Genomic DNA, 72,089 nt, shown 5'->3' on the forward strand with positions numbered 1-72,089 from the left:
CATAACTAACATTTTTTCCGTTTTATTTCTTATCTGATTCTGAACGATGTTTAATTTTGGAAAATTACCGGATTCTCTCCACCACATCGGTCTATGATTCACTCTTGATGCATGTCAAGATGTTTGCCTCGGTCACGTCTTACCTACATCCGCTAACACAAAATACATTACCGCTAAATTTAAACCCCCAAGCTAGCAAAATTAACAAAAAAACACTGCTGTAGACGATGAGGTTTGCAAAGCCTGTGCAATTTGATGTTGTTTTTAAAGTATTCCACAATCTTTTTGCGCACTCGTTCACAGATTGTACAACCTCCATCCATCTTTACTTTTGAGAGACTCTGCCTCTCGAAGACATCCCTTTTATAGTGAATCATGTTACAGACCTGATGTCAGTTAACTGGATTAGTTGCTAGATGTTCTTTCAGCTAAATCTTTTCAAAATCCCTGGCTTTTTCAGCCCTTTGTTGCCCCCATGCCAACTTTTTTGAGACCTGTAGCAGGCTCTTTTCAAATTTGATGCCTGCTACAGGTCTCAAAAAAAGTTGGCATGGGGGCTGGGGAGATTTACTTAAAATGAGGACCATAGCATGATTGGTTTAAAAAATAACCACTTCATTTGTATCATTCTGTACCATTCACATATCAAGATCAGCAACAAAGACTTAACTATTTGAATTGTAATGCCACTACAAGGAAATTTGTACATGTGTAAATGAACAACCTAAACAAAGAAACTAAATATATAAAAATCAGTGAAACATATTGCTGTTCCTGTCTCTTGGGTGTAACTCTCTCTGCAAAGAAAATTCATATTGTCCAACATTTGCTGAAATTTAATTCTGCTAATGTGGAAGCTAGCTAGATCCCATTTTGCTAATTTAAACGATGTAATTTATGATACTATAGTAATATCATAGTTGTACTACATTAATCTGTTTATGTCTACATTTTAGCAGTTATTAATTATGTTATGATTCTAGTGGCGTTCAAAGTTTGCATTAGACCATTATTATAATCTAGTCTCCCTTTGCTGTTATAACATGAGGTTATTTGCTAACACTTTATACCATACAGCATAGATAGTTTGGCTAGCTGATGTGGCAATTAAGTCAACAATGTGTGCTTTGATATAAACCCAAATCATGTCCCAAATCAAATGCATTCAGGTGTCAAATAAAGTGTCCATCTATTGATTTCAGGTCAGAGAATGGATATATAAAATAAAGTAAAATCAAACCATACTCATTTTATATTTTGACTTCTATGGAATGAATGTATGAATGAATGTATGAATGAATGTATGAATGAACACCCAACCAAACAAGGTACCAAATAAAGACATAAAAATGATAATAATAAACTAAAAATAAGAGCCATTTTAAACCTAATGAGCTACGTCAAATAGTCAACTAAATAGAGAGACAAACACCATTATATGCACTACATTTTCTACTTACAGAAAATTAATTTCCACTTGCTGCAATTCAGCTAATAAACTGAGCAAGCAATTGCACTCAAGGCACTTTAGTTTGTTTGTGTTCTCAGGTAGAGTTAAATCAGAGAGAGCTACAGGACATGCTGTGCAGTGCTCCCAACTAATTTCTAATATCTGTGTAACTGCTTGAGATAAGAGAATAGTACAGTGGCTCATTTGTTTGCTTTATGTATATACACGTCACTCTGCATTGTCTGGGGTTAAAGATCATTTCTTTCTTCGGGTATGTGACAACACTCAGAACAGCAGGCTATAACCTTGCGTGAATTTAAACACAAAAGAACTGGCACCCTATATTAAGTGTTTATGATGGTATCCAACAAACATTCAGTATAATGATACAAACATAAATTCCAATTTGGCCAGTTAAAGAAGCATTTCTGTAAAATGTTAACAGAAAATAGTGGTTGAAAACACAAAGTAAGTTGTATGACTAGAGTCAAGACATTTTGATTATATTTGTTCTTCAAGTTCATTTTTATTTACATATTTTACATAAATGCAATGTATGTGTCCTTAAAATCACTATAATATGGTCATGTTTCAGTAAAAAAAATATGTTTGGAAAGAATATTGTGAAGTCATTCATAATTAATAATGTGTTATTGAAAATCGTGGCTCATTTTCATTCACTTTTGGAATGAAAATGAGCCACTCTTGTGCTTCCATTGTATCTAGAGATCATGTTATTCATATCAGTTCGAGTGCGTTGTCGTTTTGCCTTCAGGTCCCGTGTTTGTAAAAATGACTGAAAACTGGTGTTACAAGTCAGTTGATTTTGTATCTGAATCGTCAAGTCGTGTCCCAGTCACTAGAAAAGCGGACGATTTATTTCCCAGAGTGCAGTGCATGTCTGTTTACTTAACAAATCGTCGGTAATGAAGTCCGTGTTCATGACGCCGATTCAAAGCGGGACTTTAATTAAACGCGTTACTAGAAATCAGACGGAGAAGACGGAGCGCGCGCGCTGAGGGCGGAGTCCCCGCCTCGTTCGGGACACGACTGCGAAAACACGTCTGAGCCGCAGCTCGAGGTAAAAGCTCGAGAACTTTACACATCGTCCGATCGAGTTGTCCTTGCTGTTTTTTTTTAAAAATAATATAAAGGGTCTAACACGGGCGATCACAAAGGAAAGTCATATAACATATGCTGGAGAACTCTGGAAGAGCGACACGGACGCAGGAATCTAAACTAGATTTGAACGCGCACGCGGAAATCTGGAATCGAGGAATCCGATACTCACGCAGCTAAAGCGTGTTTACATGCAGCTCCAAACGATTGGATTTCTCACAATTCCTTGGGAATTGCAGAGGTTCTCCCTTGAGGTTTGAAGGGTTGATTCCTCTCTGAAACGGTGAGTGTTCAACTGCATTTCTCAAAAATGATATTTAAAATAGTGAATTCCCAATATCCTACTTTTCCCATAGCGGGCTGGGAATGCTGAGGACATTCCCAGTGTGGAATTTTGTTTTTCTTGTCAGGGTTCTTTCTTAAGGAATATTTGGAAGAAAATATGGAAATGAGCAAAAACAAATTGGATAGAGAAATAAAAGTTTTCATAGATTTATTTGCAAATAGATTGTTTGTTTTTGCTGTTTTCCTTTCGCACGTATTATTATGTATTATTATGCAAATTAAATGCCATATGCCTTTGACATTAAATAAGCAGACGCCTAAAAATCAACAACCTCAAAGTATGAGTATCCACCAGTTGCACAAATTATTCATTATTTTATACACTTATAAAACTTCCCCTTTAATGATATTTAGGAAAACTGAACATACAAAGAAAAGTCTTACTGACAGAAAAGTATGGGTCTTTTTAGTTGTTGTTGGGTATATAGAACGTTAACATAACCTTCAGCAGTGTCAACACTGCATTTTAGGGTTATTGCACAATACACTGGGACATTGTTTCAGGTTACAGGCTGGCAATACAAAGTTTATCTGCTTGTTTGCAATTACATTTTATGAAGAATCAGAGCTAAGTACCTATAGATTGAGCGTATATAACATGTAAAGTGACTTCTATGGTGCAATATTGACCCAAGCACATTTAGCCTGTGGTCCAGAATCCAAATGGTACAACCAGAAAAGTGTTTCTTGGAATCTTGGAGACATGATCAGTTTTAGTTCGCCAAGTCCTCATGAATATGCTCATGCACATAAGGAGTTTGCAAATTCAAATCCCTTTATGGATTTAGACAGTCATGTGATACATGTAATACATCGATGTGTCAAGTATAACAGGTATGCAAAGATATTGAACTGAAATTTCTAAAACAATATGCGGATTAAGATGTAAAAATGCATTTAAAATTTTCATTTTGAACCCTGGTTCCTTATCAAGCCAATATAAATGCCTAATTGCTATTAAAGTTTATATAAAGTGGGATTTATTATGGGATTTATCCATAGCAGCTCTGTGCATCATGATGCAGATGTAATCATTTAATATATATTGCATTGATTTGGATTACATGCAGTACAAGTGGAGATTAATATGGTACCAAATTACATCATGAGTAGTGTAGGTACCATCACCAAGATTCAACATGACACACTGAATCATGATTAAGTTCTGAGGTTCTTATGCTGTATAGGCATTTAAATAGAAAATAATTTCTCATTAATTTGTTTTGTATATGTACTTAAAAAATATTCTTTACATTTTTTATGGATATTTATTAATGCAAGATCCATGAGGTTAAGACAGAGCTAGAGGATTTCTAATGAATGTATTTTTCTTTAGTTAAATTTAAATTTCCATGTTTGTAATATAAAACTGAATCATTTTACTTGCAGATGGTGTATTTTTGGACAGTAAATTTTCACTTGTTTCACATTCTCAGCACATCATAATCTGTCAATAATGTTATATTTCCACATGTATCCATGTACATTAGTTTTCTCACAATAAAATCTAACCTAAAATTAGCATAATGCAGTGCAGATGATTAGGTAACCGAAAATAATTTATTAGTAAGGACATAACCTATCAATGCTTTAAGTGATCTGTTGTTTTTATTTGGCGCTAACTGGAGACAATTACCCTATGACTGTGGGTGTGAAAAAACGCTGCTCCTGCAATGGGAATAGCTGTGACTGAACTGAGATGCCGTTTCTGAGAATTCACTTTCCAGTAGCAGGAGAGAACAGACTAGAGCACAAACATTTCACAAGCTCTCCTCACAGCCCAGGCAGTTTACCAAACGGAGGGCTCTATTTCATTCTGACGTGTTTACTATGTTCAGTTTCATGATCCCATTAACAGCATTACAGGTGGCTGTACAAAGTGACCACAATTTGATTTTGAGGACATTAGAGGGTTGGGGGTCAGTGCATGCATTGATTTGCATTTAACTTGCGCCTCTATGCCCCTTCATTAATCAACAGCATTATGAAATTGCCTGTTTGCTTGTCACAAAATTGGAACATAATTGGACTCAGGTCAGTGCAATCATTAATATTGACCACTGGTCTGTACTTCAACGCCATGCAATTCCCTCTGGACTGCGGCTAATTGGAACCAACTTCACCATGCATCAAGACAATGACCTGAAGCATACCCCTAAGCTCTTTATGTGCTATTTAGAGAGCAAACATTGTCTGGAGTGTTATCTATCATGGAAGGCATGTCCAGTTACTGCACCTAAAACTGGATCGCAAGGTCAGAAGGAATATCTGACTAGTTTTGCAAAAGGCATGGCAAAGTATTCCAGCTGAATGTTTTGCAAAACTAACTCTCCAGATGCCAAGGGTGTCTAAAGCTGTTATTCATGCTAGGGGGAGATTTTTCAATAAAAGCAAATTTAGCTTAGCATCTGTTAGGGGTGTAACAGTACACAAAATTCATGGTTCGGGTACCAACCTCGGTTTTTAAGTCACGGTTTGTTTCGGTTCGGTTCAATTTCGATACCGTTAGGGGAAGAAAAGCAAAACATAAAATTACTTTGTTTTTTTTGTTAACGCAGTTTATTATTTTTAACATTTGTGAACATTAACAGTTTAAATTTTTAAAACAATTTTAAGTAAAATGCCTGCTTTGGTAAATAATAGATAAAATAATATTTTATCATGTTTTAAAAAGTATTAAATATTATAAATCAAATTAATGCAAATAACTTTATTATATTGATTAAATTGGCACAAAATAAATTGATTAAATAAAATAAAATTAATAAACAAATTTCAAATAGTTTGTTACACCATACATTTGTGTATATAACATCGTGTGTGTGTGTGTGTGTGTGTGTGTGTGTGTGTGTGTGTGTGTATATATATATATATATATATATATATATATATATATATATATATATATATATATATATATATATATATATATATATATATATATATATATACTGTATTTTTCGGACTATAAGCCGCTACTTTTTTCCCACGTTTTAAACCCCGCGGCTTAAACAATGAAGCGGCTAATTTCTGAATTTATATATATATATATATATATATAAGTAGACTGTTTATCCGACTTGCTAACTTCTAAAATGCCATAATCTTGGCACTGTTACTGCCTTTATATCTATTCACTGTACATATGCTTACATATTTATATATATAGTAGACTGGTTATTTAGCTTGCTAATTCTTAAATGCCATAATCTTGTAACCTTCCACTTCTGCACATTCCTCTTCAATGCCATGGCCTTAGAACCATTCTGTACCTTTTAATGATGTCCACACATCTCTGCACTGTTATATTTATTCACTGTACATATGTTTACATATTTATCACTTTATCACTTGCTGTAAATATGCTACATGTTTATCTGCACTATTTGCACGATAGCTACATTTTGCACTTCTGGTAGATGCCAAACTGCATTTCGTTGCTGTGTACCTGTACAATGCAATGACAATAACGTTCTATCTATCTATCTATCTATCTATCTATCTATCTATCTATCTATCTATCTATCTATCTATCTATCTATCTATCTATCTATCTATCTATCTATCTATCTATCTATCTATCTATCTATCTATCTATCTATCTATCTATCTGGGTAATACAGATGTGTGTTTGTGTGTTACCTTTAATATTTAATTTTCTAATTATTCTATTATTTAACTAGGTTCCCTGGTGGTCTAGTGGTTAGGATGCGGTGCTCTCACCGATGTGGCCCGGGTTCGATCCCAGGTCAGGGAACCAACCCCAACCAATAATATTCTATTATTTAACTGTTCTGCTTATTTCAGCATATTATAACAAATGTTTTAATTCCTTCCAACCTTCATTCATTCACTCCCTCAATATGCAGAATTGTCAGCATTTTCTTTTTTTCAATCAAATTCTTGAAGATGGACATAAAATGCTAGTGCAGAATTAGAATTATGTCCAGCTTCAAGAATTTCTCTTAAAAGGAGGAAATCCTGACAATTCTGCATATCGGAAATAAGATTTGTTTTACGCATGCATGAAACGACTAAAGAATCGATAGTGCTAGCGTTATCCGCTGGCTGCTTCCTGTTTAGCAGCTAATGCTAGCCCTATGGATTCTTTAGTCGTTTCACGCATGCACAAATCTTATATCTTATTATTTATTTTCTTATTTACTGCACTAACTCTAGCTTTTTTTTTACCCCTGGTATTATTGTGTATGTTTGTGTAAGTTTAATAATAGTAAATGCATTTAGGCGAAGACTGAACAAACGTGCGGTCCGCCATTTAAGCATCTGTAGCATTTGTATCTGTACATTTTTATGAGTTTGGTGAAAGTCAGTCTTCATACTGTTAAATTACTTAGTTTGTTGCATATGAACAAAAGGATCATGAATGTGTCTCTCAAAAATTAGCAAAGTCTAGATGTGTTTTTGACATTCTGTATGTTCAAAACTATAATGTGGATTCGCATTCACAACTGAGCAGATGAGGATTGAGAATCTTCCTCAGGGCCTCAATTGTTGTAGTTCTGTAGTACTCACAAAGTTCAAATCCGAGCACTGTTTAGTCTTTGAGCAAGACCTTTTACTTTCATCTGCACTGTTTTAAATGCTAATTCTTTCAATTGTGTATAACCCACATTAGTGTCTCTAAATCAAATAGACGTGGCCTAGTTTGATCTGTCTTTTTTTTTTATTTCCCATTTTTGTGGGTTTCTGGTTTTCTGGCTAAGTTGAGTTAAAGGAAAATAAACAGTGAGAATGAGTGTGTGCACACAGGATACGATACAGTGTAGTGTTGTTTTGTCTAGGGTGTGTTCCCACCACACGCCAACATTCTCACGACAGGCTCAGGATCACCTGTGATCTGACCAGAATAGAGCAATTACTGAAGATTAATGAATGATCCTTTGCACTGCACTTTGTATCTGTTATTTGTAATAAGATCAGAAAATAAACTGTATAAATTTAGGTCAGAGAAGGAAAAAGGCAGGAAGTATAAGGATGTTGGTTGCCTCTATGCTTTGTTACTATAACAACAAGAGTACATCTACAAGCAAGTCTGAGCAAACAGATCAATGGCGATTAAGAGTTCTTTAGTTATTCCTCCTTAGAGGCTTTACATAAAACCCTACAACACCATCAGGAGGAGCTAAATATTAAACTTGCCTTTTTTAAATCTGTAATTATCCAGTGAATCTTTAAGGGAAGCCTAACTATTTTTTTTAAGTTTGAAAAATAAATTAGATTTTAAATCAACAGGGTTTTGATTTTTTTTTCCCAATTTCCTTTAAATAGTTTGCCAATATAACCTAGTTTGTTACAGATAAACACAAGAATCATGCATGTGTCTTAAAATAATAATAATTACTAGTTTTTTCAAGCCTTTCCAAACTGGCACCCTAATGCAGATTAGTGGTCAATACTAATGATAGCTCTGACCCCTATATCCAGTTATGATCCAATTTTGTAACAAGCAAACAGGCAATTTCATAATGCTATTTCCAACTTCCACACGTTATTTTCTGGATAAGAGCACATATTTTTAGCTCTAATGTTTTTAATGTCTTCCTCTTTATTCTTAATGTTCTCTGTCCGCCTCATTGTGAACTGTGTCCAACTGTCAGATAAACTTTTTTTTTTTTCCTTTTAAACAAACCCCTCCACATTTCCTAGCAACATCTGGTACAGAGTTCACGTGATTGCCCTGTCACGCAGTGTGCACCTTCCAAACGTCCTCTACTAGTACAGGAACAGGAATATACAGGCTGCTTTTTAATGGTCTACATTATTTCTAAAACAGAGCTCTTAAATCTATATGAAAATCAAATTTCAACAACCATTTTAGTACAGTATATTATCAGGACCATTCAAATTTGTGTATTTTGTCTATGAGCAAATAAAATTATATATTTGTGTGTGTGTGTAATATATATAAAATGTATGTCTGTTTTCATTAAAATAAACAAACATTTGAGTTATTAACCTTCTGTGTGTAGGTGATCGTGCCATGGGGATCCATATCTCTTTCATCTGTCTCTTTCTCGTTGTTGCTGTTTCGGCAGAAGATGTACAAGCATCCGTGCAAGGTACAGTCTTCATTTTTACTTTGCGCATGGGCAATTCCAGCATTATGGCTGTATCATTAGAAATTGCATTGACTTGCAAAGTTCATTCTTGGAAAGACTTGCTAGTGTGTGTATGGCCACACAGATCTATGTTAAAAAGTGTACCATAATTATTGATATATTAAGGTAATTACATTTTTGAGGCCTGACATTTGCATTGAAATACCCATCATAAATCTCTGAATAACAACTTAATCCTGGAAGGGTCTTTGTTTGGGATCTGGCACATTTGAGGCTACAAAGACCATTGACCAATTGCAAGATGCAGTAGGATATTTTGCCAAAAAAAAAAACCTCCACCTAATATCAGAAGAACAATCATTATTGATTATAAATTAATTGGTAACCTAATAAAGAACCCATTCTCCATATCACAGGGCCTTCTTAGAGATTTAACTTCCCCCTCTAGGCACCACTTGGTGTGTCCTATGGATTGCACTTGTAGTACTCACAGTTGTATGAATGAACTTATTTTGAGTTATAGTCAAAATAAAAATTAGATTGAATTTGCATTATGGCTTGTTTTTAATGCTCATTGTCACAAAGTAGCGTCCGAAATTTGACTTGAAATCCAATTACAAGTAGACCCCAACTTATGACGTATATAGGAACTGAAAAACCACTTGTAAGTCAAATTAAATTAAATCAAATTTGAGTCGTAAGTCCATCAGGTCGTAAGTCAAGAAGAGTGACTGCTCTGTGATGCATTCTGACGCAGACATAAAGAGGCACTGTATACACACAAACATTTTTTTAAATAGTACAAATAAAGTAAATAAAAAATGATAGATATTTTAATTATTATTATTATTATTATTTTTTTTTAACCATTGGAGGTGACCATCGTATCTCCAAAAGGTCGTAAGTTGCATGGTCGTAGGTCAGGGTCTGACTGTGTAGATATTATTTGTTCTATTGCATTGTATACAGTCTTCTGTGATACTTTTGCCAGCCAGCTTTTAGAAGTTTGCATAGTTTGTAAATATAATTTAAGGTGGATTGTTGGGTAGTTGCAGTATATTTCACCAACCACGTTTAATTTCAGAAATATAAAAGTTTTTCTTGACCTTAATGTTAAAGATGCATTAGTGAAACTTGTCAAACTCTGCACATTAATATTGGCAAGTCACTTGGCAAGAACATTCATCTCAGGAATGCATCTCACTTCAGTCTTCACATTCTTGGTATTGTGAATCAGCACTCTTGTATCTTTCTTCTTAGCTGCTGTTGTTAGATATTCTGTGGGTTGCTTGATGTTAAATGGTAATTAGACATGTATTTTTTCAATAAAAATTTACTGTTGGATTTGATTTTTTAATACCACCTATTTTGTTTGAAATGTGTAGAGATCTGTCTAAAGTTTCTACTACTAGTATTACATTAGAACCAACAGTATGGTACATTAACGAAGCAGAGAAACTGTTGAATATTCATTTCACAGTACATTCCTATAACAATGATGTTATAGACATGTTAGAAAAGTACCTTACTGGGCTTTTAATCGGAAGGTTGTGAGTTCAAATCCCAGCACTTCCTAGTTATCACTGCTGAACCTTTGGGCAAGGCTCTTAAACCTCAGTTGTACAAATGAAATAATTAGAGGTCGCTCTGACTGCCAAATGCCATACATTTAAATGTTTTATTTGTCTTACACTCCAGCAATTTCCTAACAACTACAATATGAACAGTTAAGCAATCGCGACACATTTGTGAATAACATGTATAATCACATTTAAAGTTATGGAAAGCTCACAGCTTACATGGAAAGAGACAAGTTAGTTTCTGCTCTTACCTAGCAGCTGGAGAAAGTCATTCCTTTTACTGTCTATCTTTAAGGTAAGACATGATAAAAATCAGCTTATGTTAGCAAGAAATGAAAGCCCTCTATGTATATTTGTGAGAGTAATGCAGTGATAACTAGGAAGTGTTTGGATTTGAACTCGCAACCTTCCGATTAAAAGCCCAGTGAGGTACTATTTCTAACATGTCTATCACATCACTGTTATAGGAATGTACTGTGAAATAATATTCAACAGTTTCTCTGCTTCGTCAATGTACCATACTGTTGGTTCTAATGTAATACTAGTAGTAGAAACTTTAAACAGATCTCTACACATTTCAATCAAAAGAGGTGGTATTTAAAAATCTATTTAACATCAATTTAAAAATCAGTAAAAAGATTTTACTAAAAAAAATGTCTAATTACCATTTAACATCAAGCAACCCACAGAATATCGAACAACAACAGCTAAGAAGAAAGTTACAAGAGCGCTGATTCACAATACCAAGAATACACTGTTGATTTGCATTACAAGCAGAAATGCTGTTAGAGAATATTTAGTTTTTTCAGAAAACCAACACATTCTCACTAATCAGGTTTTTGAATTCACGATTAATCAGCTCGATTGGTTAATGGTGACCAACAATATATATAAGTGGCGAAATAATATTTTAAAGCACAAAAATGTAATGTAAGCAACTACGAGCAGGTTTTGAGATCCAAGATACTGACCAAGGAAGAGAGATTTTGCTTGCATATTCGTACAGATATTACAATGTTTTATAATTAAATGTAAATCTCAAAATCAACAAGGCTTAGCTTGAGGTGGTATTATTAACATTTATTTAAATTTTAACAAAATGCAAAATGTCAAATATTCATAAGAATGATTCAAATGTTTATTTGCATTATTAAAACTTCATAATAATTTCAACGCATTTACTATGCGTCTATATACATCTTTGTGGGAATAGTATAAGGGGAAAATTAGAGTAGGGAGTAGTACACTGACGGATCAGTTACACTGCAGTATCTCTGATAGCTTCATGCTTGATCTGCCCCCTGTAGGACGAACAGAGACACTTCAGATCTGGCAGCGTGTGATAAACAGGATATTAATACTTTGGCTCCAAGCCAAATAAAGGAGCCGCTGCAGCATGCTCACTCCTATTCCAAATACGCCACACTCACAGTTTCAACAATGCACCATTCTGTCATTGATGTTGTCCTGTGTATAACTGAAGGCTTATATGGCAAAGATCTAAACACAAACCACATAACAAGGCATTCTGAAAGTGATTTAAGCAGTTGGAGTTGTATCTGTCCTCCTGAGTCATTATTTAAAATACACATTGAACTGTAATTGCTCAGTTGAGGGAGGGATTCTGGAAGCTTTGGCAGAAGCCCCATGCTGACACACCAATGGTTTTGCATGTAAAAAATGTGAGCCAATACTTCCAGGAAAAAGCGACCCGCTGGCCTCTCAGGCTGCACTACAACTGGTATTAATGTTGCATCTAGTAACTCCGGTAGTGGGAATAAGAGCCCAGGAGAGCTTCTGCTTTCTGAGAACACCATGATGGTCATGTCAACACCTCCACAAATAGACTTATAGACTACAAGTGGATACATTATACTTCAAATTCATCATTTTAAAGAGTATAAAATGTGTTTATAAGCTTTAATTATCGCATGTATCGCACTGATGCAATTACAATGGCTAAATGATCACTCTAAGCTAAATTGAATCATTTAATCTGTATTATTTCTTTCTTTAGCTAAATAAAAGTAACGGATGCACTGTGACAGGATTTATTTCAGCGTCTTCTGGTGATAAACATGGGAGTAAAAATTATGTTTAGGAAATTAATTCAGCATTATTGTCATTATGTTCATTATGCAATTATTATAATAATTTTTTTGTTGCTTATTTATTTATCTGCTGCTGTTATTTGCTGCTTTTAGATTTAGTGTTTGATCCATCACTATATTGTGAGCGAGTTGATTGTGCAACCCGATGCTCACGAGTTGATTGTGCAACCTGATGCTCGTGAGTCACGGCAGAACAGATAAAGTGCGACTGTCCCAAATTGAGCAAACAAACAATTTACACAATAGCACTTAATTAAACTATACTATTTAAAAATATGAGGATTAAACTTTTTTTTTTTTTGCTTATTGTGCTTAAGTTTCGCCTTCATCCGTGACACCAGTGTGTGTTCTTTTCATGTGCTTCTGTATTACTGTGGAACTTTCATGCCCCACAAACTCAGCTTCGAATAACTTGCAGGATACTTGCAGGTTTTAGGTCTTCTTTGTTGCATTTGATATAAAATGCTTCCATTGCCTTGGATGACTTGGGATGCACACTTTTTTCGTTCGCATTCGTTAACAACAAATTTAATTATAGATTATTAGAGATTTAATCGATTGGTTGTTGCAGCCCTATTTGAATGACTATAAAACAAGTAAAGTTGGAACCCATTTTGTTTACTATTGTTAAAACAGTACAGCACAACCTACACACTAGAATAGGCAGGCAGGCATTCAGTCAGACAGCCAAATACAGGCAATGTGACTACAATATTTGACTTAATGTATGTGGATCTTCCCCAAACCTGTTCCAGCACAACAATAAATGTCACGGATGTCCATTAATACAAAATATGGCAAAGTCAATGTGAGGAACTGTTTAGTGGCCTGCACAGAGCCTTGACCTTGACCCCATTGTACACCTTAGTTATGAATCGAAATGCTCCAAGCCTTCACACCCAACATGAACACCGACTTCACTAATGCCCTTATGCCTGAATGAACAGAAATTTCTACAACCACAATCAAAAACTCAAGTGGAATTCCTTTCCAAATGAGTAGAGTGAGTTTTTGACGTGCTTTTGGCGGTATAGTGTAGCTTACTTACATGGATAGAAGGAAACGGTTCTTATCATGTAGATACCATGAAAGGTATGACTTTCTTCCTATGCCCCAGTTGTATGTATCCTATTTGGCTTTAAAACTTTGACTTTTATCATTGAGAATATGTATATATTTTCTAAAAGCATCTTATTTGTTTACATTTTTTAAATATGTAGCAAAACAGTAATATAATATTTTCATTTTATTGTTTTAATGTGGAATAAACCCAAGCTGCTTTATTTAGATTGTAATTCTTTTTCAGCTCAGAACAAATCCCTGCCTTTTCTGATTGGCTGCTATTCCCGGGAATTCGTGACATTTCGCTGCAACTGGAATGCCGGATCTTTCTGGAACCTGACAGAGCCGGGCGACCTAAGACTGTTTTACATGCATAAGTACTGACAGTCTTGTGCTAAATTTACTTGGATTATCCATTTGCATTTCATATTTCCCTGCTCCAAACCCTAGGTTTAATACAGAAAAAATTCTAAAAATCTCTAAAATTAAACCTATTTTTTTATTGAATTGCTTTGATTAATAGGTTAACTGTACCCTGTTTGATCAGATAGGTTGTGGTTTTGCTGTTAGCTTGATTCATCCCTGTGCTTAACATGCCTTATTTCTCTCTTCTGCTCTGCAGGGAATCAAAGAATGATTGCAAATGGCAAGAGTGCCCAAGTTACAGCAGTGCAGTAGAAAATGAGTGCTACTTTGATGCCAACCATACAGCTGTCTGGTTTCAATATGCCATTCAGCTGCGGTCACGGACCAATGATGTTTATGATGAAATGTACTTTTCATTGGAAGAAATTGGTAGGTCAATTTTGTAAATGAAGATTTGCCATTTAGCCTATTTGCCTATTAGCCATTGTTATTTAGCAAAAATCTATTTCAAAGTCAAATAATTTGTACAGTATTTAAGCATAAGGTATGGGGTGAAATCACGTTTGGTGGCTTTTTTTTAATATAATACTTTTGCCACAGCAGCGCTATAAAAAAAGCTTTTGTCACCAGTATACACTATGTCCCACTTTAATTATGAATTTGTCATGCTGTAGAGGCCAGTCACAGAGACAGCTCAAATTTTCCTGATTTTCTGCTTCCAAAGCTACAACCTCCTCGTTGTCAAACAATCTTTATTTCATTTGCATTAATATACTAATGCGGAATTGGAGCAAGGTAGGCTAATTAGCTACGACTGGGAAGAGTGATGCTTACAATATACCGTAGTCCAATTGGTACAGTGTGTGAATTGCATGAACCACTAACAAAAACAAAAGCCTAAGCATACTTCATGAAGAATACAACAAACAACATGACAAGCACTAAAAGTGGAACTTATTTCTGGGTATAACTAGGGCATGGATAAATTGATTAATTTTCAAGACTAATAACAAAAAAGTTTGGTGTATTGAGTTAAGCTCAAACAAACCATTTATTAATTAAATATATAAAAAAGCAAACGTTAGTAATCATTTGAAAGCAAAAGTTCTTTCTATTCCAAACTTAAGACTTATGAAAATATGATGTAATTTTGGGTAAAGGAATGCACTTTTTAATGCGGATCTTATAGCAAATTTTCCAATGCTTTGAAGGATTTTGCAATTGAGATAGCTCTAAAAATGACAGACTACCTGATTAGAGCTCTGACTGTGGAACTAGGGAACATTTTTATAACATTTTTTATGTCAAAATAATTTCCTGAGATAGATATATACATATATATATATATATATATATATATATATATATATATATATATATATAAATAAATAAAAGTTGGGACACTGTACAAAATGTGAATAAAAAGGAATGCAATAATTTACAAATCTCATAAACCTATATTTTATTCACAATAGAATATAGATAACATATCAAATGTTGAAAGTGAGACATTTTGAAATGTCATGCCAAATATTGGCTCATTTTGGATTTCATGAGAGCTACACATTCCAAAAAAGTTGGGACAGGTAGCAATAAGAGGCCGGAAAAGTTAAACGTACATATAAGGAACAGCTGGAGGACCAATATGCAACTTATTAGGTCAATTGGCAACATGATTGGGTATAAAAAGAGCCTCTCAGTGTTTGCAGTGTCTCTCAGAAGTCAAGATGAGCAGAGGATCACCAATTCCCCCAATGCTGCAGCGAAAAATAGTGGAGCAATATCAGAAAGAAGTTTCTCAGAGAAAAATTGCAAAGAGTTTGAAGTTATCATCTACAGTGCATAATATCATCCAAAGATTCAGAGAATCTAGAACAATCTCTGTGCGTAAGGGTCAAGGCCGGAAAACCATACTGGATGCTCGTGATCTTCGGGCCCTTAGACGGCTCTGTATCACATACAGGAATGCTACTGTAATACAAATCACAACATGGGCTCAGGAATACTTCCAGAAAACATTGTTGGTGAACACAATCCACCATGCCATTCTCCGGTGCCGGCTAAAACTCTATAGGTCAAATAAGAAGCCATATCTAAACATGATCCAGAAGCGCAGGCGTTTTCTCTGGGCCAAGGCTCATTTAAAATGGACTGTGGCAAAGTGGAAAACTGTTCTGTGGTCAGACGAATCGAAATTTGAAGTTCTTTTTGGAAAACTGGGACGCTATGTCATCCAGACTAAAGAGGATAAAGGCAACCCAAGTTATTATCAGCGCTCAGTTCAGAAGCCTACATCTCTGATGGTATGGGGTTGCATAAGCGTGTGTGGCATGGGCAGCTTACACATCTGGAAAGGCACCATCAATGCTGAAAGGTATATCCAAGTTCTACAACAACATATGCTTCCATCCAGATGTCATCTCTTTCAGGGAAGACCTTGCATTTTCCAACATTAGTTGCCAGTGCCAGACCACATACTGCATCAATTACAACATCATGGGTGCGTAGAAGAAGGATCCGGGTACTGAAATGGCCAGCCTGCAGTCCAGATCTTACACCCATAGAAAGTTTATAGGAAGATGCGACAAAGAATACGAGAGTTGAGCAACTAGATTGCTAACTTTGTTTACACTCATTTATATATATATATATATATATGAGAGAGAGAGAGAGAGAGAGAGAGAGAGAGAGAGAGAGAGAGAGAGAGAGAGAGAACAAAGCCAGATACACAATACTATACTAGCAAAAAAAAAACATCCCCCATGGGAAATCTGTTTTAAAAGGCTCTTGTTTGGAAGCAGGAGTCATTCATGCATTCATGACAGTGTTCAATGCATGTAACAGCAGGTTCAATGCATGTAACAGCTTGTATTTAGCCAGTAGACTGTGCAATAGTACCTAATAGTCTTTATCACATGCAGTAGAGACCTCAGTTCAACAATGTTATAGAAGTGAAATTGGTAAAGTCTTCTTTTGTGCCTTACTTGCTGAATTGCCATATGGCAAACAACTTGAACTTAACACAACATTTTATTCAACTGGGTTTGTGACTCATCATAGCAAATGATGTCTTATGCATGTGGACTTGTGCAGCTTTGACTGAATTTCTTTTCCACTGTGTCTGGAATGTACTGTTGGAGCTTTCCAAACCAGAGTACTCTCACTCTCACTCTCACTCTCACTCTCACTCTCACTATCACTCACTCACTCTTACTTTTTTCATCTAAATGTTCTTGCCTATCCATCTGCCAGCATAAAAGCTAAAAACTGATGACAACATGCCCAAATATGACTAATAACTTACAGATGGTAGTGCAACCCTTAGCTTATAGTCTTATACAGAAAAACCTGAAAGGCCTGAATATGGCTGATGGCTAAAAGATTGAATTGTTAACTGTTCATTTTCACCTTTAAGTGAAAGTGTGATTCTAAACTCATGGTTTGTGTTGCATTTCGCATGTTCTCTTCATATACAGGAGAGTTTTCTCTCTTTTCAATAATCTAGGTTGCTTTGACTTAAATAAATTATTCCTTGGTGTTCCTAAGTCATCTATGGTATATTCCCACATTTGGTCTATTTTGTTTTTAAATAAATGTAATATCCTTTAGTCATTCTTAATGATATAGATATTCACCACATCATGAAAGTTTTTTGTTCTATTATAGCAGAGGGAAAAGCAGGACTGTGGCAGGAATCCTTAATAATATACAGTACATCAAAGAGCACCTTGCACACACCTTCACATGTTCTTTTAAACCTAAAGTAGTCTCCCAAAGAGCATTAAGGAAAGCTATATATAGTTAAAACATCCAAAGAAACTCCTCAGAAGACAGTAACCCAAGATCACTGACATACAGAGAGCAGCGATACAGCTACAATACCCTTGAACAGATTATATTTCATATTTACTTGCATTAAAAAAAACTAATTGTGATGAAATTAATGCTGAATTGTTTAGATCTAGCCTGATTTTAATCAAACACACTCTTAGATTATGGTAAAATTTTATGTTTCTAGTATTTCCAGACCCACCTAAAGTTCTAAACTGGACTTTGTTGAGTTTGGGCCCAACTGGATTGTTCTGTGACGTGATGGTTAGCTGGGACATACCCTCCTCAGCAGCAGACAGTGTGAAAATTGGATGGATGACACTTTGGCATGAGACCCAGTACAGAGAGAGGGGCTCAGATGAATGGAAATCTGTGAGTCTGAATGGCTATTATAATGAATCTATTTGACAGTATTTGTAAATATTGTAAAGTGGATAGGTAAGTATAGTTCTAGAGCAGCAAAGATTTGATATAAGTGAATGCTGAATCTTTTAAACTGCACATTTTTACTAATTAAATTTTTCCTCTTAAATCTTTTTATTTATACTTGTTTCAATAAAAAATAATCAACAAATATCTTTATTTGTATTTAAAATGGTTTGAATTACCCCAACCCTATTTATCTATAAGCATAGCTATAGTTTTCCTCCTTACGTATTGCCAGCCAAGACACTGGTCAATTTATATATAGGATATGGCTCTTTTTTTTTTTTTATAGAATGCAACCATGTTTAAGTGTGATAAACATTCCCTTTAATAAATGTTATTATATTTGTGATGTCTGTGCATTTTAAAAGAAAAGAAAAAAACTTTTGCTTTACTTGTAATTTTCCAGCTTGACAATGGCAAGGACACACAGGCGAACATCTATGGCCTTCGCAGCAACACCGAATATGAAGTCAGAGTGCGGTCCAAAATGAGGGGCTACAACTTTGGGGATTTTAGTGACTCTATCTTCATACTTGTTTCCAGCAAAGGTGCAGCCTGAAGCTCAACTAATAAATAATAACTTGCTAAGAATATAATCACCCCATGTTAAAGGCATGTATTTATTGGAATGAATAAAATATGTGCTTTTGTGTTCAGGCTCAAGAATCCCCATAAGTGCTGTGTTTATCCTCATGGGTATTGCTATTGGAATCATGCTGATCCTGATTGTGCTGTCGCGAAAACAAAAGTAAGAGACTACTTTGACACTATTAACCACAGAATGACTGTATAGCTAAACGCTTGGGGAATTTTTTTAATTGTCATTTGAAATATGTACAGATTTTAAATGGGAAAATTCCCAGCCAATTCAGTGCTTTATTGTTTCACAGGTAAGAAATAAGAAAATAATTAAATCCTCTGTTTGTTTGTATTTAAATCATATACGTTTGTTTTAGGCTTATGGTGATTCTTTTGCCACCTGTACCTGGGCCGAAAATCAAAGGAATTGATCCAGTCCTCTTACAGGTATCAAGTCTGGGATCTATTGGTATATAAACTATGGGTCAAAATGTATTAAAATCTAGATGATAGCTGATGGTTGCAATGGATTTGTACTTTAAAGTTACCATTTCCTGACATTTCCTTGCTCTTTTTGTCTTTATAGAAGGGTCAACTAACCGAGTTCACCTCGGTCCTGGGTGCTCACCCAGATTTGCGTCCAGAGCTCTACAGTAACGACCCATGGGTGGAATTCATACAGGTGGACATTGACGAACCGACTGAGATGATGGAAGGCTTGGACACACCACTCCTGTTCAGCGAATCCCGTGTATCTGACTCCCCTCCAACATCCAGCGGTTTCCTGGATGATGACTCGGGTCGGGCTAGCTGCTGTGACCCTGATCTATCTGATCACGATCACCATGATGCTCATCACCCTTCAACTTTGATACCCAATGCTAATCTGGGAGCTCAGCAATCTGTGGTTTCTCATGCTCAGGAACCTGCATGGCAGAATTCCATTTACTCACAAGTGGCTGAAGTCATGCCGTGTGGTGAGACACTGCTGTGCCCAGAGCAGAATGTGACTGATGACTGCAATATTCAAGATAAAACCTCTGAGTATAAAGAGAAAAGGCCCTGGTTGATGGTGACTCTTAATGGTTATAGTGTCAATGAGCCAAGCTCATTGATAGAAAACAACAGTACTTCACAACAGTGTCAGAACCCCATTATAAAACCACAAACATCAACTGTATCCCCTGCCTTTCCTATCCTTACAATGCCGACTCCTCCAGAATATACTATGGTGGATGGAGTGGGCTGGAAAGATAGTCTTCTTTTGAAGACAAGCAGTGCAACAGAGTCTTCTTTTGCTGCTCCAAAATCTGGACCCACTCCAGAGGGATATTGGACTCCTGACCTTCTACACAGCATTACTACCAATAAGTAATGCCAGGAAAATATCGGAGAAGGAATTTGGAGAAAGAATGGATAAGCTATGAAACTGGATGTTGTTCGCCATAACCAAACAAGACTGCGCTAAAAACTTGGAACTGGTAGACTCATTGACTGGTCCTTATGTTATATTGCTGAAACATTTTAGCTAAATGGATTTGGACAATATTAAATTTATTGGATAAAAAAGTGATCTATTTTCTGATCTGTATGAATAACACAAATTGTAGATTACTGTTGTTTACTTTACAAGCTGATGCCTGACTCTAATGCAATTCTCCCGCTAGGTTAATTCGTATACGTATGTTATAATACAACATTTCTAAGTGGATTAATGGACTTTAACATGGATAGGGAATCTGCTAATTTGTTTACATACAGTAATGATGTCTGCTATCTAACAGTATGGTTTTTAAATAGCATGCATAAGCTAATTTTTGCTGAAAGTTAAAAAGACGCTACATTTTTGCTTACTTTTTGCTAAAGGAAGTTTAGTCCTGTGACTCTAAACTTCAGTGCAAATATCGTCTTTTTTGTGTTACTTAACTCTGTGGTTTGTGTTTATTTTCTTTCAGGTTCTAATTTGCTGTTCCTAGGCACAGTAAGTGTCAATAGCTATGACACACTGTGTGGCTTGTCAAAATTTATATAATAAATGTAATATATAGAAATATATGTATGTATCCGTGGCGGGCTGTCAGTGCCAGAAAGGTTTTCTCTTCTGGCCTAAACTCTATCAGAATACTGACATAAATTTTAATATATTTTTGTCCATTAATATGTATTAAATTATTCACAATAATCTATTCTCATCATTTCATAGTCTCTTGGATAAGCTGCATCTAGAAACAGCACCGCCGAGTGACTGTATACGTTAAAGTTTTTATCCAATCAGATTTCAGATGTCACATTAAGTATTGCTTTAAATCAGCACTGTGAGAACTGTCGCCTTTTTTTTTTTTTTATTTATTTATTTTTTACAATAAACTCTATGTTGCCTGAAGCTGTTGTTTTAACCAATCAGACTGCGATTTGGCCACGCCAAGGCCCTCTCGCAGACGTCAGCATTTTCACTGATTGGATGGTCAAAGAGCGCACTAGTCAGAGCTTGTAAAACTGCACACTGTAGTAAACTGTACAAGCATGAAAATATTTGTGTGGATTTAATAGCTGTCCTTTTTTCATTTCACAAAGGCTGACATGAGAAGAAATTGATTTGGTTGCAGATATACTTTTAAGACTTTTACAAGACAGACTTTTCAAGAAAATCTGGGCATCGTGAAAAAAGGTCTGCTTTATTTGAAACCGTTGTTTTTTTTAAGATCCTTTATACTTATGTATTTTCTTTTCTTCAGAATTTACACTAAATACACAATCTGGCTTCATTTTAAATACCCAGGAAAACCGACTAACTAAGAAAAAATCCACAGAAAACCTGGGTTCATTTTATATGGTTTATGTTGATGCTTCTGCTAGAGATGTATGCAGGCAGTGCAGCTGTGACTGCAGTAAAAGAAGACTTTTTGAATTTTGTTCATTGGGTTTCTTGCTTCACTAATGGTGTTCATTCTCACTGCATCAGATACCTGTCTGTGATGCAGTGCTAAATTGTGATTTTGTATACTATTGATTGCTTCTATAGCTGTGGGATGATGATTTTGATGTATTGACAGGTGGATTGATTCAGTAAGGTTTCACCAAAAACCTAGGTCTGAACAGCATGGCCCGCCACTGAGATATGTGTATATATGTGGGTGTGTGTGTGCGTGTGTGTATGCAATTAAAGTTACCCTAACCATACATTTATACATTTGTTTTCTGATTCACTTTTTAAGGAAGGCTCCTTAGTCCTTCGGGTCGATTAAAGAGTTCGTGAATCGATTCAAAGAGTCAAAGCTTTGGATTCGATTCATCTAATGCATGAAAAGAGTCTTTTCTTTTTTTTTTTTTCCATCTGTCAGCTGTGAGAATCCTGAATTTACAAGTTACAATGAAGAAAACGGTCAACCTCGATAAACTAATTCAGGATTTCAGTCTTCTGGAACAAGTAAATCAATGACGACACAATAAAACCTCGATTTACCGCCAATAATAACTACATTTTAAGTTTCGCTGAGCTAGCTGAGTCATTAATGTTTTATTGGTTTTCCTGAAGCAGGCGTTCTGTTTGTGTTTATAAGACAATTACAGAGCTCAGGGGGAAGAACAACATTCTACAAATAAAACTGGACGAGGCCAATAGACTTCTGAAATTGTTACAGAGCAAGGAAAAACTTTTATGTGAAGGTAAGTGCTAGGTAAAGGATATTCCCCTCACCGACCACTTTATTAGCAACACCTGTGTTTGTGGCACACTGCACAATGGCTTCAGTTAATGTTCACATCTAACGTCAGACATGCTAATGGATAGGTTTGTTGAAGAATTTCAAGGAGTTTTCACCAAACAGTGAAGAGTTTATACAGACTGGTGTAGAAAATAAATAAATAAATAAGGGACATTTTTGGGCGTAGATAACTCGAATAAACACCACAACTGGGGTGAGTAGTAAAGGATTTCTGCATCCCCAAAACATGGAACCTTGAGATGGATGGTCTTGTTTCACTCAAACAGGAAACGAAGTTTATCATGGACACAGGCAAAAACATCTGTCCTTTTTTAGGGATTTATCTACTTATGATAATGTGCCTCAGGTTGTTGCTAAGATCAGACCTGACCAGTCGAGTTTGCCCTAGTAATCATGTATAGTAATTAAAATATCTACGGTTGCAATTGCACAATTTTAAGGATTTAACTGTGCTTATGATCATGTGCCTCAGGTTGTTGCTCAGATCAGACGAGTCTTCAGGTCTTGTTGAGTATGCCTTCAACAAGCCCGGTCCTGTTGTAATAAAATGTATAGTATTTAAGATTAAGCAAATTGCGCAATTTTTCTCCACAATAATTTATAACGATGAAATATGAAAATCTTTCTAATTGTACGTAAGCAGCTGGTATTCAGAGGCTGCAGTGTGAGATCATATCTCAGCAAAAACAACAACAAAAGAAGATGTAATTTACACCATTTTCTGTAATCTCCAGAGGTTGTTGTGTGTGAAATTACCAGGAGAGCAGTAGTCCATCTGGTACCAACAAACATGCCACAGTTAAAGTCAAAGAGATCACCATTCTGATGTTTGATGTGTTCATTAACCACATCTGTATGCTTCAAGCACTGCAACCCTATTGTGTTTCTTTTGTCTGTGTGTTTGATTGTATTGTGCTGCTGTCTTATTTGGCTGGTTTGAAGTCTGAGGTGTATAGGTGTTCCAATGAAAAATGATGGTGCCTGCATTATTTTGAACTCGTGAAATGAATAGGATGTGAGAAAACCATACAGAAAATTAATAAAAACAAAAACAATCATGTAAATAATACACAGAGCTGTAGCAAAATAAACCGTATATTCACTTGTTTGTACTGTTAAGTGCAAATGTTATAAATATTTATTAATCATTTTATGGCAATCTTTTTCCTTTGTAGCTGCCTCTGACATTTTCATAGCTGGCCAATTGCATGTTTATTTTCTTTTCTTCTTAATACACTTCTCATTGGGGATGCAAATTAGGTATTGACAGTGTAATATTCACCTGGTGTTAGACTTTGATACCCTCTAGTGGCAGATAATGTAACACCCATTAGTGCATATCCTGCGTATTGTAATAATTGTGATATAATTAAACCTGTGTTTGTAGAAAAAAATGGATTGTTGGGAAGTATTAAATGTCTTCAGCACAACATGGAACAACAGTGTAACCTTCGAGGTAGGATATCTGCTTTTCATTGTGAGATTCTTATAATCATATAGTGAAGGATAGATAAAAGATTGCAGAGTTGCGAATGAGGTCCCTTTTCTCTTATTATGCTGTAGGTGAAAACGAGAAGCTAAAAAATGTTATCATTGAGTTGGAGAAACAAAATGAAGGACAAGTGGAGGTAATGTGTTTAGTCTTAATATTAACTGGTAAAGAAAAAGGTGGGAAATTATTATTTTTTTAACCCAAATGCTTAAATATGAAATAAAAATGTTTCACATTTCAGGTTTTGTGTATTGACACAACATCAAATGAATAGTGGCATATTTTGATATAAAGCCATATGAAGAATAATTATGATAAATCAAATAAAAGTTATTTGTGAGTTTGCTAAATGTGTTAACTTAAACATTGTAATATTATTATTGTAATATTACATATTATTAATTTGTTTTTATTTAATTTTAATAATTTTTTTTACATTTATTTAGATTATGCTATTGTCATTTATTAGTTTAAAAATTAGTTTTTGTTAAACCCAAGGTGTACACGGGTTAAAAAAAAAAAACAATGGGGAGAAATGCATACCTTTATATTTAACAGCAACCTCTCTCATGAGAAAAATAAATAAATAATAAAGATAAAAGTGCTGAGAGGAATAGAAAGTTTTCCTCCCTGCAATAAATAAGGAAATTGAGGAACAAGAGGACAAGTCCAGTTTTTATAAACATATTTGTGATGTTTACAGGAGCAAACTGATCTTAATATGACCATTACACGTATTGTCATATGATTCAATCCCATTATTCATTTCAATAATGATTCTTAAGTAAAATTCACAGTGAAATCTGAAAACCTGCTTGATCGCACATATAGGAGAACAGAACTTGTGTACAGAGGATGCAGTGTGAGATGAGAGCTTTGCAAGAGCAACACCAGAGGGAGATGGAGGATTTTGCTGCAGATACAAAGAGGAAATGTGAGAGCAAGCATGCACTGATTACAATCATCTTCCCTATGGCTTCAGCAAAATGCACATATGTTACTTGCCATAGCAATTAGGAGTTAACGGGGAAAATCCACCACTCTGTAGATTTACTATTTGTCTATTTAAATTAATACTATTTAAATAAATTCTTTATGAAGGTATTTATCAATAAAAAAAAATGTGTTAACACATTCCTCTTAAATATCTTTTAAATGTATTCCTTTTAATTGTATTAGTTGAGGGACATTTTAAAAGAATGCCTGTATTTTCTATACTGGGTCTGTTCCACTTCTTTGTTCAAAACGTTTGACAGTAGTAGTAGCGACATGACAAATCATACCATATATTATATATAGATAAAGATGATCAGATAAAAAGGAAGAGGGGACACTTATTTTATTAGAAGACATTTAGCCACAACATAAAATATGTCCACATTAATTGCTTTTTTTAGAAAAGAAAAGTAAAATCTTGTTTTTCTTGAACTGGAGTATAAATCTAATTTATCACAGGGAGGTTACACCGAGCTTTGCACGCTTGTGCCTGTGGCAAATACAACTATGCCATTATTCAATATAACTACATTCTTGGTCATGAATTAAAAAATAAAATGTGTTTTTAATTAACCTATTCATATATTACAGAATTTAATCAGTTTAAAACAAATAAGATTTTTTTTTATCAACTTATGTTACAGCACCTGTGATTGGACATTCTCTTACCACTTTCATCTCTTTCTCTTTTTATCCTTTTTGGAAGGTATTGAGACAAAAAATGACAGTTTTCATGTTATTGCGAAACCCCAAAGCATTAACTCCTTTGGTGTAAAGGATGCTTCCATAAATGTGACCTATATTTTACTATTTCACTTCTAAAAGAGTTTTGCAAGTTTTCCCACTTAGAAATCATGGAGGGTCTGAAATTGTCATCGTAGGTGCATGTCCACTGTGAGAGACATAATCTAAAAAAATAAAATCCAGAAATCACAATATATGATTTTTTTTACTATTTATTTGTATGATACAGCTGCAAATAAGTATTTGAACACCTGAGAAAGTCAATGTTAATATTTGGTACAGTAGCCTTTGTTTGCAATTACAGAGGTCAAACGTTTCCTGTAGTTTTTCCACCAGGTTTGCACACACTGCAGGAGGGATTTTGGCCCACTCCTCCACACAGATCTTCTCTAGATCAATCAGGTTTCGGGCCTGTCTCTGAGAAAGACGGAGTTTGAGCTCCCTCCAAAGATTCTCTATTGGACACTGGCTAGGCCACGCCAGAACCTTGATATGCTTCTTACAGAGCCACTCCTTGGTTATTCTGGCTGTGTGCTTCGGGTCATTGTCATGTTGGAAGACGCAGCCTCGACCCATCTTCAATGCTCTAACTGCATGGCCCCGGTCATCCTCTCCTTAATACAGTGCAGTCGCCCTGTCCCATGTGCAGAAACACACCCCCAAAGCATGATGCTACCACCCCCATGCTTCACAGTAGGGATGGTGTTCTTGGGATGGTACTCATCATTCTTCTTCCTCCAAACACGTTTAGTGGAATTATGACCCAAAAGTTCTATTTTGGTCTCATCTGACCACATGACTTTCTCCCATGACTCCTCTGGATCATCCAAATGGTCATTTGGACAGCTCTTTGGTCTTGGCCATGTTAGTAGTTGGATTCTTACTGATTGTATGGGGTGGACAGGTGTCTTTATGCAGCTAACGACCTCAAACAGGTGCATCTAATTTAGGATAATAGATGTAGTGGAGGTGGACATTTTAAAGGCAGACTAACAGGTCTTTGAGGGTCAGAATTCTAGCTGATAGACAGGTGTTCAAATACTTATTTGCAGCTGTATCATACAAATAAATACTTTAAAAATCATATATTGTGATTTCTGTTTTTTTCTTTTTTTTTTAGATTATGTCTCTCACAGTGGACATGCACCTACAATGACAATTTCAGACCCCTCCATGATTTCTAAGTGGGAGAACTTGCAAAATAGCAGGGTGTTCAAATACTTATTTTCCTCACTGTGTATGTATGTGTATATATGTATATGTGTGTGTATATATATATATATATATATATATATATATATATATATATATATATATATATATATATATATATATATTAGTATAGTATAAGTTTAGTATTACAATGAGAGGTTTACATAAAAAACCTGTCATTTGAATATGCACTGTCAAATTTGCTGTAATTACAACCAAACAAAAATCTGCATGTCTAGACCACTAGATGTTTGACATTAATATACTTTAATTAGCATGATATTTTTAAAATTAAATAAATAAAAGCAGGTTTTCTCTTTGAACATTTTGCATGTCTGTGTAGTTGCTTTGTAGTTTGTTAAAATAAATGTAATTATATTTATTATTTTAAAATTCACTTGTTTTGTCATCAAGGTTTATATACAGTATTTGAAGGCTTAAAGGCTTAGAATGCACAGTGTGAAAGAAAAGTTTGTTTATTTATAATTAGATGGTAAATTCCTTAACTGTGTAATTGCTTGACATAATTGTTTTATTTTTTAGCCAGAATTGTACAGCTATAGTGTAGTAATGTTTGATTGATAATTGATGATGATGGATTCTGTGTTGATTTTAAAGTGGAGTCTAAGGATGCTGAAATAAAAGAGATTCTGGACAGAGAGCAGAGTGCAATAAAAGCAATGAGGCAGGAAATGAAGGACCAGGAGAAAGAAAAGCAAAGTGAAGTTATAAAGTTGCAAATGGAGGTAAATACACTAAACGCTTTGGTTTTAAATGTGCCAGAAAATACATCTTCATTCTGACCCCCTTTTAATTGTTTAGTCTTATTTTTACAAGAATAAACTTCTCTGATAATTATACAGATCTGTGCCATCTGTAGCATTTAGGCTTATTTGATTTAGTAAACCATGTATCCCAAGTGAAGCTTGACTTCTATCTACAGCAGTAGATGTAATGCTGATACCATTTCCCTAATTCGGTTTAGGGTTTAACCGTTACACGTTCACATTTCAGTGGGAAGGGAAATGGACACATTACATTCAAACTTAAAGTAACTTAATAACCCTTAGAGCCATCATTATTCCTTAGTGGTTTAAAAGTAGTGAAAATGGAGCTGAGTAACCGAATAACATATGTTATTAACGTGTTTAGTATTGACTCGTGTAAAAAGTGGATAGCTGAGGTACGTGCCCACTTGCAAATTCACCTCCCCACGTCTTAAATTCAACAGAGAGCAAAATGACAGTTGCACTCTGGCAAAATCAACTTTAGCAAAATAAATAAAGCACAAAAATGTAACAAATTACATTAACTTGTGGTTAATCCAAAATAATAATTAGAGTTCAAGTGCAATGTCTGACTTGAGTTTAAATGCGTAGATTAAATTAGAGACATTCAACATGTTGGCATTAGTTGCACCATTCCTTTCCTTAAAATCTGGTCAAATTATCTGTTTGTTATACTGTAGCATCTAGAACTCTTGAATCTGATTGTTTAGAAGGTATATTTTTAATGACCGTACTTCTGACAGTATTGCAGCCTGAGAAGAAGAAAAAAAAGGCTTTAAGGATAATAGATAATAGAATGAGTTTATTGAATGAACATCTGATAGAGAGACTAAGTATTCAAAAGCTTTCTTGCCATCACAGAAAAAACCCTATTGCCTTTTGTCTTAATCATGCCTGGAAGAATAATTAGTAAAAAGATTAAAAAGTGACTAAGAGTTCACTAAGAAAAGCAGATGTAAAATATAAATGGGGGCAAATCCTTGCAAGTTTTTAAAAACAATGAAATCCTAAAATCAGTTCTGTATTTAACTGGTAATTAGTGGAAAAACGGGGGTTTTGTTTATTTGTCCCAGTCAAGAAGCGAGTTGCAGCATTCTGTTTAAGTTGCAAGTGCAAGAGTGAAGACTGGCTAATTCCAGTATATATGGCAATGTTCAACCCCTGGATTATATAAAAGATGAAGAGATTCGTAGTTAAGAATTGTTTGCATTTATTAGCTTATAAACTGGAAGAATCTAACTCTGACAACACAACTCTGAAGAAATGAAATGTGACAAAACGTAGGTTTTAAAACTTTTCCATTTTTAACCAAATTGGAATTTTTTTAAACTAAGGACTTTTTTGTTTTTAGTGGGTTTTACATGACAAGCTGCGTTTTTTTATTCATATTTCATTCTTATATGAAGAGAGAAATGTAAAGATGCTGTTAAGTAAATACAGGTGATAAATTGTTTCACAATAACAAACATTTCCTAATTATTGGCAAATTGCTGTTGGACCCTGTTTTTAATTGTTGCCTTAAAACAACATGACATACGTTTAATTTTGTTTTTTATTCGTGTAAATGCAACCAGGCAGCCATGGTGTCCTACTGAATGCTGTAATTTTAAGCTCACTTTGCATTCTCTGCTAAAAAAGAAAACTCGTTACAGCATCGCAGAGTGTTTAATAAATATGATAACCGAAGTCAAAAGCTATGTAAATACGCAGGTGTGGAAATTTGTTATTGAGGTGACAAGTAACTTACTTAAAATTAATACTGATTTCTTTTTTGCCTGTAGTTCGGTGCTAAGCTTGCAAGGGCTCAGAGCATGTTGGTGAAGAGCCAGCTGCAGCCACAAGCATCTGGGATCATTTCTCCAAATATCTATAAAAGAGTAAGTTCTACTACCTTTTTTCATGATAGAAATATAGAGAAGTACCTAAAGTATATAATGTACACTTGGGCATTTTGTGGTTAAAGAAAATGATATAGTAGGAGTAGTATTAATAATAGTATTGCCTATGCCAGTAGGGGGCGTGGAACATGCATATATAAAAATACACAATTGATCATTTAGACACTGGAGTGTTGTCCCTCATTTTACATAGCATGCCGAATTACACTCAGTCCAAAGTCAAGTGGGCTCAACCAACCTTTAACCAAAAACATTCTTTATCCAGTAATCGATCAACTGTTGGATTGGATTTGCAGGGGCAAGTCAGAACATTTGGGTTTTGTCATGGAAAATGTTATTCTTAGCCAGTGTAATGCTTTTAAATGTATGCAATTCTGTTGATCTTCAGAAGCTGCAGTTTCTGCAGGAAGAGAAGAACAAAGAGATTGATGCTCTTCGCCATAAAGTTAAAGAGCTGGAGCAGCAGAATCTGTGCACCTTCTCCGAGCCACGCCTGAAGAGGAAGAAAATCTGATCAGCTGTTCCACCCACTGTAATGTAGCCAGTGTGGCATCAACTGTACTTCATGTTCAACACAATGTGTATTAACACAACAGACTGATATATTTTGTGTCTGTGTAAAATTGTGCATGGTTTTGCATTTAAAATAATATACATGCAATGTTCTTTTTTTTCCCATGAATTGCAGTGTATTGCAGGGCTGCTAAATATCGGAGGACATGTGTGTTTAAATAAACACATGCTCCATGCAAGTCAAAGCCTATAATCTCTTAATTAGAAATGCCTCATCATTTAATGGTTTACCCACACATCCTAGAAATCGGGATATAAACAGTACTAGGAACTAGGAATGTGTCTTCATTTACATAATCAAAGTACATCAGTCATTTATCCTTAATTCCTGTTCGTGCTCAGTTGTACAATACACCTACTCAGAGTATGCACAAATAATGAAGGGGGGTGTATATATTTTAGTTTTTATTATAAAGTCCAAAACCATCTAATAAATATGGGAATAATACCAGGTTAAACAGGAAAAAGCAGTATGTGAAATGTAGTTTACTACATACTACACACCAATCTTATCAAGCGCTCTCTACTACTCACCTCAATCAAGATGCTTTGTAGCTAACATATAATGGGATTTTATAATTACCAGTGGACAGTCTACACAGCCATGCCATTAGAATAAAGTGAATACATTTATGAGTCTATTTTTATATTCAAAATATAGTACAGATGAAATATGGCCAACAGTCCATTTCTATTTAAACTGTGCAATATTTGTTCATCATTTCAGAATACAGCTGAACTAAAGTAAGCTTTTCAATTCCTCCTTCACACATATAACATTTATTTGAGGAGTTAACTGACAGGCTAGCGACAGATTTTTTTTCTTTAATTGCCACCAGTTATATAAACATACCCAGCCTGTCAAAGGAAATTACCAGTCATTTATTTTTTTTTTGATATACATGCATAGTTTTCTCATAGTTATTGTGACAGATGAGTCCAAATTTGACATTTTCACTCGAACAGAAGAATTCTTGTAAGACAGAGAACAGACAAGAAGAAGATAGTAGACTGCCCCACACCCACAGGGTGTTGTTTTGGAGCAGGAAAGTTTAGAGACTCGGAAAAGGAATACAGAGCCACAATGCTAATATTCTATACTTGAAATGAAAAACATTACATCTGCACTTTTATATATTTGTTTGGTGAAAGTAAATCTTCATCTGATTAAACTACCTAGTTTGTTGCATATAAACAAAAGGACCAATAAAATAGGTGTTTCCAGATTTTTGAAAGACACTGAATATAAGGTCAGGTTTTTAGATATTTGGACATTGACAGATTTATTTAATTGGTCTTTAACCTTAACCTCAGTAAACAACTTTCAGAAGAACTGATATGCTGACTGCACCCCAGGCCTTCACTCAACATCAGTGCCTGACCTCAATTTTGTGGCTTAATAAGCAAATCATTACTGCCACACTCAATAGAAGTTTTCCCAGACGGTTTGGAGGTTGTTATAACAGCAAATAATGGAATTTTTATGAAGCACATGTGGGTGTGTTGGTCAAATGTTTACAAAGAATGCAATTCTATCTTATATTCATAATTTCATTTCAAATCCAGTATACTGGAGAAAACTAAAATAAATGTCTATATCTTTGTCAGTATACAAATATTTATAGAACATTCATAATTATGATGGTATGTAGACCAAACCATTTTATGCTATATTCTGTAAGTAACACCCGTCACAGCTTGCCATTATAAGAGGAAATAGCTGAAAATATCAGATTATTCTTATATTGAAACATTCATATAGTGAAACTGTTGAAATATTGAAATTTGAATCAGAGCAAATATGGACCTGTTACATGTGTGAAATTTTGGCTCATGGTCAGTTGTAATTAACTGTTTAATCAATCTTTTTTTTGGCCTGAATAAAATAGGCCAATTAGTAGTGATTAATGTGCAATACCTTTTTAAAGAACAGATATTTAACAACAATGAGCAAAACTCTATTTCGGTCGCCCGTAGCTTGTAAAACGCCTGTCAATAGGTTTTAATAAGCAGTTAATTAAACAGAAATAAAATCTCTTTCGTGAGAAATGCTACATTATAAATGTTCTCAAATTTCCCTTAACCAAAAATGATCATGCAAATATTAGTGGTGCAGAATTGAATTATCAAAACAATCCTCTAAAATAAACCTGTTTGCTAATGCACCTGTGTGACACTTTTCTCATCTCATATTATTGAATCATAATTTGTTTATTTATATTTAATCATAGCATGCTCACTGAAAGCATTATTCCATATGAGTTAGTGATGATACACATGGTTTTATTCTATTCTGTTCACATTAAAAGGTCGACTTAAAAGATTACGAAGCTACTGTAAGGATAATCTTATCGTCAAAGAGGGACAGCTCTAATCTTATTCAGCAGTTACGTAACATCCTTGCACAGAACACAAATCCGTGATCAACCTCATTAAACTGATTTAGAAGTTCCAAACTGGTATTACTGTCAAGGTGTTCATTGTTTCCCAGGATGCCAAATGCAAGATAAATCGGATATTTAAAAAGTTTCCAGTAATGGCTTAGCTTGTGATAGTCAATTTCTCACCTCACTCATTCTGGAAACTGGGGGATTAAAGAAGACCTAAATAAAGCTTGAAGGTTAAGATGCTTGTCAGGAGTGTATTGACTTCTTCATTGTGATTCAGACAGGTGAGGTGGGAGAGACTCAAGTAGCTCTGTAGCACAATTTGGATTTAAAGGATTTGGATTCAAATTTGTCTCTTTAAGACTTTGGTGTGTAGACTCTTGCAGTCTAGTTCTCCATTGGAACATCATCAGAATTGTTTTATTCTACCATATCGTCTCACATCCCAGGACGCTCATTCGAGTATATGGAAGTTCTTGCAGGAAGCAGGTGCCTTCGTCTCGTTTGAGAAGCAGAATGCAAGGGTGAGAGATATGATTAATGTCAAACATTCTATGTTAATTCAATTGTTTGTTGCTGCAGTGATATATGGTAATTATATGTATTATATTATGACAAAAGCAAAATCTATAATGGATTATATATCACAATATTTAGATTATTTAAAGGAGCACTCGTTATGACTATTTCTATTTGCACTGTGAAGAGAGTAATCATCAGAAGTGGAAATTCTTTAAATCTAATCGATGAATTTTGCTAGATGTAATGGCATGTAGTTCAATCGGAAAAGCTTGGAAATGGTTTAAGAAAATTGGTATAATAATCTTATCTTGGTTTATTGTAGTCTTTTAATAGGAAATACTGGATAAATTTGACTAAATCCAAGATGATTAGTTACAAAGAGGCAGTGGTGGATGAAGAACACAAACTATGTACTTGAGTTAAAGATGCACAAGGTAAAATATGACTCCAGTAAAAGTGCTCTGTTTAAAATGTCACTTGAGTAAAAGTTCCAAAGTATTTGCCTTCAAATGTACTTTAAGTATCCAATATTATGGATATAATGTTTCTACCATTTTTGTCAAAAGAAAATAAACAAGTTCAAAACAGAGCGTTCTACTCTGATTAGTGGCTTGCTGCGTGTTTAAACAGTTAAGTTTTTATTCTCATAAATAAAAAGGAACAACTGATTTCGCAAAACATAGTAGAGTAAAAAGTAAAATATTTGACTTTGAAATGTGATGAAGATAAAGTGAATGTCTCCCCAAATGGAAATACTTCAGTAAAGCACAGATATGCTAAAAACTGTCAGTGTTTAAAATAAAAAGCATTTAAGATACCAGTAAAACCCATGGAAAAGCATATTGCGGTGTAATTTATTACTCTAATTTTTGGGTTTTGTCATGCAAAATGTTATTCTTAGCTGGTGAAATGCTATTAAATATATGCAATTCTGTCGCTTCAATTTTGTCATTTTAGCTTTAAAGGGGAAACGACAATGCCTGCGATGCCCAATTCACATGTGCCTCTGCACAGCCTGTACAGCCTGACTGAGAGCTTGGACTATGATCCAGATAATGAGGAGGAAAAGGATTCATCCAGGCACCTCACACCTCTACAGAAGCTAACATTTGATATGTGTCATGATGAAAAAACAATCAAAGAGCTGAATGCAGGAAGAAGGGTTGGATTCTATAAAGTCTGTGTTGAGATCGGGTGTGGAAACTTCTCCAAAGTCAAACTGGCTTACCATGTCCTTACCAAGGGTAGGTAAGATATATGTTAAAACTAAAATGGCAATACTTTTTGTTTAGTTGTACTGTAGAATTTATGATTTTTTTTTTACTAAATCACTAAAAGAGAAAGGACATGCTATATTAAAGAAATTAGCAGGACTATGGGATATTTGTTTTGTAAAAGGGGTTGCTGAATTTTTTTTTTAATCTGTCACACCAGACTTTTGCTGTTTCTTGGCTAACGTCTGAAAAATAAATCTTGTGGTTTTCCTTTAAGATTTTTTAGTTTCCAATGTAATAATCGAAAATCTGATGCTAAGTGCACTAATTAGTAACAACCACAACATTGTTGCTTCTCCTGCAGACAAAGTGGCTATCAAAATCCTGGATAAGGTCCGACTGGACCTACAGACTCAGAGGATGCTATTCAGAGAGATTTCCATAATGGAGCGCTTGTATCATCCAAACATGCTTCGACTCTATGAAGTGTTGGAGACACCCTGTCGATTATACCTGGTGCTGGAATATGCCGGAGGAGGAGACTTGCATGCCAAGATCAGCTCTCAGGGAAAACTTGATGATCTTGAAAGCAAGCTTGTTTTTGCCCAGATCCTGTCTGCAGTAAAGTATATGGTCAGTTTTGTAGCATTTAGAGGAATTATGCAGACGCATTTGAATTTTACATCCAATGATTAGAGCACAACACAAACCTTACAGTCAACTAGTAGACTCAAGACATGTCTGAGTATGAGGAAAACACACTATATGGACAAAAGTTTGTGGATACCTAACCATAAATTCGTATGTACTTTTCAAACATCCCATTTTTACATTTAGTCCCCATTTGCTGTTAATACCACCACCACTGTTCTGGGAAGGTGTTTCACTAGATTTTGAAATGTGCTTATGGAGATTGTGTTCATTCAACCACAAGGACTTTAGTAAAGTTAGGTAATGTAGAGTGAGGGGGTCTGGGGTCACTGTTTCAATTCATGCCAATGCTATTCGGTAGAGCTGAAAGGGAGATAGGTCAGAGATCTATAGCAGGACTCTCAAGATCTTCCACTCCAATACATGTAAACCATCTTCATGTATCTTCATGGAGCTCCTTCTTGCACAGGGGCATTGTCATGCTGGAACAGGTTTGGGTCTCCGCATTCAAATGCGGGAAAAATCTAATGCAACTGCAACCAAAGACATCCTATACAATTGTGTGCCTCCAACTTTGTGCTTAGGGAAGAACCACATATGGCTGTAAAAGATAGGTGTCCCAGTACTTTTGTCCATATATGTAATTATGTAAAATGCACTATACACTTTGTCACACTTTGACATTATTTATCTCAGTAACACTGTTTAAACACGATGTTCATCAATTAAAACAGATTTCTGGCAAATTGAATATCAACCAAATTCATTTTCCCCATGCAAAAATTGGCAATTACCAAAGTTCCCTACAGTGCATTTTCTTACAGTTTGCACCAAACATGTCTTACCCTTCAATCACACTCTACAGTGACAGTGACTATTTTGTAAAAAATTATTTCAGTGATTGTTTCAAGTGACATTTGAATTAAGATTTTCCCCAATGTTGTGCAAACACAAAAAGTCCTGTGATCCAATCTTATGATAAGTGGACCTATACTCATTGAGCACTTTATTATGAACACTATAAAAAAATGAATAAGGCATTTCTTTGCTGCAAAGAAAAAACTATTGACATATATATCTCACTATTGACACAAGGCAGGCTGGCTCTATAGATTAATTCTGTTGGAAAAATTTAGCAAAAATAGAGGTTAATCAGAGAGTCTTTAACTGTCCAGGTTGAGCCTGTGCCCACTTCAACATCAGATTACTGTTCTGGGCTGACAAAAGTGGAACATGGTCTTCTGCTGTTCCAGCTTCAGGTTCTAATGAGTTGTGCATTCTGAGATGCTTTTCTGTTCATCAAAATTGTAAACTTTGGTTATTGGACTTACTGTAGGCTTTCTGTCCGCCAATTAATGGATTTTACCGTATCGGGATAAATTCTGTAGATTCTAACTGGCCCATCTTTCATCAACGATCATGCCACACACAGTCACCACGTTTACATTTGGTAACTTATTTGGATGTGGTTTATGTGAATATTACCCAAAGCTGCTGGCCCATAACTACAAGATTTTATGCATTGCATAACTACCACATGGCTGATTAGATAATTGAACGAATGAGGTGTACAAGGGTTCCTAATAAAGTGCTCTTTGAGTGTACAGAACATTTCTTCAATTCACCATTCGCAACTTTAGCTTTGACCAGCAATTAGTCCCCATGTGACATTTAACATGCAGAAATGGAAGAGCTTCTTACTGCAGTTTGATTTTATCCTGCCGTGTGTGGCCTCATTAAATGTGGATGGGCATTGGCTAGAAAACATAAAGCTTAAAAGGAAGAAGCAGAGTTTAGTGTTGGCTCTGGTGAAAGTATGAAGCTACTTAGCTTGATTTTCTAATAGAAAATCAAGTTTAAAGCCCAGCATGTAACAAAAAAATAATAAAATGTAAGTGATGTATACATTTAAAAAATATGAACTCTTGAAACTGACAATCGTAAAGGTTGGTATATTTTTGCAATAGGCAAATTGCAGAAACATGATCTTTTATTTGCTAGAGTGAGCCACATTTAAGGATAGAGGCATATTTTCATGTTTTTGGTGATATCTCTATATATGGTACATCATACATATTAATTAATGTATTATTACTTTATAGCATGATAACAACATCATCCATCGAGATCTTAAGGCAGAAAACATCCTTTTCACCAGCAACTTCTGTGTAAAGGTAGCTGACTTTGGCTTCAGCACAAACATCAGCAATCGCTGCCAAATGTTGGACACTTTCTGTGGATCCCCTTTATATGCAGCACCAGAGCTCTTCAAAGACGAGGCTTACATAGGGCCACCTGTAGACGTGTGGGCTATGGGGGTACTTCTTTTCTTCATGGTAACTGGCACCATGCCTTTCCGTGCTGACACTGTTCCTAAGCTGCGCCGCTGTGTATTACAAGGTGTTTATGTTCTTCCTATATGGGTGTCTGCTCCATGTCAGCGCCTGATCAGGGGCATCCTCAAAGCAGAGCCTATAGAGCGCTGTGGTCTGGATCAGATGCTGGGCTGCGAATGGCTACTCCCAGTGGAGATTCTGCGTCCCATTCATCACTTGAGCCAACTTAACCCTGTCCACTTGCTGAAGGTGCGGCAAGGATGGGCAGAGCAGAAAGAGCTGCATGCTGTTCTACAGAAACTTGGAGTCACAGAGGAGCATATTCTGAACAACCAGCACAAGAACTGTCGAAGCCCAATAACAGGTATCTATCGCATTGTACTTCATCGTGTCCAAAGGAAAAGGGGATCTGAGTGTCTGCCTTTAATCACAGGAGTAGTCAAAGACCCAAAGAGGGACAGTCTTCGTGCCTATAGGAATTTACGACACACCTCAAAGCTGTGTGTCATCTCTTAATAAACTCTGAAGTAAATGGATTTTACTTGTATTTCACAAGGTCTTTCTTGAAATGTTCTACTGTCAAAAGGCTGCCTGAAACCTGAACTGCACTTTATTGCAACTATGTTACATTTTAAAATCTTAGTTATTTTATCAAATCTGAAAAAATATATTAATCATAACTGACAAAAAAAAGGACGAAAAAAAAACTAAAATGGAGGTCTGTAAGAGGTCCAATAATTTTTGTTTATTCACAATTCACAAATCGGACACAATGCAAGATATTAACTTTTTTTATATACACTATGACCTGTTTATCATTTATCATGTTCTTCTACAAAGTCATCTCATGTCAGATTACTAATAGTTCCACGTCTTTACCATGCACAATGCACAGGCCCCACTTTCACAACAGAAACGTAATAAACATAACATAATAAATGGTACAGAACAGGTCCTTCCTTTGGTGCTGGGTTTAAACTGTGTTTTCAGCATTTTTATTTAAGAAATCCTAATAAAATTGTGTATGGATTCTGTTAGACTGTGCATTAACATGTTCTTTTTACAACATTTGTTATATAGAAAGCAGTCCATACAAACAAAATCATGTGTGTTCTTTAAGTAATCAGCTAATTTGTCCATTAGAATGTTTTGTTTAGATTTTGCCATTAGAGCTTTTCCATATTTATAGATGTTTGGTGACATTAGATACCATCGTAATATTAATGCCATTTACCTAACCATGTTAGCACTGCTTGCATGCTAAGATATATATATATATATATATATATATATATATATATATATATATATATATATATATATATATACAGTACAGACTAAAAGTTTGGACACACCTTCTCATTCAAAGAGTTTTCTTTATTTTCATGACTATGAAAATTGTAGATTCACACTGAAGGCATCAAAACTATGAATTAACACGTGGAATTATATATGGAATTATATACATAACAAAAAAGTGTGAAACAACTGAAAAATGTCATATTGTAGGTTCTTCAAAGTAGCCACCTTTTGCTTTGATTACTGCTTTGCACACTCTTGGCATACTCTTGATGAGCTTCAAGAGGTAGTCACCTGAAATGGTTTTCCAACAGTCTTGAAGGAGTTCCCCGAGAGATGCTTGGCACTTGTTGGCCCTTTTGCCTTCACTCTGCGGTCCAGCTCACCCCTAAACCATCTAGATTGGGTTCAGGTACGGTGACTGTGGAGGTCAGGTCATCTGGCGCAGCACCCCATCACTCTCCTTCTTGGTCAAATAGCCCTTGATGCCTTCAGTGTGACTCTACAATTTTCATAGTCATGAAAATAAAGAAAACTCTTTGAATGAGAAGGTGTCCAAACTTTTGGTCTGTACTGTATATATATATATATATATATATATATATATAACACTTCACTGCATTGGGACTAAACTGGTAAATAAATATTTTATAGTGTTTTGCCTGTGACAGCTAACTAGGCTTAATTTTACATGACCTTCTCTCATAACTACTACATTTTGTAATTAGTTTTAGTTAGTGAAAACACATTACTGTAGTAAACATTACTAGTAGTTCCTTACATTGCTAAAATAATAATAACTGAATAATAAGATAGAGATAAGAAGAGTTTAAGGTAGTGTATTAATTCTCAGACTAAAAAAGTGTAGGATGTTTGCACACTTTGATTGGGTGCCACAGATGGCCTACACTTCGTAACTGTATCACTACAGTTGTATATAGTAGGTTATGCAAGGACCAGAATATGTAAACAAACTGTTTATCAAGAAGTCAGTGTGTAGGATTATATATATTATATACAATTTGCATGAAATGTGTAATTAAATCTCATCTTGCAGTATCTATATCAGAGTAACTGTTAAAAACCTCAAATGTTTGGAATCTGTGAGTATGTATAGAAATTGGTATAAAAATCAAAGGCTTTAATTAGAGTAGATTTTACTCTAAGCACTCTATTAGCATACATGTCTGAAGCTTGGATATTCATTCAATATTGTGTTTAATTAGACACTGCGTTTATTCAGCATTAGCCATTTGTGTGTGTCTGGTCACAACGCCGTGTTCATTGTGACTTTCATTTGAAAAGAGGGTGCAGTCGCCTTTGCACATGCTACAGGCAGATGCAGAATTTACACAATAAGGGAGCAAACTCTGAGCCAATGCGAAAGTGAGCTCAGCATTCAACCACCCATCCTCCTCCTCCTCCTTCTCTCCCCCCTCCAACGACTGCTTTTCACCTCCCATCTGCTCGCTGTGGCAGATGGAGTTTGCGTGGCAACTCGGACATCTGCCGCCTCATACAATGACTGCCTTGTGCAGGCCCCCAGTCTGAGCCAGAGGCGTGCTGCTATTGTGTTCGAGTCATACACATGCAGATCAGCGGCCACGGGGCCAGGATAGGGTCCAGGATGTGGGCCAGGCAGCTGACAGTACTCACACCGCCCTAAAACACAGGCGTGGGCAAGTACCATAACTTATGACAATATAGGTTTTGGCACACTGAAATAATAAAGTGCAAAAATAAACACAGGCAGAAAGTATTCATTTCATCAGTTTATTCATGTTTTCTTTCATTCTTTAAAATCACATTTTACAACAACATTCGTTTTTTTTATTTATTAGATTTTTTTCTTCAATGACAATCAGTTTCTAAACTGTTTTTGCTATTATTTTATTATTATTATCATTATTATTATTATTATTTTATTTTCTCTAAAGTGAAACCTTTAGATTTCATTTCTTGTCATAAATATTTCTAAAGTTAAACCTTTAGAGAATAAGACAATTCTGGAAAGTGGAAAGAAGCACTTTGCCGACAATAAGGTACGTTATACTGTGCGGCAAATACGTTTTGAAACCAAAAAAATGTCCCTGGTGTTAAAGTCCATTTTTCTCAAAACGTCGCTACAACGCACCACCGCGTCCTCCGCGTGTCTAACGCTTAATGCGAAATTTGTGCTGCTGTGGGAACACAAACTCGCTTTCTCCTTCCTCTCCAAACCTCATCCGCACAAAGAATGAGGGCCGCTGGGTCGCTCTCGTGGCATGCCCGGCCTCGTTCACATAAAGAAGGAGGACCATCTTGGCATGGACGGGACGAGAAGCGACGGATCCGTGGGGCGAAAGGCCACTTCGGGCCTGCATACCCCGCGCTGCCTGGACTGCATCAGAGCCTCCTCAGAAGCATCCAGGGATGAGAAGATCCATCATCATCCTTTATTTAAAGAATGGATGTATTTCCATTAGGGGTTAAAAGCCTCTCGAGTGAGAAGATTCCCGTCAACAGATCAGCGAGCTGGCAGAGTGATCTCTGGAAGCCAGTCGTTGGAGCGACGGCTTTCTTCGCAGAACATGTGCAGCTTCTCCAGAGCTGGATCTTCCCACGAACCATCAGCTGGACTCTGTGGAAATAAAATGAGAAAGCATGATGAGCAACTCTGTGAAGTGGTTCAGCAGATGATATCGCGTTGTGAGCTGATGCTGCATGACATGTGTAGAACATGGAGCATGTCGTACCGTGATCAGGAGGCAGTGACAGTCCTCAGTTTCATCTTTAGCGCTGACAATCTCAGCTAGACGTTGTACGTCGTTCACTCTCACGATGCTGATGTCGTTATCGAAGCAGAAAGCTTGGATGAGAGTGAAGTGGATTTGAAGCGCGATATCGCACTCGAACTCTTCATCCATGGCCAGGACGCAGAACGACACGCTGTCAGGATCACTGCAGAAAGAAAAAAGGAAACAAGTGCATGAGTATCACGAATCACATTCAGGAATCAGTCAGCCTCAGTAAAGAAAGTTTGTGTTTGTAAAAGCTCGTGCGCAATACTTACACATTCATCACTTTCGCAGATTCGTAAACGCCGACGGTAAGACACTCGTTCGTTTTGGCAGACACCAAAATCTCCTCCAGAGCGTTACCAGTGCCCTGAACTCTTTCGATGGGCTTCTCAATGGCAACTTCCTCAAAAGTCATGATGTTGGGGTTGAGAGTCGTTTAAAAAAAGAAGGACGGTAGAGATGCAGAGATCGGGATAGTCCGAGAAAGACTGGTAGTAGTCAGAGCCTTGAGTCAGCTTTTATACGCTTGGGCTCGTGGTGCGCGTGAAAGGCGATCATTCTGATTGGACAGATCTGCATTGGTATGCTAATGCTATTGTCACATTCCGGCTCGTGGCAGATTGATGAGGATAATCCGTGGGCTTTTTTTTATTTTGTCCCGCACGGTGCTTTAAAACAAATGCGCATAAAAGGAGCATAAATCTGTTTTATATTTAGATGAAAATACAGGTTTGTGGTGTTTTGTATTAAATTGTGTTTACGACTTTTAAACCAGCACCACTTCACAATAAACTTGTATCCTAGGTTGTACATATGATAAACATTAATAAACAAAGTCATAGTTACAGTATATAAAACTGTTAATAATAACTGTTATAGATAGATAGATAGATAGATAGATAGATAGATAGATAGATAGATAGATAGATAGATAGATAGATAGATAGATAGATAGATAATTGTAAACAGGGGCATAGCAAAGTTTTTATAAGCAAAAAAACTGAAAGGGTTTTAAAGATTGAGCAAAACTATTACATCTGCTGGAGAGAGAAAAGAAAGTGTGTGTATATGCCCCCCTCCTTGCAAAAGGACAGGTGGAGTATGGCCATCTGTAGACACTGAAACGCCCTATTGTCAATTCAGAAACTTCTATTATTGGACGCCTATACACATGCAAATGAGTAACGCGTGCCATGACGCCCTGCCATGCAATCTGCCTGGCTCTGTGGCCCTGAAGTCACGTGACGCAGAAGCTTTGCAAAGGGGGATCACTTTGCAAATGCATCTGAAGAAAAAAAAAGTGCATGTAAACAACACGCACGTGTGTGATATGCAAAAGAGTTTGTGTGATTTGCGTCCCATGAGCAACTAACTCCAACTTGTAGAAGTGGTGGAGGATTTTTCCCTTTCACTTTACACTACAGTAAACACTAGTTCATTCATTAGTTAGTAATCACTAAAATTCAAAGACATTAAGCAAACAAAATAACATTGATATTATATATAGGCCAATTTCTGATAAGTAGAATCTATACTACTACATTTATAGCATAAGGGATATTGAAAAAAAAAATCTAATGCAAAACCAAAACAAAATTGCATTTCAGAATGTCGAGTTTGAGAGAACAGAAAGAGCAGATTGACGCTGACAGATTCAGACCTATTGTTACTTTGCAGAACAGGAGCAGATGGAGGGGCCTCACTAGGATACACCCACTCCAGTCACCCTTTACCCCTCACCCTGCAGCACCTAACGTTATTGTTCATCTACCGCAACAGTCATTAAAAATAAATCTTGTTTACTAAAGTTTTACAATGGATTTTCTTTCTATACTAGAAACAAAGTACAACTTTTCCAATTTCTGTGATTTTCGAGCTAATAACGTCAACAACACGATAAGAAAATCCAGAGTTTTACTGAATATTGAATCCCTTCAACACTCTGCAGTGTAGTTTATAGAGTGCACACATGCATTAACAGCTGTCGTTTCAGTATTGCGTGTTTTGGCCAGCAGTCTACTATATGTACTATAAAGGCATATATAGGCAACTAAAGTATGCCAGAAATCGGAATTAAGGTGCTCGTGCAATTTGCATACACGTGAACCGCAGAGTTGACCTCAGCAGAGGCGCGTGCAGCACGTCTGCCTCCATGTATTGTGTGCACGTCACATCTGCAGCCCGTCCGTCCGTCTCGCGCTGCTGCGCTGCGTGCGCGCTCGCGAGTGACAGGTGGTTCCTTGAACAATTACTTTTAGTACCCTCCCTACACTCTACCCCACTCTTTACACACACACACACACACACACACACACACACGGTTGTAGATTAGCCCTCATAAATCCGGCTTCTTTTTAAGAGTTGCCCTGCTTCTTATTGGTCTGAAAGCAACAGCAGGCGCGTGCTACTCTCAGACAAAAAAAAGGAATGAGCTACTTTCAAACAGAGGACACTCTGCAGATGATAGATGCAGTCTATATCCTGCTACTATTATCACCATTCCGTTTATTAATACATTCAATTATTGAAGTTTCATTCGTTACCACCACAGAAACCAATTAAACTCATATGTTAGATTAACAAGGATTTAAATAATTAAAAATGCCGCTCATTGCATAGATTTCTTCACGTAATAAAACATTTCAATGTATGTATTTATACTTTTTATTTATTCCAAGCAGTCTGTTCACTGTTTTTCTATTGCATTGAACGAGTTGAAACTTCCTCAACTCAACAATTCAATATAGGTGACCAAATCTTCTTATCTTTTTTTAATAGAAGCAACATTTACTTCAAGCAAAACACTGCAAACTGTATTCTATATGACAATTGTTATGCAAATGATCTTGTCCTTTATTCACCAAACATACCCATCCGAATCAGTGTATGTGCAGCAAACTGATTCAATACAGGCACTGTATATATTTACCAAGAGCATGATAACTGCTAATTTAAGTTTATTGATCCTTTAGTTCTACAGGACAGCAGATGTGCCATGCATCTGCCTTAGAGAGCGAGAGAAAGGGAGGGGGAGAAGGGAGGGAGGGGGAGAAGGAAGTTGGGAGGGAGCAGCCATGCCACGCGTCCAAAGTCGGACATGCAAATGAATATGCAAAACAGCCACGCGTGTCTGCTGTTATCAGCTACAAGCACATGACCCTTTATTTTAGTTTTAATCTGCACGAGTTCAAAGTCTCCATTTTTGGCATTTCAACATACAGAACGCAATTATGATCTTTACTACTATGAAAAAATACAGATAAATGATTTCGTGACACCACAAACACATTTTAGAACTTTTTAGAACTTTTTTTTTGCTACATCATGTTTTGCAGCTAATATATAATAAATATATTTATTTGCACACTTATAGCTGTGCTCTCTTTACATACATCAAATCATGAAGTAGCTAAAGAGCTCTGTTTTGTAGTTTGTACTCATGTTTATACTTTTTTATCGATGCGTAAACTTTGTAATGTGAAATAAATCTACTGAGATCTGTCCACGTCTATGCATCGTGCAGTGCACGTGCCAGAAAGTCTACAGTGAACAATAGCGTTCTATTAAAAAAAAAAAAGAAAATACAGAACCAGATTAAAAGTCAGCAGCGTGCAAAATTGACCTTTTTCCATTATCAATTCTTGGAGATGTCATGCTTGTCTATAGGCACGCGCCTCGATGCCTCTTTTCTTTATTGTCCTGCATTGGCCAATCAGATTGCAAGCGCGTGCCGGCTTCCGAGTATAAATACGAGACGCGTGCCACCGAATATCCATTCCAAACTGTGCGAGCGTGCAAGTAGGAAACATTACCCAACTCCCACCACTGCAAAAACCCTAAGTCAAGATGGTTAATGAAAACAAATCTCTGGTTGAGGCTCTGCAGTCCGCAGACGCTGATGGTCGCGTCACCGTCGGTGTCTATGAGTGCGCAAAAATAATGACTGAGTGAGTAGTCGTGATCTGCCTAACCAGATTTTAACATTGTACTGTACACGCCAAGTGACTTTATGCTCATGCACTTGTTTTCCTTTTCTTTCTGCAGTGATCCTGACAGCGTGTCGTTCTGCGTCCTGGCCATGGATGAAGAGTTCGAGTGCGATATCGCGCTTCAAATCCACTTCACTCTCATCCAAGCTTTCTGCTTCGATAACGACATCAGCATCGTGAGAGTGAACGACGTACAACGTCTAGCTGAGATTGTCAGCGCTAAAGATGAAACTGAGGACTGTCACTGCCTCCTGATCACGGTACGACATGCTCCATGTTCTACACATGTCATGCAGCATCAGCTCACAACGCGATATCATCTGCTGAACCACTTCACAGAGTTGCTCATCATGCTTTCTCATTTTATTTCCACAGAGTCCAGCTGATGGTTCGTGGGAAGATCCAGCTCTGGAGAAGCTGCACATGTTCTGCGAAGAAAGCCGTCGCTCCAACGACTGGCTTCCAGAGATCACTCTGCCAGCTCGCTGATCTGTTGACGGGAATCTTCTCACTCGAGAGGCTTTTAACCCCTAATGGAAATACATCCATTCTTTAAATAAAGGATGATGATGGATCTTCTCATCCCTGGATGCTTCTGAGGAGGCTCTGATGCAGTCCAGGCAGCGCGGGGTATGCAGGCCCGAAGTGGCCTTTCGCCCCACGGATCCGTCGCTTCTCGTCCCGTCCATGCCAAGATGGTCCTCCTTCTTTATGTGAACGAGGCCGGGCATGCCACGAGAGCGACCCAGCGGCCCTCATTCTTTGTGCGGATGAGGTTTGGAGAGGAAGGAGAAAGCGAGTTTGTGTTCCCACAGCAGCACAAATTTCGCATTAAGCGTTAGACACGCGGAGGACGCGGTGGTGCGTCGTAGCGACGTTTTGAGAAAAATGGACTTTAACACCAGGGACATTTTTTTTTGGTTTCAAAACGTATTTGCCGCACAGTATAACGTACCTTATTGTCGGCAAAGTGCTTCTTTCCACTTTCCAGAATTGTCTTATTCTCTAAAGGTTTAACTTTAGAAATAATTAATATGAGAAAAAGAAACAAAGTCTAAAGGTTTCACTTTAGAAAAACAAAACAAGAAAAAAAATTAATTAAATATTAGTAAAACGAGTTTAGAAACTGAAAACTGAAACCTTCCTGTAAAACTTTTAATTAAATGTGAAAAATAAAAAAATAAAACTTGAATTGCTTTACTCTTTGGATATTTTTTTTTACTTTTTTTCTATCATTCTGGGACTTCTGCTCAAGTGCAACTGAAAGAAAGGTGACATTAAAAAGTTTAAAATATGACATACAATTGAGCATTATTGAATATTAATATTATCAATATTAATAATCTACCTGTACCCAAACTGTTTACTTTTCCAATCACTGGACAGATAAGTGAATAATCTTTTTTATGAAGAAGTAAAGTATAATAGAAGTAAATTCTTCTATTAGCAGTGCTCAAAGAAGAGTTTATATCATCTGGCCAAAAGTAAGTGCAGAATAGATAAAGGAAGATGAAGGACAAAGAATAATTTTAAAACCTTTACAACTGAACACAGCAGTTGGATTAAGTGCTAGTACACGAGTGTTACTCACTTTAGGTAAAAAGCAATCAATAAAGCAACTAATAGTGCAATTTTAGACTGTGCTTTTAATTCACGGTTGTCACATAAGAAAAGAGCATACAAAGTTGGAACCCGAATAATTATAAGCATCTGCACATACATGCAAATGTAGAGATTCAGGGAGAGCTGCAGTGTCCGTTTTCTTTTTTCTTTTTAGAAAACCTATTTAATATAAATCTCTGTCTTTAGGGGCTCTAAAGAATTGTGTAAGAACATGTTCAGAACTAGTAAAATCACTCACTATTAACTGTTCAAACCTATCAGCATCTGGAATATACAGATGTAAAACCTAGTTCAAAAGCAGTGACTGGTTCTGTGTGCAATGCTACAGCTGCTATATAGTTTAAATCATTTTATTGGCCTTTTTGTCAGTCAAAATCTCTAAGTTTTAATGAAAAAAGTATTAAATCAAGAAGGTGGTATCTAGCTGCTGTCCTGTTCTGGACCAAACTCTGTTTTAGAAGTTTGTTATGTTTTTTCACAGACGGGTGCAATTCTTTTTGAGTTAATTTGCAGCTAAAGTATTTCAGGCAGGTCTTCACCACATCATTGTTCCATGTTACAGTACTTCATCAAGTTAACTGGACATTTGACTGAGAAAGTAGCCACATTTGCACTTCAGATGTGCATTCAGCAGTCTGTCACAATTATTTTTTCACATTAGATTAAACATGTTAGATTGTTTACCAAGTTTGTGTAGGACTTAAGTTTTTATATGAGACATAATTTTGGAGATCTGAAATCACTTACAATTTTAGTACAATGCAGGATGGTTACAAGATAATAGTGATAACATGCTTGGGCACTTATGTTTCTCTCTCTCTCTCTCTCTCTCTCTCTCTCTCTCTCTCTCTCTCTCTCTCTCTCTCTCTCCTTCTCTCTCTCTCTCTTTGATAAATAGTAAATTCCAGAATATAACTTTATTTATCTGCTGGGCTTGTTACCCTGTGTATCTCCTAACTAATCACTGAGTAAGCAAGTCAACTATATTATCAATGTAACTATTATTAACATTTCAGTTGACAGCAACAGCCATCTAATAATATTTTTTAAAATTAGATTTACTTTAGTTTTGGTAAATACCAGAAAAGTTCACTATTTCCCACACTGCATTGTGTGTTTCACTCCGCTTGTCTATGTAAAATTCCACTTCCAAGTTTAAAACAGGGTTAGCACATCATAATAACATATGACAAATGGTACTCTTTAGGAATATGAATGTTTCACTTAAAATACAAAGAATAGTTGAAGATGAATAGAAAGAAGAGACGCTATTTCAACCAGAAGCAACTTTATGGGAGTTTGCAAATCAGTTTTAACTACCTATCTAGACTAGGTGCTGTAAAGTAAATGTCTCTTCTTCAACTACGTTCAATGATATTTTACTTGTATAAAATCTTACCAATGGGCATTGTCATATAGCAGCTTTACAAAAATAAATAGATTGTAAATGCATTTTAAATGTTCCTATAATTTCTATAAGATTGCTAGTAGAGCAAAACTAAACTGAACATATTGTGTCTGGAATGTTGCTTACATAAATTAAATTCTTTCTTAAATAAATCCCATTTATAGAGCTGTCATGAAAGCAATATGCCACTGATGATTATGAGTGCGATATTGCTTAAGCATTTATTGCAAATCAATAATGCAATAACTTGCTTCAGCAGCAAATTGATAAGAATGAAAACCTTTATACCTATTTTGGTCGTGAAGTCTGGAACAGTTTTTCATTGTACATGTAAACAATCTTTACAGCTCATCTTAAAAGTACGAAGACTATAACATAAAATCCTAATGCACACATCTAATCTGTCTTCTAATCTAATAATTTATGTTCAAGATGCATCATGTAGTATTGTCAGGCTTATAGCTATAGTCACATAAGTGTAGTCATATAACTATAGTCATAATAAGTAGGTAACATATTGGTTTAGTGGGTAGTATTAACACCTCTCAGATTATGTTGTAAGATCTTGTGCCTTGGTTACTGCCTGTGTGGAGGTTTTTGCATGTTCTTTTGATCACATGACTATCACTAACCTGCTAGCATAAAGATATAGAAAGCCTATGCTAGATGTGAATGACTGTCTAAATGTTTGTGTGTATGGTGGTTTGCAATAGGACTGACAGCTCCTGAACCCAGTGTTCCAGACCAACCATAATCCTGGCTGGGATAAAATGCTTACTAATGTTATATACATAAATTTAAATGAATGATCTTTGAGCAGATTTTAATGTGCATACTTCAGAATTTGTATTTTAAATAAGACAATCATATTTTGGAAGCATGTTGAGGAAACACAATTTACAGTAAAAGACGTGCATTAATTAGCCACAACATAAATGGCTTTCTGTCGGAGATGTAAATGCGAATGTAAATGTTTAATTAAAAATTATAGAGGCAAATAAAGCAAAAGGGCAAATGAATACTCAAAAGATCCAAAGCATGCAAAAGGTCATGCAATGAAGTAACAGACTAGATGAGGCAAAGAACAAACAAGATAGCACAAGTCAAAGCTGGATAACCAAAGCTCAGTCTCACAATTGTATAAATCAGAATTGAAATGTTGCAAAGAACTAAATAAAGGCCAGGATATTTAATTCATGTAAGTGATTAAAAGTGAGCAATTATTTGCAAATGTTTTTTATTCATTTATGCGGTTGCATTAGCTGAATGCTGATTTCCTTATTCATTTAGGATAGCAGTTATCAAAACACACAGAATACACTTTAAAATGCACACTTTCATGTAACTCTGAGTACTATTTGAATTAACAGACATACAGACCAGTGGTGTAAAGTATTTGAGTAAATGTACTTCGTTACTCTAATTAAGAAATATTTTGGATACTTCCAAGTTTTACTGTGTATGAAAGACATAAACAACTTTTACTCTCTACACAATTACATACATTATAATTTTATATATATATTTTCTTTTCTCCACTATATTTAATTGGCAATGGCGGTTAGCATTTACATTTTGCACCTATGTTGAGGATGTCAATACAGTTCAACACTCCCCTACCCGTATCTGGTCCCTATGAGTGACATTTTAACACTGCTGGCCTCATTTTCAGTCAAAAAAGAGCTAAGAACAAATTCCCAAATCATTTAGAACTTTGGACACTGGACCTTTTTGAGTGTTTAAAGGCTCTGGCATGGAGAAGCTGGTGTTGGATCTATGATGATCGCAAATGTTGAGCTATTTTATGAGTTGCTCAGTAGCTCCTAGTTTTATAACCACAAATGACTGTAAAGGGCTGTAGAAAGAACATTACTCATAATCTTACCATCAAGTGCTCATGTTAGTTCTCACTCTACAGTATTCTGTATTGTTTAAAGACTATAATCACACTCTTGATATCACCCAAATGAGGATGGGTTCCCCTTTTGAGTCTGGTTCCTCCTAAGGTTTCTTCCTCATGTGATCCAAGAGAGTTTTTCCTTGCCACAGTCGCCATGGCTGCTCATCAGGGATAAATACACACCATTCACCTTAACTCTTAAAATTCTGTGTAGCTGCTTTGAGACAATGTCTGTTGTGAAAAGCGCTATAGAAATAAACTTGACTTGAGAACTAGCTTCTGTTGAATTTGAATAAAAATATTGTCTGAGATTGAGGGATGCATCAAATTACATTCAGCTCTGAATATTTGGTTTTACTTTATCTAAAATTATTTACATAAATGTATTATTTTGTTTGTCCATTGAATACTAATGGTTTTTCTACTTCTTGACATTATACTGTAATTTGTTAATTGAAGATACCTTTTTGAAAGATTTATTTTATAAATCTTTTTTGACCAACTTGACTGGACTTGACTTGACTTGACTTTTACTCAAGTCATATTGAAACCAGTGCCTTTTGTTTTGCAGTAAGGTACCTATACGTTTACTTTAATGTGATTTCATGTACTCTTTATACATCTGATACAGACATACTGCAACAATTACTAATCATGATACTTCAATATTGATCAGGTTAAAAACGGGGCCATCCGGAAGCTAAAAGAGTTGGTGAATAGAGTAATACTACTGTTAACAGTTGTGAGTGACCAGAAGTCTGGCAAAAAATTATATTGATCATATATCAGGTCATATGACAAGGCTTGAGTTTAAAGTCAAAAGAAATTAAGTTTACTGTTTTTAACAGGGTCAGAAAAAAACATGAGACTCTCTCATGATCATTATGCTTGATATCTTTATAGATAGTCTTGGAAGCCAACTGTTTACTGTTAGTAAATTATTGTATTTAAAAACACAGAAAGCAGATTCTTCTGTTGAGGTTAAGGACAGTCATGGCAAAGGTGACTGTATTGTGGGGCAAATGTGGTACAGATAAGAGTAAGTAGCTAATATGGACTGAATGCAATCAATCACATCCACACAGCTAGCCCAGTGATGTTCATAATGTTCATCAGTGACTCAAACTGGCCAATGAACAGATGTTAATAATCCAAGTATTTATTAGATTCTTAAATAGCTGACAACTTTTGGTTATTTTTTTTTATTTGGAAGTTTTATATTTGTCATGTTCTCTTTAAAGATGTTTTAAGTAGTAAATTTTCAGGAATGGATGCGGAACTAGTCCTGTATTATCCAGCGCAATTATATTACTCATTCTATAACAATGTACACAATTTTTTTTAATGCAAATGTTTATTGTCTGAAGTTTACTTTCTTAGATTTGCATTGAGTCAAAAAACTAAATATCAGTGTAAATAAAAAAATCTAAAAAGCTTTAACCAGGGTTTAAAAATGTGAGTTAAAATCAATAAAACCTTACAATACTGATAATATGAACATTAACAGATATTCAGAAAGAAAATGTGGAATTATGTGATAAAACAGGGCCAAGTGGATCTTATTTTTTAATTAATGTTTGAAATTAATTAGGCTATATTAGTTAATAAAATAAGTGATTCACTTATTTCACTTGTGTGGAATGAAAATGCTGCCTCTAATTTGCCCTTTATGACTAAATGCCTTTCTCCTCAGACTCAGATGGAAACAGCTTGTGATTGGCTGAGAAAGTGACATCTGGTGAATCCCCCATGGTCTCCAATGTCTGTTCTAATAGTAGAATAGGCAAACACAAGGAAAGAGAACTTCATGCAACATAATGTGTGTGTGTGTGTGTGTGTCTATATATATATATATATATATATATATATATATATATATATATATATATATATATATATATATATATAGTGGGTAAAATAAGTATTGAACACAGAACACATCACCAAACAATCCATGCAATCCAGATATGCAAAGATATAAAACCATAGATGTCCATGAATTATGTGTAATAAGGTAAAATGACACAGGGAGAAAGAATTGAACACAAGAAAGGGAGATGGAAAAGGCATGGAGAGCCAAGAAAAATCAGTAATCAGTAATTAGAAAGCAATCCTGCTCCTTGTTAGTGCAAAATTAATATTAGCTGGTTCAATCCCAACTGATGGCCTTAATAAAGGTGTCACATTACCAAGGTGTCACACAAGGAACTAAATTGAATTGAATTAAACTAATGGGATTGGTTACAGAAGGATTTCAAAACTTCTGAATGTTTCAGTGAACACTGTTGAGGCCATAATCCGGGAGTGGAAAGAACGATTTCACTATAAACCAACCATGACCAGGTACTCCTCGCAATATTTCTGACAGAGAAGTGAAAATAATTATCAGAAGTGTTGTCCAAGAGCTAATGACCACTTCTGGAGGGCTTCAAAAAGACCTGGAATTAGCAGGTACAATTGTTTCAAAGAAAACAATAAGTAATGCACTCAACCGTCATGGCCTGTGTGCACACACCCCACACAAGACTCCATTTCTGAAGAAAAAGCTTGTTGAAGCTCATTTAAAGTTTTGGACAAGCCTGTGAAGTACTAGGAGAATATATTCTGGTCAGATAAAAGACCAAAATTGAACTCTTTGGATGCCATAATACACACCATGATTTGAGGACAAATTACACTGCACATCACTCCATAAACGCCATACCAACAGTTTGGACAGGTTGGAGGTGGGAACAGGTTGGAGGTGGTTGGAGGTTGGAGGTGGGAACATCATGGTGTGGGGCTGTCAGCATACGGTACTGGCAAAGTTCATATAACTGAAGGAAAGATAAATGGAAAAATGTACCCAGACATTCTTGATACAAATCTGCTGCCATCTACTATTATGATGAAGAGGAAACAAGGGTGGACATTTCAACAAAACAATGACATTAGTTTCAAAGAAAGAAAATAAAGCTGCTAGAATGGCCCGGCTAAACTAAAGAACTAAAGATGAGAGTTCATAGAAGAGGCCCACAGAACCTTCAAATTTTGAAGAATGTTTGTGTGGAAAAACAGGCCAAAATCACACCTAAGCAAAGCATGCAACTAGTTTCACCATACAAGAGGCATCTTGAAGCTGGCATTACCAACAAAGGCTTTTGTATGAAGTATTAAATCAATTTCAGTAAGCGTGTTCAATACTTTTTCCCTGGAATCTGGAACAATCTGTGCATAAGGGTCAAGGCTGGGAAACCATACTGGATGCCCGTGATCTTCGGGCCCTTAGACGGCACTGCATCACATACAGGAATGCTACTGTAATGGAAATCACAACATGGGCTCAGGAATTTCCAGAAAACATTGTCGGTGAACACAATCCACAATTCGCTGTTGCTGGCTAAAACTCTATAGCTCAAAAAAGCAGCCATATGTAAACATGATCCAGAAGCGCAGGCGTTTTCTCTGGGCCAAGGCTCATTTAAAATGGACTGTGGCAAAATGGAAAACTGTTCTGTGATCAGACGAATAAAATTTTGAAGTTCTTTTTGGAAAACTGGGACGCCATGTCATCCGGACTAAAGAGGATAAGGACAACCCAAGTTGTTATCAGCGCTCAGTTCAGAAGCCTGCATCTCTGATGGTATGGGGTTGCATAAGTGTGTGTGGCATGGACAGCTTACACATCTGGAAAGGCACCATCAATGCTGAAAGGTATATCCAAGTTCTAGAACAACATATGCTCCCATGCAGACGTCGTCTCTTTCAGGGAAAACCTTGCATTTTCCAACATGACAGTGCCAGACCACATACTGCATCAATTACAACATCATGGCTGCGTAGAAGAAGGATCCGGGTACTGAAATGGCCAGCCTGCAGTCCAGATCTTACACCCATAGAAAACATTTGGCGCATCATAAAGAGGAAGATGCGACAAAGAAGACCTAAGACAGTTGAGCAACTAGAAGCCTGTATTAGACAAGAATGGGACAACATTCCTATTCCTATATATACATATAACATGTTTATAACAATCAAGCAAGACACCATTTAAACATCTCAATGTAACATTAAAAAATTAGTTCATGAAGACTATATGCTGGATGAAGCTCATAAGCAGACATAATGTTACCCACATTACCTTCAGACCCAGTACATAATTCACAATACAATAATTCAATATACTTGAAATAATTTGGTAAGGATTATTTGCAAGTTTCATAAACACGTAAACTAAGTCATATGCAGTTGCTGACAAAAGATTGAGACAGAAGCTAGCATGTAGTTGTTTAACCAGCTATTTAACTTTCTTTGAGCTATTAAATATCGAATATTATGCTTATTTTTAAGGCTTGACACTTTCTACCATATCGTAAAAATCTAAATCAAGCTCGGCAGAATGATAATACAGAACAATATTCATGGATTTCTACAGAAAATCTTGACCCATGTCTGTTGGTTCCACAGAAAACAATAAATGGCATAAATACTGAGAACATAATTGTGAATAAAAATGCTTCCACTTTGGTTTTCACATGTTGCCTGAGCTGTAGCCTGATTGGCTGGATGGCAAAGATTCATTTGAGGAGGATGCGTGCCTTATCTATGGTGCTGCATGCTTAGAAAAAATGGTTGCTCCAGGCATTTTTGTTTCTAAATCTATTCTACTGGGAAACCCCTGTGATAAAGACAAAGAACTTGTTGTAGGTTGTATATAGATTAATTCTCTTAGAAGCCACATAAATATATTTAAAATATTTTATCACATTTTTTTCACCAGCACAATATCTGACATCTTGATTAATTCATTTTACAATGTCTGAGCTCCCTGATAGATTGGCTATCATTTATGTTCTCAAAAACCTTTTGAAATGATTTCTGCTCTGAAAAAAACAACCCTCAACATAAAATTATATAATACAGTATTTCATCAATATTTCATCGACCACATATTATTTAACTCCTAAAAACAAATGCACCATGTTGTGGGACAAAGTGTACTAAGTTGTGTACAAAAAAAAAAAAGAAGCAGCAGGAGTCAGTTGACCGCAATAACATAGCCAGGCCCCCAAACCCTGAACTCCTCAGTCTACCCAGCAACTAGGCCACAAAACCTACTCCATCTGCTGCTGTGCATAATGAGCTGGAGCTTTAGGTGCATGTAAGTAGGCATTGGGGGAGGATAGGAAGAGGAAAGGGACGACCCTGTGCCTGGCACAAGCCTTCTCCTTTTATGCTACATTCCCTCAGGGGACCTGCTGCTGCTTCCCCAGTCATAATGGAGCAGTCTCTGAAAAAGACCTCCTGTCGGGCAGACTGGGTGTTCTTCTAGTAGTTTAGGGAACGAGGGAAGGAGGGTGCACACATGCTGCTGAGATGAGGCCTGCTGTCACATAGGCACTGATTGATATGAGCCTTGGGGAGGAACCTTGACTAGGATGGGGGTCTCCTTTTGCCAGTGCTTTCAGCTGTTCAAGCTGCGCTTGAAAGAGGGATTTAACTGCAATGTCACAATATTTCATTCCATATATTCCTTACCCCCGTTACTGGTCTCCTGTTTTACAAGGGTCCGTGCTACCATATGACTGTTGAGTGCCTCCTCCAGATCCCTGTTGACCCAACCAGAGTAAAACAACGAGTGAACAGGGGTGAAGATGTCCCTTGAGTCAGAGCAGATGGTGCTGAAGGGTGAAGGGTGACGAAGAGGACAGGGTCACCATTGACACGGACATTGGTATTTCATGTTTTCTCAACAGATACCTTATCAGAAACAAGTTTTGGCGCATGTTGGTGGAAAGCAAAAGTATGAGTTACATCGTTTTAACTGTGATGTAAACAAAAAAGGAATCACAGGACTGAATACTTTTTGATGTGTATGTAAACATGCATGGAGTGCTGGAGGGGGAACTTTACCACACCTATCAGTCTAAATGGAATGCAGCATATTTCTGGCAAAACATCAGCCGCAATTCATTTCCTAAAGCCAGATCCCTCTTTTGTCAACTTTTATCGATGGCGCCTGCCACCACCCCTTCATTGCTAATATGTAGAACTTTCTTAATTGGCCAGTTGCTGTCCCCTGTCCTGCCATGGCGGCCTAGCAGATTATGGTCTGTAGAGTGAGGGGCTCCAGTCTGCACGCTATGGTAATCACTCATTATGTGGGCCAGCTGTCTCTTTGTGTGTAGTCAGAGGGTCAGGCCTGCTCGTCTCTGCTCCAGTGTGGGCCTCTCCTCCTCCACATCACCTGCTCAAATATCCATCTGCAACTAGAGATCAGCCTGATAGAGCTTGGTCATAGCTGATTATTGTTTTAAACTGCCCACAAGTATAGAGTCATATGAGGGTTCAAATTGTGGTAGAAATTTAGTATTTAGGTTATAGTTGCAACCACAAAATGGTTAAAGTATCATAGTTAAAATAAAAAAATGAATGAAACAAAACATTTGTTTATTTTTGTGTTGATGAAATGGCATCACTCTAAGGCAGTTTTTTATGCAGTTTATTTTGAAAGCATTTATGGTAAGCAGCAGGTAACATGAATTAGCTTTAAAATTTCAATGAAAAATGTGTTTTAAAGGTATTTTTAATAGATTTCTTAGCTGCCTAAAGGGATTCTTCTGGAAACCTTATCACTTACAATTACAGCATTTAGCACATGCCCATATCCAGAGTGACTGATCTCATCCATACAACTTAGCAGCTATGGGGTTAAGGGCCTTGCTTAGGGGCCCAGAAGTAGCAATTTGGTGTGGCTGGGATTTGAACTATTAACCTTCAGATCCAAAGTCCAGTGCCTTAACCTCTGAGCTACCACCGCCATCGAAACCATTTTCAAAACCATTTATTATAGCCACATTCTGCTGTTGGAAACAATCTGTATTTTCCTAAGCAACTTTTGTTAGCTTTCATTAAGCGAAAGAAAAATCATGGCGTTCATGAAGGAGTAGTGAAGTACTGTTCTCCAGGCATCTTTGCTGTGTAAACAAAACTAAATGCTGAACAGAGCAGGTAGCAGGTGTGAAGCATTCCTGTGTGTATTGTGAGCATTTTGAGTGCGATTACTTGTACATGCAGGTGGAGCAGTAGATAAGATTTCAGACTGAACTGTCATGCTGAACACAGAGATCAAAGGTGTATAGTACTGACACATGCTGCCAACTGTTGCCAAAATACAGACAGATATTGCTATGACTCTGGGGATCAGCTGTCCATTTGAGAGCCCTGGAGTGGCTGTAGTGGTGGTGGTTTGAGGCTGTGTTTGTAGAGAGGTGGAGTATGAAGAGACAGTCTGTAGTGGCCAGCTGTGCTGTGGCTGGCCCTCAGGCTTGCACGGGAGCCATATCAGATGTGCCCCCCCCTTCTTCTTCTCTCCACTCCTGTTTCTAGTAAGCACACAAAGGCTATGGCTTCTTCAAAAAAAGGGCTGGGGAAGGGGGGCACATGCACACAAAAGTGTTCTGAGCCCCCTTGTCAAAAAGAAAAGAAAAAAAGAAAAAACTGCCCTCTTTTGTCGAAGGCCTGAAAGAACGGCGTGGCACAATAGCAGCTGTTGCGCCTGCACAGGACATTTGAGACGCTCTCTTTCACAAATACAAAGTCTTGAGTGTGGAGGGAGGGGATGGTGCACTAGGGATTTGTGTACAAAGCGAAAGGCACACTTTGCAGATACAAGTACCTTGTGGTAGTGGTGCTAGTTGGTGGGGGTGGTATAGTTGGCTAGGACTACAATTGGGGGAGAAAGAAAAAACTTTCAAAGATGACAGCCATTAATGTGAGTATATCCATCACCTCACAAAAGAGCCCCACAGGGCAGCCATATGGAGAGAGACACTTTGTCTATTGTCTTGAGATCGCTGGCACCTTTCACTATGACTTAACCAAGCATCAGGAATCCAGGAGCACATTCAACATTGAGATATTTATGGGTTTATGTTTCTTAAATGAAGGCAAAGAAGGAAATCTGCAACACAAAAGCAGTAACAAAGACAAAGACAAAACAGAAGGGCATTGTGGGGCAGGGTATTTATGCTGCATGCAATAAAACTGAATCTCTTTTTTAAATCAAGGATGAGGCATGATTATTTTCAGATGTCCTTCCAACAGTTGATTGAGTTCAATCTTCTTTTCCCAATGTGCAGCATGCTTCAGATTAAAGAGACCTGTGGAAAAAAATAATTTCATTTAACAGATCATTGTCACAAAACAATGAGGAAAACTCCCTGAAATTGTTTGACAAAGAAAAATAGATGAAAAAGTATGGACTGTGTTAAACACAAACATACACAATATGGTATTTACTGGTGTACATCTTCGTCTTGTCACAAGCCTAGCATTAAACTGCATAGTAGATTTTGTTGGGAGGCCTCAAGATCAGGGGGATCATTGAAGGATTATGCACTAGAATATATTTGTAGCAGGTGCATTAAAGTGGACAGAGGGCAAAAAAGCCACTGCTTTCTGGGCCTGTTGTTTTCATTCATTTCTACCACAGCGTATTCTAAGTGCTTGTTCGTTTAGGGGCCTCTAGTGGACAGTCTGCGACATGACAAAAAATATATAATTTTTTGTTTAAATCCAACAAAGAAACAAATATTATTGTGTAGGACAGGGGTGGATGTTAGCTATATATCAGATTTAAATATATATGAATGCATGCTGTCACCTCAGGTAATTGCTATGCAAAATGCTGCCATGGTTTGAGGTGATGCTAATAGGATAATATAATCTTTTAAGAACTATTGTGTTTTAGACTGGCCAAGTCTATCACCAGATTTTAACCCAACAGTGTTGAATTTCATCTTCTGAATAGAAGATCTCTTCTTGGGGAGAAACTAAATAACTAAATAACCTAAACAGATACATAAAATTAGCTGTGGTAAAACCCTGGAAAACACTTTAGAAAATCTATCAATCTGGAGACTTGGGTCAGTGGGTTACAGGCTTGAAACAATTATTGCAATCAAGGATTATGCAACTAAAGTGTTTTTGACTATATTTTACTTTTAGACATGCCTGTCCCTAAAAGCCAAGAGGTCTGATTTAAAAGGTTTTACATCGGAAATAGAACAATGTATGCAGGAAATAAAATCTAAAAAAACCCCTCTTGTCTTATATTCATGTTTTGATCTCAAAACTAAATTGAATTGGTCTCGCTGTTCCAGTTTATTTGGAAGGACTGTATGGCCATTTAGGCCATATTCTAAAAACGTTCACAAATATATAAACAATTTTATTGATGTAGTAGTTTACATTTCCATTTCCTATTCCCTGTTTGTCTATACATCACTTTGTAACTTTATGTTGTGTATTTGTAATTATTTGTGGCATTGGTTGTTCAGATTTATGTTTTTTTTTATTCTTCTCCAAATATATCATCAACATATTTTAACATTATATGAATAGAAAAAACAACATAGTCATTGATCTCTGAGATGACGAACAGAATAAATAAAAATCTTTACATACTAGAATAGACTTGAGTAATGTTTTATATTTTACAGACTATCATACTCATAAAAGTTATACACTTCAAAATTAATAATTTAACTTTAAATATTAAACCATCTATTAATATAATATAAATATTAAACCCATTTGTCATACTGCCTTCTTTATTTGATTAACTTACAAATCCATTATTACAACCAGATCTAAGAGTTTTTGAACGCTGAGTTGTGGCGCCATCTAGTGCTTTTGTAGAAAACTGCATTTAAAATCTTAATACTTGACCTCCCGGAAATGATGTATATGTGGTTCTTTTTTGTTTGTTTATTTATGTATGTATTAATTTTCTTTGTGTCAAAGCCAGTATTCACTCGTCATTGTCTTTTACAATAAAAGGAACATTAAACTGTTGATGGTTAAAAGCAATAAAAATGTGTTATTGTTTGTTTTAATTCTGTTTGATAGTTTTCATAGTAGTTATGTGTGTGTGTGTGTGTGTGTGTGTGTGTGTGTGTGTGTGTGTGTGTGTGTGTGTGTGTGTGGGTCCGTTTAATCCCTTTGTCCAGAGTATGCTTCGCTTAGTGGAAAAATACGGAATGGCATCCACACAGCATGTACAGTTAACACAAAGGCACTTCTTTTAAGTTTTAGCATTTTTAGTTAAATTTTTATTTATTTCCTATAAACCAAAATTATGCCCTGACACATGCGTGTGTATAGTATGTTCCTGGGTGTTTTGAGTCTCACCAAAACCTACAGACTTAATCGTAAATGTCCTCCAGTCGTAGCCTTTGTTCTTGTTTCTTATTTTGATTTTACTTACATGACTACATATTCTACATATTCTACAAGTTCTTGTAATGATAGTACACAATTTCACGGTGCAGAATGATATTGTTTTTTGACAGTGCATTCTTCTTCTTATTTATTTCCATTTTTTCCAACACATTCCACAGATTTTAAGACTGACTTTGATTTTTTTAGGGTAGTGGATGTATGTAGAGTTTCCACACAGCAAATGATTTAAATATTGTCCCATAGGAATAAATGGTATATTTCTGTGGGCAAAAGTTTGTGCACCTTTCATATTATTTGGATACAAATATACTAGCAACACCAGAGCAACCACCTGGGATACCATAGCAATCACCTAGCAACACCAAATTAACCACATCGGATGTCACTGCAACACCTTTGCAACCACCTGGAGTTGCTTAGGCTATATGCAAGTCACATTGTATTTTCTCCAGGAAACAATTTTTCTTAGTTTCTTATTTTACTTACATATGAGGTATCCACCACCAGTTCTCCATTCATATTTATGATTATAAAAATATTTTAGTAAATACCTAATAGGACAAACATATTGTCAATTAATCAAGTGCCAGCTTTGTAACAAGGCACATGCTTTATGAATATGTTTATAATCAAATTATAATAAATGAGATGATTTCTGCTGTGTCAGCTATATCTGAATGCCGCTCAGCCTTTAGCTCTACCCAAACTGTGAACGAAAATGCTCTATGCATTAAATTGCATTCTGTATTCATTTTACTAACATCAGTGCTTCTTTATCAGTGTGCAATTTGATGTGTGATTAGAAGACATAACCACTTACAGCATGTCATACTCAGTTTTGCTTAAAACTATCAAAAGACAATATATTGACAAAAATGTGTTTAGACATGGTATCAGTATTGTAAATGTCTGGATGATGTCTATCCCTGTTTGAATTTTTGGCAGTCCAAAAAAAGAAACATCAAAACAAAAAATACAATATACAAATACAAGGCTCCATGAGTCACAGTTCCTGCTACTTTGTTACTGCTAAGCCTGTATATGATGGGTGTTGTTACATTCCTCTTTTTAAGTCTTGGGTGGAGCTGAAGGTAGCAGAGCTGAAAATGTTGGGATTTTCATTGGGAGGATGGACAGGATTAGAAATAAGTTTATTAGAGGAAGAGCACATGTAGGACGTTTTGGGGACAAAGTGAAAGAGGCCTGATTGAGATGGTTTGGACATGTGCAGAGGAGAGACATGGGGTATATCGGTAGAAGCATGCTGAGGATGGAGCCACCAGGAAGGAGGAAAAGAGAAAGACCCAGGAGAAGAAGAAGAAGAAGTAGGGTAGGGAAATTAACTTATGGTGTTTTTGAGATAGTAGTTGAAAAAAAGACCCAGTTCTAGTTTTGTTTCACTTTACTTTCATATAATATACATGAACATCAGAGACTGGACTATATACAACAAAAAAGAGAAACAGACATCCAGGATCAATGAGCTTTAAACAGTGCAGAGAGGAAACACAGAGGTGGACTCAGCGACAGTGCCAAAACAAAGAACAAAACAAAACAAAGCAACTTCTCTGCCTATGTACACCCTAACCTGTCCAAGAAATACAGCGGGTGGCACTCACATTGAATATATATATATATATATATATATATATATATATATATATATATATATATATATATATATATATATATATATATACAACATATGTGTGTGTGTGTGTGTATATGTTTGCATGTTATTTGGGAGGTGACCAATAGTAACAAAAATTATACGGTTTACAAATGACTCCTTGAACCAGGAAAATAATGTAAGTACTGTGAACATGAATCAGTTTGTGACATTACAGTAAGGCACAGGAGCCAAAGAAAATGCAATACTGATTAATGAGGTCCTGTAAAGTAAAGACATTTGGTTTGGCATTACATACTGATGGTTGTTTTGAACTCTTCAGTCTTGGAATACACCCTATTCAGAACCCAATAGATCAGAGCGGCACTGGGTGATTTAACACCTAACATAAGACCACACATGATGATAAAGAAAATTAATAGTACCTCAGAAAGAACAAAGTCATAAACATATATATATATATATATATATATATATATATATATATATATATATATATATATATATATATATATAACCATTTTAATATGTCTTTTCTAGGGAAAAGTCTATAGAAATAAAACTTTCACATATTTTATAGTCAGTGTGCAGCTTGAATAGCATTATAGATTTACTGTTCTCTGTAAATTACTCATCATACTGCAATTACTGTCAAAGTAGCTGGTAACAAATGTGAGTACACCCCAAGTGATAACAGCTGTATGTTGTGTAACCATGCAAAGCCACATGTCCTATTCATCATGTTCATGTTTTTGTCTGCTTGACAGTACCATAAAAATGTGTCCATTGTGCATCTTGCATTACAACAGTTAAACTTTGGTGCTTTGAGTACAATTCTCTCATACTGACCACTGGATCCTCAACATGGGATCTCATGGCAAAGAACTCTTTGAGGATTTAAAAGTTATAATTGTTGCTCTCCATAAAGATGGCCTAGGCTATAGGAAGATCGTTGAACGCTGGACCTCTTTCAGAGTGACCACTGGGTTCTTGGTTACCTCCCTGAATAGGGCCCTTTTTTCCTGATCGCTCAGTTCGGCCAAGCGGCCAGTCTAGGACGAGTCCTAGTGGTTCCAAAATTCTTCCATTTACTAAAGATGGAGGCCACTGTGCCCATTGGGACCTTCAGTGCTGCAGAAATCTTCCTGTACTTAACTGTTAACTGTGGGACCTCATATAGACAGTTGTGTGCCTTTCCAAATCATGTCTAATCAACTAAATTTACCACAGGTGGACTCAATCAAGTTGTAGGAACATCTGAAGGATGATCAGTGCAGAAAGGATGCACCTGAGCTCAGTTGTAATGGCAAAGGCTGTGAATACTTATTTACATGTGATTTATTTTATTATTATTATTTTTTTAATACATTTGCAACGATTTTAAACAAACGTCTATCATGTTGTCATAATGAGGTATTGTTTGTATTCAATCCATTATATGTATATCCGTGGTGAGCGGCCATGGCCGGCTCTGCTGGCCTAAACACTGCCAGAAGCACTGACCTACATTTACAACATAAATTCTAATATTTGTTCTATGAAATTGTATTAATTTATTCCCAAGAGTTTATTCTCTTCATTTTGTAGTATTTTTCTTGGCTGCACTGCTTTCAGTACATGTATGTGAATGTTAGATTTTTTGTCCAATCAGATCTCAGTCTCTATGTGCTGCCATGTCAATCTAATCTGCCTTCAAAGTCAGTACTGCTGGCCTTTTTAACTATAGAGATTATTAACAATAGGTCTGTTGCTTTAACCAATCAGATTTCATATATTTCCGTCCTCTGATTGGTTGGTCAGAGGGAAACCTTTACAGCCAAATACGACTGGAAAAAGACGTCTGTATCTCTGCACACATGAATACATCTGAGTTAGACTTTTTTATGTCTACGGAGAAAGAGAAATTGATTTGGTCTCAGACATAAAAAACTAATTTTCAAGTAAAGCTAGCCATTGTGAGGAGAGGTCGGCCAACCCCGAAGCTAGCTAGCTTGTCTCAGCCCAGGAAAGGGTTTGTTTGCCACTTACAGATCAGTGAAAACGAGCGATACCACTGGATTACAGCCTCTGAGGAGCAGTGCAAATTATGAGTATGCATCTCTGGTGATTAGGCTGTATTTTATTTAAATTTTTAATGTTTATATCATGTTATTAGAAAAATATTGGTTCTAAACTGCTCCAGATGATGTAGGAGGCACAGTTGCAGTTGTAGTGTAGAGGTTTGTAGCTTGCTTTAATTAAATGGTATTCACCCTCCATGTGACATATCTCTCTGTAATACCATGCGTTGTTATATTGCGTTTTTGTATCGTATTGATGTTTTTTTTTTTTATAATTGTGAAGTGATAGTGGGGGTATTAAGAGGTGGATTAAGTTGGGTAAGTCCCCACTGAAGGCCCAGGTACCAAATGCACGGCACGGCACGGCACGGCACGCCACTGATTTTATATATATATATATGCCGTGCCGTGCCGTGCATTTGGTACCTGGGCCTTCAGTGGGACTTACCCAACTTAATGTGCATTTGGTGCATTTGGTACCTGGGCCTCAAACCTGAACCCTACTGAGCACCTGGGGGCATCCTCAATGTGTGTGTATATATATATATATATATATATATATATATATATATATATATATATATATACACACACACACACACACACACACACACACACACACACACTCCTTCATAATGACATCACAGAGCTGCTTGAGGATGCCCACAGGTGCTCAATAGGGTTCAGGTTTGGAGACATACTTGGCCACTCCATCACCTTCAGCTTTCTTAGCAAGGCAGTTGTCATCTTAGCGGTGCGCTTGGGATCTTTATTATGTTAGAAAACTGCCGTATGGCCCAGTTTGTGAACAGAGGGCATCATGTTCTGCTTCAGAATGTCACAGTACATGTTGTAATCCATGTTTCCCTCAATCTTCCTTCTGGGATGACAGCCATGCAAACTGACTTGTTGCAGTGTGTACTACACTATGTTTCACCTCTCAGTGTGTACTACACTATGTTTCTCCTCTCAAAAACTAGAGCCCATCTTTATCTAGTTAGTGAGTGATAATCATTCTCTTGCACTCATCAGTGTTGATTTCTTAGCTGTTGTAATATTTTAGCTGTTAGCTGTAGGAATATTTCTTATTCCAGCAATTTCACTCATGTCAAATCAGCTCTGACAGTACTGCATCTGCAAAACACATCTTTAAATCAATGCACTTTTTCTAACATTATCATTTGTAAAGTAACAGATCATTCATATAGATTTGTATGATGGAATGAGGTGCCACATAAAGGGAAAATGTATATAATCCTGTGGAGGTAAAGCCATAATTTAGTTTTTTGAAAGTTTTCTGACACTAGAAAAATGTTTCAGGGCAGATGAAAAAAAAATGTTTAAAGTTTTCTTAATAACATTAAAAGCTGCATTTTTATTATTAATGTCAGGAGAAAAGAAAAACGAGGAAAGGCAAAAGAATTGACTGCAAGTCAAACACAGCATTATTATTTACATATAGACCCTTCAGTGAGACATAATTTTATAAAATAAGTTTTGTTTTATTCTAAAATGCTGCATAGAACCAAAAATGTGTTTATAGACACATTAGTTTTTAACAAATACAGTACCTATATAAAGGGTTGCAGTTAAAGATTTAATAACAAAAAAATTACAGTCTTAGCTTGCTAGATTGATAGAATGCTTAATATTTATATATTGTTTTATAGCATTATTTACAATTTACATCACTAAACTAGCCAGCTAAGGTATGGTAGCTATGTCACATAGGACTTGCCAATAACAGATCTTTGTTGGTGTATAATATTGTTCAGCTTGTAGATGAGTTCATGTTATCTGACTAAGCAGCGTATCAGGTTTCAGAGCCATGATGTTTTAGATTTTGAAATATTGAAATATTGTGTGTTCAATGTGTCCATAATACAATTGTAAGCACAAAGAAACATGTATTTTTTTCAATTTTTATGTAGTACAGTCTGATAATATGATAATATGGCAACAGCCTGTTGTGGGCAGGTAGACCATCATTGTCATTTAACCACTGACAGGACACCAAGCCATAAAAATCTTCTGGTTACAACATATTCATAATCATAATTAAAATGTATTAATATAGTTCCTAAATGTATATATTTTAAGATATATTATAGCCAGGTAGGGCTTTCTTGCAACCAGGGTGTACCCAAGGGAATTGGCATCATTCAAAGCCAGCACCACACTCTGGACAGAGGTATGGCCTGAATGTACTTAATAAACTTTTACTCCAAATGTACTTTATGGATGATAATACAATTTTGTAACAGATTTTCACCTTTAAGTGTTTGTCATAACTCACAACTATTGTATTAAATTAAGTCTCATGTCAAGTGCATAAGCAATATCTAATACCGCTTGAGAATAATAGGCAAATCTCTGTAGCATGTAAGAAAAGTATTGTTATTGGCAGCGTAAGAGAATAAGGTCTGTGTGTAAATGAAGCCAAACTGACAGGGTGTGTATGTAAACATACTTTGATATACTCATCTTGATAAGTTCCCTATTTTCCAACATCACATCTGACACAACAACGGTTATTCTGACTAATGAGGGAGAGAAACGGCCCACAGTGGCACCAAGCTTCATTAGAGCTGTTTAGGACATGATGGCTGTGAACTCGCCGCAAACGTGTGAAACCGATCTGATGAGTGCTAATCTGACTCACCCAAACATTTAAGGTCAAAATAGCCTAACAGAAGTGATCAAATACACATTAAATAAAGATAGTCTTACTAAAACAATTTAAAAAGCAGAGTTAACTAAAGAATGTGTTGTAACCAGTAAATACATGCACAGATTTCTCTGCTTATACCCAAATTCTGTTAAACTGTCAATCTGTTTGGCATAGGATATGAATATATACAGTATATATATATATATATATATATATATATATATATATATATATATATATATATATGTATATATATATATATATATATATATATATATATATATATATATATATATATATATATATATGACATTTATTTTTAGCACTGGACCATATTGTTCATATTTAGTACATTTAGATCATTCGGCAGAAAGCTTTTTCAAAGCAACTTAATAAACTCATTTATACACTCAGCAGGTGAGGGTTAAGGACCTTGCACAGTGGCACAGCTGTGGCAGCTTGGTGGTGTGAGATTTGAACTTACAACCTTCTGATCAAAAGAACAACATCTCAACCACTGAGCTACAACCTCCACAAAAAATGAGTATTTTTACAGTATCTAACAGTGTCATGCAGTGTTAGATGTATTGCTTGGAAAATTATACCACTACCAAACTCACATTACACACTGTTTTTACAAGATTTACACAAGCAGTTTGCATGATGCTAAAAACTTCACAAGCTTCAAACAAAACCACATTCGATAATTTTGATCATTAAACTGTAGTGGCTGTAGATTGCCAGTGTTTTGTATGTTAATGTGCTGCTGTAGGCAGTGAAAATGTCACCGCTGATGAATGAATGCAAAACAAATCTAAACATGTTGCATATTTTATCCGCTGATTAATGGTGTGCTGATAGTCTGTCACGGCATCACTGAAATACAGGTCTTCTTGTGCAAAATGGAATGTCTTGAATTTATACGGCTGCAGGAGGTCCAACATTATGTACCAATGCAACAACAACCACATATATGTAAACATAATGTATATGTGCACACAAGGAGACACAAGCCCACATACACTCAAATTCTTTATTAGATGCGTGAGACACATGTTCCTGATATTTTCTAATTAACCTACTGTATTTGGTCATTTACCCTAAAGTATAAAGACATTAATATTGCAACTACAGAAACCCTAATCAGGATCAAATATTTCATGATGATTAAGAAATGACTGCAATGAATGTGTCGTTTAGGGAGTTACAAGAATTTAAAACGACTGAAGTTCTTGGCAACTGGTTGCATCAGAACTAATTTAGAGGTTTCACACCATTGGGGTGAATACTTACGCAATCACAACTTTTATGAGTTTTATTTGTACATAAATTTGCAAACTATAATGACTTTTTCTTTCCACATGAAAATCGTTGCAAATTTTGCGTAAATATAATCCCATGGGGGGGTAAATAGTTATGCATGCCACTGTACTTTTGTATTTTTTCACTGGTTGTATTTTTATTATATATATTATTTATTATATATATTATATTATATTTTTATTATGTATCATGCCTCAGCAATTTGGTAACAGCTACAGAAACAAATCACCTTTTATTCATTTATAGTTACATTAAATGTTGTAGAATCTCCACGAAGTTTTGTTTATTATGTACATTATAGTTGCTATAAACAGTCGCTTCTTCACCACCCTCACTTTTTCGTTCTTTAGATTCCAATATCTGTTAGAAGAAGTGCTGCACTGTCACTATAGACTTTTTTCATAAATGATCACAGAAAGCATCTCTAGGTTACATGCTTCAAATAGTCCACCATTGTTCCTGTCTCAAAGAAACCCCAACCCGCCTGCCTTAACGACTACCGCCCTGTAGCCCTGACCTCAGTAGTGATGAAGTGCTTTGAGAGACTGGTCAGAGACTTCATCACTGCATCACTACCAGACACACTGGATCCTATACAGTTCGCGTACTGCCAGAACCGTTCTACTGAGGACGCCATTGCTCATCTCCTCCAAACTACGATGAGCCATCTGGACTACAGGAAAGGGAATTATACAAAGTTGCTGTTTATGGACTACAGTTCAGCATTTAACACAATAATTCCCTCAACACTCACCTCTAGGTTGGAGGTCCTGGGACTCAGCCTGCCACTGTGCAAATGGATATTCATATGGGTTGGAAAACACACCTCATCCACCCTTACCCCCAGCACTGGAGCTCCCCAGGGTTGTGTTCTGAGCCCCCATACGACTGTGTGGCCACATCCATCTCCACCACACTGTTGTGGTGGGCCTGATCTCCAACAACAACGAGACGGCCTATCTACAGGAGGTTAAACCATGGTGCCAGGAGAACAACCTTCTCCTGAACTTCAGAAAGACTAAGGATTTGATAGTGGACTTCAGCACGAAGCAGGAGTGATCATACCAACCGCTAAACATCAACGGAACCCCAGTGGAGAGAGTGGACAGTTTCTGGTACCTAAGTGTTCACATCACACAGAACAAGTCTTGGTCCTGTCACACCAACACCTGTCACACCTGGTAAAGAAAGCCCGGCAGCGTCTGTACCATCTGAAAACTTAAGGGACTTTAATCTACCCTCTTAGGTGCCAAAGACTTTTTTCACTTGTACCATTGAGAGCGTTCTGACGGGTAGCATCACTTCCTGGTTCGGGAACAGCACCATGCAGGACAGGCGAGCCCTCCAGAGGGTGGTGCGTTAAGCTGAACATACCATCCACACCGAGCTCCCTAACCTGCATTACATCTACAGCACGCGGTGCCGGACCAGAGCCAGGAAGATTGTGAAGGACCTCAGCCATCCCAACAATGGACTCTTTTCTTTGTTGCGTTCAGGGAATCGCTTCTGCTCCCTGAAAGCGAACACAGAGAGAGTGAGGAGGAGCTTCTTCCCGCAGGCCATTCGGAGTTTGAACCAGGAAACACCCAGGATCTAAAAGCTGGTCCACTCTCTCCATCATCACACTTTTCTGCAAAATCTTTTCTTTTCGCACTACGACACTTTAATCTCTGGACTGTCACTTAAACTGTGGACTTGCACAGCACAGTGCACTTTATACCACACCACACCGCACACAGTCACTTTAAGGACAATCACATCAACCACCTTATGTGATTACGGTTTACTTTAATAAGTAAACAGTACTTACTTACCCCCCCACCACCACCACCAGTGGAGTTTGGCAGATCCAACTGCGAGCCCTGTGACATCAGTCGCCGCTTCACCCTTCTCGAAAAGCTCTCTGCTTTTTTTTCTTATATTTACCACTTACCGATACTTACCTGAAGAACAGACACACACAGAGCACTTCCTGAACAAACAGAAGCTAGTGCTATCTCCACCCCATGTTCTTTTTTTAGCTTCCTGGTCATGGTGACGTCGCACCGTTCCGTTGGACATAAAAATGATTATGTATTAGAACTATAGCATTAAAATAAACTTTTGATTTACAGCTGCACTATTGTCAGAGGTGCTTTTTTAGACAATTAGAAACTTTTTTGACAAAAGAGAATTCAGAATTCAATGATATGGTATCTCCAAATAAGTCACTGAGTATGAGAAAACATTTTATTCAAAATGTTTTATCTTATGCAAAAGGATATAACCTCTCTAGCCTATAAATTATTTTTTATAACTAATGCTGTTAATATTTAATATTGTATTTTTTATGTAATATATAAAGTATGTTAAGCTTAGATCTTAATGTTTAAGCTTTTAGATTTCTCTCGATGTTGTATGATGTGTAAAAAAAATTGAAGCCTGTCTTTATGGCCTAAATATAACTACGGAACGAAGGCAGTTGAGTGGGAAGTAAATACGTTAAAATGGTTAAACCAGAAGAGACGTGGGCTTTTGGGTACGCTGACAGCGTGTTTGGCAGGTTCCCAAACCCAAGAAACCGAAAGCATGTGTCTCTGCCAAAGCAACAAAAGAGAGAAGGCAGAAAGCACATTCTACAGGTCAGAGCAGAAAAGCACATGGTTCTCAATGCGGCCTGAACTGTGCTTTAAATGGCAGGACCACATGCGACGAGGCCTGTTTATCACCACCAAAATGTCTCTATATATTTGAAAAGCTCTGAATTCTGCTATATGTCAGTCAGTCATGTAACAGTACCTACACTAAACTCAGGAACTGAAGCACATTGCCAGAACTTAAAAACGCATCGCTGCACAAGTATGCCTTGAAGCCAAGTCATTCTCAACTGATTAGAATTATTACTCTTTTTGTTTGCTGACATGTCTCATATTTTATTTTAGGTTTATTGACTGATCTACTGGGTGTGCTAATTTTGCTTCCTTTTATTTTGTTTGTTTCCATAAAATTAAAGGAGCAAATCACATGCAATTACACAGAACAGATTTTTTTTAGATGTTGTTTCTTTCTCCTCAGTCCAGCTGTCATCTTGATTTTGCTGCTGTTGCAAGTGTTTTTTGTTTTTGTTTATTTTAATGATGCATTTGGTACCTGGGCCTTCAGTGAGGACTTACCCGATCTAATCCACCTTTTAATACCACCACTATCACGTCACAATTATAGAAACCATCAATACTATACAAAAATGCAATATAACAACACGTAGGACTAAAGAGAGAGGGGCATTTAGGGTGAATACCATTTTACTAAAGCAAGAAACCCAGTTAAGACAACTTCAAACCTCTACACTTCCACCACAACTGTGCCACCTACATTATCTGGAGCAGTTCAGAATCAGTATTTGTCTAATAACATGACAAAAACATAAAAATGTTAATAAAATATAACCTACTCACCAGAGTTGCATACTCATAATTTGCACTGCTCCTCAGAGGCTGTAAGTCAGTGGTATCACTCGTATTCACTGAGACAAGCTAGCTAGCTTCGGGGTTGGCCGACCTCTCCTCACGATGACTAGCCTTTCTTGAAAATTTATTTTTAGGTATGTTCGAGACCAGTTCTTCCTCCCCAAGCATAAAGTCTAACTCAGATGTATTGATGTGTGCAGCACGCTACAGACGTGTTTTGCCAGTCGAACTTGGCTGTAACAGTTT

The 72,089-nt window shown here is 36.4% G+C and overlaps 5 protein-coding genes across 7 annotated transcripts; 4 read left to right on the forward strand and 1 right to left on the reverse strand.

Annotated features, from left to right (window-relative positions):
* Positions 1–2,145: 2,145 nt before the first annotated feature.
* ghrb (growth hormone receptor b) lies at positions 2,146–22,618 on the forward strand. The gene is made up of 10 exons (XM_046867607.1): positions 2,146–2,852; positions 8,905–8,994; positions 13,992–14,124; positions 14,370–14,542; positions 18,132–18,316; positions 18,780–18,921; positions 19,031–19,121; positions 19,330–19,399; positions 19,539–22,379; positions 22,488–22,618. Exons 2-9 carry the CDS (start codon positions 8,916–8,918, stop codon positions 20,325–20,327), a joined length of 1,662 nt encoding a protein of 553 aa, XP_046723563.1. The 5' UTR covers positions 2,146–2,852; positions 8,905–8,915; the 3' UTR covers positions 20,328–22,379; positions 22,488–22,618.
* Positions 22,619–22,696: 78 nt separating this feature from the next.
* LOC124397809 (coiled-coil domain-containing protein 152-like) lies at positions 22,697–30,559 on the forward strand. The gene is made up of 7 exons (XM_046867611.1): positions 22,697–22,870; positions 24,065–24,133; positions 24,241–24,305; positions 25,001–25,103; positions 27,740–27,867; positions 29,691–29,786; positions 30,196–30,559. The coding sequence occupies exons 2-7, from the start codon at positions 24,109–24,111 to the stop codon at positions 30,319–30,321; spliced, it is 543 nt and encodes a 180-aa protein (XP_046723567.1). The 5' UTR covers positions 22,697–22,870; positions 24,065–24,108; the 3' UTR covers positions 30,322–30,559.
* Positions 30,560–30,655: 96 nt separating this feature from the next.
* nim1kb (NIM1 serine/threonine protein kinase) lies at positions 30,656–38,026 on the forward strand. Of its 3 annotated transcripts, XM_046867609.1 has the most exons (5): positions 30,656–33,051; positions 33,217–33,291; positions 34,247–34,533; positions 34,868–35,136; positions 37,257–38,026. In XM_046867609.1, the coding sequence occupies exons 2-5, from the start codon at positions 33,284–33,286 to the stop codon at positions 38,004–38,006; spliced, it is 1,314 nt and encodes a 437-aa protein (XP_046723565.1). In that variant the 5' UTR covers positions 30,656–33,051; positions 33,217–33,283; the 3' UTR covers positions 38,007–38,026. The 3 variants fall into 3 exon arrangements, with proteins under 3 accessions (XP_046723565.1, XP_046723564.1, XP_046723566.1); XM_046867608.1 differs by having other exon boundaries at positions 30,656–33,291; XM_046867610.1 differs by lacking the exons at positions 30,656–33,051; positions 33,217–33,291 and having other exon boundaries at positions 34,306–34,537.
* Positions 38,027–40,552: 2,526 nt separating this feature from the next.
* gadd45gb.1 (growth arrest and DNA-damage-inducible, gamma b, tandem duplicate 1) lies at positions 40,553–42,074 on the reverse strand. Its single transcript, XM_046867977.1, has 3 exons — positions 41,842–42,074; positions 41,525–41,729; positions 40,553–41,409 (listed from the first exon to the last, which is right to left on the reverse strand). The coding sequence occupies exons 1-3, from the start codon at positions 41,982–41,984 to the stop codon at positions 41,296–41,298; spliced, it is 462 nt and encodes a 153-aa protein (XP_046723933.1). The 5' UTR covers positions 41,985–42,074; the 3' UTR covers positions 40,553–41,295.
* A 3,260-nt stretch (positions 42,075–45,334) lies between these two features.
* LOC124398041 (growth arrest and DNA damage-inducible protein GADD45 gamma-like) lies at positions 45,335–46,703 on the forward strand. The gene is made up of 3 exons (XM_046868034.1): positions 45,335–45,516; positions 45,614–45,818; positions 45,934–46,703. The coding sequence occupies exons 1-3, from the start codon at positions 45,416–45,418 to the stop codon at positions 46,045–46,047; spliced, it is 420 nt and encodes a 139-aa protein (XP_046723990.1). The 5' UTR covers positions 45,335–45,415; the 3' UTR covers positions 46,048–46,703.
* The last annotated feature ends 25,386 nt before the right edge of the window (positions 46,704–72,089 follow it).

Source organism: Silurus meridionalis, chromosome 15, assembly GCF_014805685.1.
Source record: "Silurus meridionalis isolate SWU-2019-XX chromosome 15, ASM1480568v1, whole genome shotgun sequence".
Classification (NCBI taxonomy): Eukaryota; Metazoa; Chordata; class Actinopteri; order Siluriformes; family Siluridae; genus Silurus; species Silurus meridionalis.

Coding starts and splice junctions, on each gene's coding strand:
- gadd45gb.1 (XM_046867977.1), bottom strand. CDS start 41,984: ATGACTTTTGAGGAAGTTGCCATTGAGAAGCCCATCGAAAGAGTTCAG. Junction 41,730..41,841: donor TCTGCGAAAGTGATGAATGT/GTAAGTATTGCG, acceptor TTCTTTCTGCAG/TGATCCTGACAGCGTGTCGT. Junction 41,410..41,524: donor GTCACTGCCTCCTGATCACG/GTACGACATGCT, acceptor TTATTTCCACAG/AGTCCAGCTGATGGTTCGTG.
- LOC124397809 (XM_046867611.1), top strand. CDS start 24,109: ATGGAACAACAGTGTAACCTTCGAG. Junction 24,134..24,240: donor ACAACAGTGTAACCTTCGAG/GTAGGATATCTG, acceptor ATTATGCTGTAG/GTGAAAACGAGAAGCTAAAA. Junction 25,104..27,739: donor TGCAGATACAAAGAGGAAAT/GTGAGAGCAAGC, acceptor TTGATTTTAAAG/TGGAGTCTAAGGATGCTGAA.
- ghrb (XM_046867607.1), top strand. CDS start 8,916: ATGGGGATCCATATCTCTTTCATCTGTCTCTTTCTCGTTGTTGCTGTT. Junction 8,995..13,991: donor TGTACAAGCATCCGTGCAAG/GTACAGTCTTCA, acceptor ATTCTTTTTCAG/CTCAGAACAAATCCCTGCCT. Junction 14,543..18,131: donor CTTTTCATTGGAAGAAATTG/GTAGGTCAATTT, acceptor TTATGTTTCTAG/TATTTCCAGACCCACCTAAA.
- nim1kb (XM_046867608.1), top strand. Junction 34,534..34,867: donor TTACCATGTCCTTACCAAGG/GTAGGTAAGATA, acceptor CTTCTCCTGCAG/ACAAAGTGGCTATCAAAATC. Junction 35,137..37,256: donor TGTCTGCAGTAAAGTATATG/GTCAGTTTTGTA, acceptor ATTACTTTATAG/CATGATAACAACATCATCCA.
- LOC124398041 (XM_046868034.1), top strand. CDS start 45,416: ATGGTTAATGAAAACAAATCTCTGGTTGAGGCTCTGCAGTCCGCAGAC. Junction 45,517..45,613: donor TGCGCAAAAATAATGACTGA/GTGAGTAGTCGT, acceptor TTCTTTCTGCAG/TGATCCTGACAGCGTGTCGT. Junction 45,819..45,933: donor GTCACTGCCTCCTGATCACG/GTACGACATGCT, acceptor TTATTTCCACAG/AGTCCAGCTGATGGTTCGTG.